The sequence below is a fragment of the Magnolia sinica genome, chromosome 10 (assembly GCF_029962835.1).
Source record: "Magnolia sinica isolate HGM2019 chromosome 10, MsV1, whole genome shotgun sequence".
Classification (NCBI taxonomy): Eukaryota; Viridiplantae; Streptophyta; class Magnoliopsida; order Magnoliales; family Magnoliaceae; genus Magnolia; species Magnolia sinica.
In genome coordinates this window covers 76,673,293-76,745,381 of record NC_080582.1, presented here as the reverse complement: position 1 = coordinate 76,745,381, position 72,089 = coordinate 76,673,293, and the positions used below count along the sequence as shown (strand labels likewise).

The 72,089-nt window shown below is 41.9% G+C and overlaps 2 protein-coding genes across 2 annotated transcripts; one reads left to right on the top strand and one right to left on the bottom strand.

Annotated features, from left to right (window-relative positions):
- Positions 1 to 22,974: 22,974 nt before the first annotated feature.
- On the bottom strand, positions 22,975 to 25,758 carry LOC131217609 (DNA polymerase delta catalytic subunit-like). The gene is made up of 5 exons (XM_058212549.1): positions 25,732 to 25,758; positions 25,464 to 25,550; positions 23,496 to 23,570; positions 23,314 to 23,403; positions 22,975 to 23,232 (listed from the first exon to the last, which is right to left on the bottom strand). Exons 1-5 carry the CDS (start codon positions 25,756 to 25,758, stop codon positions 23,068 to 23,070), a joined length of 444 nt encoding a protein of 147 aa, XP_058068532.1. The 3' UTR covers positions 22,975 to 23,067.
- Positions 25,759 to 45,197: 19,439 nt separating this feature from the next.
- LOC131217608 (putative leucine-rich repeat receptor-like serine/threonine-protein kinase At2g24130) lies at positions 45,198 to 47,135 on the top strand. Its single transcript, XM_058212548.1, has 3 exons — positions 45,198 to 46,915; positions 46,963 to 47,017; positions 47,127 to 47,135. The coding sequence occupies exons 1-3, from the start codon at positions 45,198 to 45,200 to the stop codon at positions 47,133 to 47,135; spliced, it is 1,782 nt and encodes a 593-aa protein (XP_058068531.1).
- Positions 47,136 to 72,089: the final 24,954 nt, after the last annotated feature.

Below are 72,089 nucleotides of genomic sequence, written 5' to 3'. Positions count from 1 at the left end.
CACTTCAGGCATATCATTCTCTGATTCAATATTCATCTCCAAAAGAATTGGACCATCAATGCATTATAACTGTCCCATAATGTTTATCAATTTAATCCACGCAGTATACTGTACTTTCAGATAATCCCATAAATTCTTCAATTGTTTTTGATTGAATTCTTTTCCCGTACACTTCTTTAACTCGATTATTAATTTGTTCTATGCGCAAAATCCGTCTGGTGGCACACAACAATCAATAAATGTTTTCGACAAAAAAAAAAAACATTTATTGATTGTTGTCTTAAAGAAGCACATAAGAGTGGTAGGTTAGGGTCAAGCTTAGTGGAACCCACAGGCTGGTGGCAATCCGTCTGCACCATTGGCTGGTAAAGTGAATGTCCAATCTGCATGGGATGCGAATTTCATGCAAAAGGCTCCGGTAGAAGTTTCTACCTCGTGTTAATGGCTTTATGGGGCTTACAGTGATGTACATGATTTATCCACAGCCTCTATCCACTTTTTCATATCATTTGGGGGCATAAAATAAAAAATGAGGTAGATATAAGGCTCAAGTGGGCCACATTGTAGGAAATAGTGAAAATTGGGTGCCTACCATTGAAAATTTCTTAGGGCCATAGAAGGCCCTGATCATGTTAAAATTTGTATTTTTCCTTTTTCATCAAGGTATGTGTGACCTTATGAAGAGTTGATATGAGAAATAAACATTACATTGGATTATAGAAAAGTTTCAACAATAGTTTTATTCAATTTCTGTTGATTTCTATAGTGTGGTCCACTTGAGTTTCTTGCGTACCTCATTTTTGGGCTCATACTCTAGAATGATCTGACAAGTTGATGGACATTGTGGATAAAACACATAAATCATCTTGAGGCATAAAAAAGTTTCACATGTTAAAAGTTGGTTTTCTATCATGCAAATAATTTAAAGAGAAAAAATTTCCCTAGTAATTTGAAAAGGGGTAATTTTAGAAGCAAACTTTTTTTTTTTTTTTTTTTTTAAATAGAAAAATTTGTGGAGCACATTCCGCATTCAAGTTACTAGGGAATGTGGAAAGAATTCAATGAAAAATCACTTAGCACTTTCACTCCTATCGTGGAAAGAATTCAATGAAAAATCACTTAGCGCTTTTTTATTTCAACATTAACAAACCACTCTTGATACGGAGCATTTTCGTAATTCCGCTTTAAGTATTATTTTTCAGAGTTAACAAACAGGCATAAGATTGGATTCTAAAAATTATTCAGAAACAAAACTCAAGTGGGCTACTCCAGTGAGGAGGCCATGTGAATGGAAACGTTCCCATTGAAACCTTCTTAGAGCTGACCATGATATTTATATGCCATCCTAACCTTTTATAGGGTTAATAGCACTCACATAAACCGTACACAGAAATATCATCCTGACACAAAGCTTATGTGGCCCCCACAAAGTTTCCAATGGTGAGCGTTTAGTCTCCGTAGTTCGAGTGGTATGGCACACATGAATCTTGGAATTGTTGCTGACTTTTAGATTCCTGTGGTACTGTGGTCACGCAAAATTGATGTACAAAGTGGATTTATCACGGGAATCTTTGTGGGCCCCAAGTTTCCAATGTCATGGGCCGGGAATATCTATTCGGGGGCACAGGCACCATCGCGAGGGTACAACTAATATTTCTGTCAGCAAAAGATCGATATCCCCATCCGAAGAGAAGTAACATGAGCAGAAAAGTTTTGTGGGCCCACTATTATGTACGTCTTATATTGACATCGTTCATTCATTATATTGATATTATTTTAAGGTATGAGTTAAAAAATGAGGCATATACACGTCTGCTATTAAAACCTTCTTAAGACTGCCATCATATTTATTTGTCATCAAACTTGTTTATAAGGTTGTATAGAATTAAATAAAGGAAAACATACATACAAGCTTGATTCAAATCCTTAACGTTATGTGTTCAATACTTACTACTTTTTGCGATGTAGTTTACTTGAGATTTGGATTTGATTCATTTTGGGCGCATGCCTTAAATTAATCTCGTTGAATAAATTCTCAGTGTCGATAAAACACATACATTATGGTGGCCCACAAAAATTTGCCACATAAACACACTACCAAGGTCAGTAGTGTGCAGCAAACCACCTAATCCACTTAGTAGGACATCCGAACAATCAATGCCCAAGCTAACTATACCGATATTATGAATAGGGGTGTACACAAATCGAGTTAGCTTGGTTACCGATATTATGAATAGGGGTGTACACGAACCTGTTGAGATGTGGAGCCACATCTGGACGGTCGCTCGATCGGTCGAGTGGCCCACTCGATTGCTCGTAGACTAACTCGACTTAAAGTCCAGTGAGCATTGATTTTTTAGGTTCCGTGGTACTCGACCGATCGAGGCCCATGCTCGACCAGTCGAGGGTCCGCTTGACCGGTCGAGTAGCCTGCTCGATCAGTCGAGGTTACGCAGATTCGTTTCCGAATTTGATGCGGATTACGAATTTTTGAGTCAGTTTTCACGGAAGTGCAAAAGAGAAGTTGCCTAAACTATAAATAGGGGTCCCTAGGGCTTTTCTAGGTATCATAGGAAATAATTCTAAGGTGTGAGCAAAGGATTTTCTCTGTACTTCCAAGGGGGAGGTTAGTATATTGCCTTATAATCTTCATTTTTTCATAGTGGAAGTTTGTATCCGTGGTTTTTTACCCTTATTGGGGTTTTTCCACATATATCTTATCTTGTGGTTTGTTTAGAATACTTTGATTCTTTTTCTAGCTTATATTTCTTCTTGTTTATCGTTTGTGGGTGAGACTGGAGATTGGATCTTGGTTCACTGCGTTGTTGGCGTGCTGTGCAACAACTGGTATCAGAGCTATTAGTTTACTTCTATTGGGAGCAATGACGGAAGAAAGAAATACTAGAATTGAGAAGTTTGATGGTTCAAAGTTTACCTTTTGAAGATGTAAATGGAGGATTATTTGTATCAGAAGGACCTCTATATTCCTCTAGGAGGTAAAGAGAAGAAACCAGAAAAGATGACAGATGATGAATGATTTTTATTGGATTGGAAGGCTTTAGGAATGATCTGACTCTCTTTGTCTACGAGCATCGTCTTCAATATATCTAAGATGAAAATCACAAAAGAATTAATAGAAGTCCTAGCGACCATGTATGAAAAACCCTCAATGTCCAACAAGGTTCATCTTATGAAACAACTATTCAATATGAAGATGTCAGATGATGGGAGCGTGGCTGAACATCTAAATGAGTTCAATACAGTCATGAGCTAGTTGGAATTCGTTGGCATGATTTTTTAAGATGAGGTCAGGGTGTTATTGATCTTGTCCAGTTTGTCAGACAGTTGGGATGGCTTGGTGATTGCTGTGAGCAATTCTTTAGGGTCGACAAAGTTGAAATTTGATGATGTGGCCGGTTTAATTCTCAACGAAGAACCTAGAAGAAAGGCATCAGGAGTTTCAGGGGATTCAGAAGATGCTCTAAACGTTGAAGGAAGAGGAAGATCGCTGAACAAAGGAGGCAATAAACATATACGTTCTAAGTCAAGGAAGAAGTCCAAGGGACCGAAAGACAAAGACGGGTGTTGACATTGTGGGAAGGGGCACATGAAACGTGATTGCAGGGTGCTCAAGAAAAAAGAAGGAAGCTCTCAAGGCAAGAAGGATTCAGTGAATCTATCTAAGGAAAGTGACACAGAGGCATTGATCTTGTCTCTTGATGTGAGGAATGAGTCTTAGGTTATAGACTTAGGTGCTTCGTTTTATGCCACCTCATTTAAGGAAGTTCTGCGGATTACGTGTTAGGTGACTTTGGGAGAGTCTACCTAGGCAATGATAAGCCGTGCAGTATTATTGAAAAGGGAGACGTCCATGTCAATCAGAAAGATGGAACGACTTTAAAATTAAAGGATGTCATACATATACCAAGTTTAAAACGGAACTTAATCTCAGTGGCGCAGTTGGCCGATACCGGTTATGTGACGACATTCACCAGTGATTCTTAGAAGATCACAAAAGGTGCCTTGGTGATATCTCAAGGCAAGAAGGAAGGTACTTTGTACGTGACTTCAGGATCGTATAGTTCACTCGCAGTCGCATCAACTGGAGTGAATGAGCAGTTATGACATCAGAGGTTGGGACATATGAGTGAGAAATGGATGAAAGTGCAATTGTCAAAAGGGAAGCTACCAGGGCTGAAGTCTATTGACTTAGAATTCTGCGTGGACAGTGTGTATGGCAAGCAGAAGAAGATAAGTTTTAAGAAGACAGGACACGCTCCAAAGACCCATCTGTTGGAGCTTGTACACACTGATGTGTGGGGACCGACACATGTATCATCTCTTGGTGGTTCACATTATTTTGTTTCCTTTATTGATGATGCTAGTAGAAAACTGTGAATTTATTTCTTAAAGCACAAATCTGATGTATTTGATGTATTTAAGAAGTGAAAAGTAATGGTAGAAAATGAGATAGGTAAAACAGTCAAATGTCTCAGATCAGATAATGGGGGAGAATACTATGATAAGAAATTTGAGGAGTATTGTGCAGTAAATGGAATTAAACTCCAAAAAATGATTCCAGGGACATCGCAGCAGAACGGTGTGGCTGAGCGCATTAACAGGACCATCCTTGAGCGCGCTAGGAGATAAGGTTGCATGCAGGGTTGCCTAAGACTTTTTAGGTAGATGCTGTGAATACTGCCACATATCTCATCAATAGAAGTCCCTCGGCATCATTGGATGGTGGGCTACCAGAAGAAATGTGGACTGAGAAAGAAGTGAACCTTGTACATCTCAGAGTGTTCGGTTACACTTCATATGTTCACATTGATGCAGAGCACAGAAATAAGCTGGATGCGAAGTCCAGAAGGTGCATGTTTATAGGTTACGAGCAGCATGATTTTAACTATAGGTTTAGGGATACAAAAAATAGGAAAATCATCAGAAGCAAAGATGTAGTCTTCAATAAAAAAGTTATGCATAAGGACAGTGTGCAAGAAAATAAGGCCGATGAGAAAGAATTCGTAGAGTTGGAAGAGTTACCGGATATGGGTGTTACAGCGCCATAGGATGATTATGCACAGGAGCATTATGAGGCAGAGCCACAAACATCAGTTGTGAGGAGGTCTACTCGGGAGAGGAGACCCACGGTCCGATAGTCACCCTCTTTACATTATCTACTGTTGACAGATAATGGTGAACCACAGTGTTTTGAAGAGGCATTACAGTCAGATATACGGGTTAAGTGGGAGCAGGCCATGGATGATGAAACAGATTCTCTTGAGTTTAATCGTACATGGGAGCTAGTCACTTTACCTTAGGGTAAGAAAGCTCTTCATAACAAGTGGGTTTATAGACTTAAGGATGATCACAATAGTTCAAAACGGTACAAGGCCAGATTGGTCGTAAAAGGGTTTCAACAAAAAGCAGGTATCAACTTCACTGAAATATTTTCACTAGTGGTGAAAATGTCTACGATTCGCATAGTCTTGAGTATGGTGGCTACAGAGGACTTACATCTAGAGCAGCTCGATGTTAAGATAACCTTTCTTTATGGGGACCTTGAAAAAGACATATATATGCATCAATTGACAAGATACGTTGCACTAGGAAAGGAGAACAAGGTGTGCAGACTGAAGAAGAGTTTATATGGCTTGAAATAGGCCCCGAGGTAGTGGTACAAGAAGATCGACAGTGTCATGTCAGGAAACGGTTACAGGAGATGTCATGTTGATCATTGTTGTTATTTGAAGAAGTTTGATACGTCGTACATCATCCTTCTTCTGTACGTTGATGATATGCTTGTGGCTATTCAAGCATGAAGGACATCTCAAATCTCAAAAGACAATTATCTAGAAAATTTGCCATGAAGGATTTAGGAGCTGTAAAATAAATCTTAGGCATGAGGATAAAGCGTGATAGAAAAAATAAGAAATTAGTTTTGTCACAGGCAGAGTACATAACCAAGGTACTTGATCGATTCAATATGGGAAGTGCTAAGCCGGTTAACACTCCATTAGCCAACCACTTCAAGCTATCTAAGGAGGAAGGTGCAAAGATGTAGGAGGAACGAGACTACATGGCTAAAGTCCCATACACGTCAGCTATTGGGAGTCTCATGTATGCTATGGTGAGCACGAGGCGAGACATTGCTCAAGCAGTGGGAGCTGTTAGAAGGTTCATGAACAACTCCGAGAAAGAACATTAGGAAGCTGTGAAGTGGTCCTCAGATACCTGGTAGGTACTGTGGATATAGGGCTGTGCTATGGTGGATTGGAAATCAAGTTACAAGGCTACGTAGATTCAGATTTGGCAGGAGATATCGACAATAGAAGATACACTGCAAGTTATGTCTTTACTCTAGGTAGTGTTGCAGTCAGTTAGGTCTCTCAGTTATAGAAGATAGTATCTATCAGTATGATAGAAACAGAATATGTTGCAGCTACAGAAGCATGCAAGGAGATGGTGTGGATGTAAGGTTTCATGGAAGAGTTGGGTAAGAAGCAAACAGATTGCAAGTTGTAAAGTGACAGTTAAAGTACAATACACTTGGCTAAGATTCAGCTTTTCATTCAAGGATCAAGCATATTGCTATCAGATATCACTTCATACATTCGTTACTGGAAGATGGATCGATTGCTCTAGAGAAGATTCATACAAGTGAGAATCCTACAGATATGCTGACCAAGGCGGTCACACGGGAGAAGCTGAAGCTCTGTTCAGCTTTCATTAGTCTTCAGGCTTGAAGGCGGGGAGATGGTGCACTCCGGATGAAGAAGACGAATGTTTATGGCGATGTGTCTCCAAGTGGGAGATTGTTGAGATGTGGAGCCACATCTGGATGGTCGCTCGACCAGTTAAGTGGCCCACTCAACCAGTCGTGGATTGGCTCAACTCAAAGTCCAGCGAGCATTGATTTTTTGGGTTTCGCAGTACTCGACCGGTCGAGGCCCATGCTCGACCAGTCGAGGTTACGCAGATTTGTTTCCGAATTTGATGCGGACTGCGAATTTTTGAGTCGATTTTCATAGAGGTGCGAAAAGGAAGTTGCCTAAACTATAAATAAGAGTCCCTAGGGCTCTTCTAAGTATCATGGGAAATAATTCTACGCTATGGGCAAATGATTTTCTCTATACTTCCAAGGGAGAGGTTAGTATATTGCCTTGTAATCTTCATTTTTCTTCATAGTGGAAGTTTGCATCTGTGATTTTTTACCCTTGTTGGGGTTTTTTCACGTATATCTTATCTTGTGGTTTGTTTGGAATGCTTTGATTATTTTTCTAGCTTATATTTTTTCTTGTTTATCGTTTGTGGGTGTGACCAAAGATTGGATCTCAGTTCACTGCATTGTTGGCGTGTTGCGCAACAGAACCGAGTTAACTCGGTTAGCTCGCTTGACTCGACTCGAAAAAGCTTGATTCGACTCAGTTCTAAGCTGAGTTCGAGCGGAGTCGAGCTAATTTTTTGAGCTCGAAAAATTTTTAAATGGAGTTCGAGCTTGTTCGAGCTCAACTCGACTTGGATCGAACCCTAACTCGAAACGAACTAGTTCGGTGACTCGATTACTTTGATATTGATGTTGCTCACTAAGTGTTTGATGAAATGACTCAATGAAGTGTCGGCTAGTGGCAAGGAAGGTATGTGTACATGAAAAAATTCCATTTTTCCTTGATTTTGATGTTGCTTATAAGGTGTTTGATGAAATACTTGTAAACAATTGCTGATGTTTTACATACAGTGAGAAATTGAAAGTGCACCACATGTGTTTGTGAAAATGTAACATAGGCTTGATTTTGGCTCGAATTTTCCTTGAACTGGCCCGAGTCATTGATCGAACCTAGCCGAGCTAGCCAGTTAGGCTCGAGGACCGAGCCAACTAAGCTAAGTTCGACCTGGGGTCAGCTAGTGGCCAAGCCAAGTTGAGCTGAGGCCAACTCGATTGGTGTACACCCCTAATTATGAAGAGAGGATTAAGTGAGACAAGGACTAATCTAAGACAATGCAGCCCTTACTTTAGGACCCACCTTGATAAATGTATTTTGTATCGATACTGTTCATTTGTTTCATCATATTATTTTAATGCATTATCTTAAAAAAGAATTAGATCCAATTATCAGGTGGATCATGCGATAGGAATTAGATCCTAGACAATGCAGGCCTTTTTCGTTGCTTATATTGTAAGACCCGTATCTTAGTCCATACCATTTCGTAGGCTTCCGTGGTCCTCCTGGTCGAATTCCGACAACCCTTGACCTGTATCCGACGTTTGTGCGTGATCCTAAGCTGAGTCCTGCATACCAACATCGGCTCGATTCAAAGCTTGTACCTTAGCAACTGCGCCATCGCCGCGGTTCTAATGCTGCGACTCTCGCATTGATCCGATACCCTTGCTAGAAGATGTGGGTTTATGTTCATTTCGAAGAAACGTCGCGTGTTGTGAATTTTAGAGGAGAGGCCGGAAGAGGCAGGCCTCCTCTAGTAGCTCCCAGTAGCATCGACGCCCACAGAGGTACAAGAGCTACCCACCTGCTAGAGCACCAGCAGCCTCAGCAGCACCTCCAGCGCCACCTCAGCAGCTGTTTACAGGGACTTATTATGGATGTGATGGGACAGGGCACCGCGTATATCAGTGCCCTCGCCCTCATCTGCAGCAGTCGAGAGGGCCACAACAGCTTCCAGCGCAGTAGCGACCTCAGCAACAACCTCCAGCATAGCAGCGACCCCATCAGCAGCTACCGCAGCCACCTCAGCCGTCGAGGCCCCAGCAGCAGCAGAGACAATAGTACAGGCCGCCGTAGAAGTAGCAGCAGCACTAGGGACCTCAGAGGGGACAGACACCTCCCCAGCCAGCTCAGGATAGGTTTTACGCGGCTCAGCAGGATCCGCAGTCATCTGGAGGAGTCATTAAGGGTATTCTTTCTATCTCCGCATGTATCGCACGTGTACTGTTTGATTCCGGTGTATCGCATTCATTCATGTCCGAGGATTTTTGTCATTTGACTGGATTGTTGACAGAGTCTGATCACGAGGGGTTAACCGTATCGACGCCCTTGGGGAAGGCTACAGTATTGGGCCGTTTCTGTTCATCTTGCCCGATTCTAGTCGGTGATATCTTTTTGCCCGTCGATTTATTTGTGCTGCCGATGTTAGATTTTGACATCATCCTGGGCATGGATTGGCTTGCCGAGTACCACGCAGTGTTGGACTATTCCGAGAGGACCGTCACATTCTTTATACCCGGCTTGCCACAGTTCCAGTTCATTACCGAGCCCAGAGGAGAGTCGTTGTCTTGCCTCATGTCCTGTGCAGTTGAGGAGGCCGTTGCCTTATGTATCGATCAGTTGCCGGTGGTCTATGATTTTTCCAATGTGTTCTAGGAGATTTCGGGATTACCGCCGCGTCGGCATATTGAGTTTTAGATCGATTTTGTGCCCGGTACCATACCTATATCAAAGGCCCCGTACCGTATGGCACCGATGGAGTTGCTAGAGCTACAACGACAGTTGGACGAGTTGCGTGAGTTGTGATTCATTCATCCGAGCAGTTCTCCGTGGGGAGCGCCGGTACTCTTCGTTAGGAAGAAGGATGGCTCATTGAGGCTCTGTGTGGACTACCGCGAGCTCAACTAGGTCATGATCAAGAACAAGTACCCGCTCTCGAGGATAAATGATTTATTTGATCAACTGCAGGGTGCATAGTTCTTTTCGAAGATTGACCTGCGTTCCAATTATCATCAGATTCGAGTTCGAGAGGAGGACATCCCGAAGATGGCTTTCAGGATGCGTTATGGTCATTTTGAGTTTCAGGTTATGTCCTTCGGACTGACCAATGCACCCATGATCTTTATGCAGTTGATGAACAAGGTCTTCTGTCCATATCTCGATCAGTTTGTTGTGGTCTTCATCGACGATATTCTGATATATTCGAGGACCGGTGAGGAGCATATGCAGCATCTGGAGATTGCTTTGCAGACCCTCTGTGCCCACCAGTTGTATGCGAAGCTAGAGAAGTGCGAGTTCTGGTAGGAGGAGGTGAGGTTCCTCGGTCACGTGGTGACGAAGAGTGTGTCGCAGTGAACCCCTCAAAGGTTGAGGTAGTGCGTCAGTGGGGCCAGGCCACGACTGCGTCTAAGATCTGCAGTTTCCTTGGTTTAGCGGGATACTATCGGCGTTTCATTGAGGGCTTCTCCCGTATTGCAGCTCAGTTGACCAGGTTGACTCGGAAGGGCACAAATTTTGTTTAGACTGATGCATGTGAGCAGGCATTTGTGGAGCTAAAGGACCGTCTGATGTCCACTCCTGTTCTCACTCTTCCCTCTGGGAGTGATGGATTTGTTGTATTTACCGATGCCTCACGTATTAGTTTAGGCGCTGTCCTGATGCAGCATGACAGACCTGTAGCCTTCGCGTCTCGTCAGCTCAAGGTTCATGAGCTGAACTACCCCACACATGATTTGGAGCTGGCAGCAGTCGTCTTCGCACTGAAAGTGTGGAGACACTATCTTTATGGGGTTAGGTTCAAGCTCTTCTCTGACCACAAAAGCTTGAAATATCTATTTTCTCAGTCTAAGCTGAACATGAGGCAGAGACGCTAGATAGAGTTTTTGAAGGACTATGATTTTGACCTCCAATACCACCCAGGCAAGGCGAATGTGGTGGCGGATGCCCTCAGTCATCAGCCACCAGGCCTGGTGGCACATGTGATGATTCAGGAGTGGAGGATGCTCGAGGATATAGTAGAGTACGACTTCGAGTTTGGTCTGCAGCCTTCTATCGTCAAGCTATCGAGCCTATTGATTCAACCCTCTCTTATCTTAAGGGTGATCGAGGCTTACTAGACAGATGAGTCGTTACAGGATTACCGAGCAAAGGCAGCATGTCACGCCCCAAACCCGGAGATTGGATTCACAGGAATCCCGATCGCCAAATCTGGTGCCGACAGCCTCCGTAGTACTCCATTCTTGGCTCCTAGTGTCCATATGCCAGATTCTAATCCTGGGATCCTACAAGGAGGATTTTTTTTTGTACATTTAACTCGTAATAAGCATAACTACAAGATTACCAAATTCACAAAGGCAACATCATCATCACATATCCACTAATATAATTATTTGAGTATAATGCTGAAAGGGAAATACATAAATCAAAAATTAATCTCTAAAAGACCGCTGCACGCTCCAAGCTCAACACTGCTGCAATCTAACATCACCTGCACGCATCTATCGTGCATAAGCTTATAGAAAGCTTAGAAGGTGGTGTAAGTGTGTGCACGAGGTAAGTGCCAAGTATTTAATACAATGCCATAGTCATACAATACTGAAAATACTGGTAACCTATAAATCATATAATGTCGGAATAAGTAGAAATACTGACAAGATCATGAATTATCAGAGTAAGTAGAAATACTGACAAGTTCATAAGTCATACAATATTAGAATACGCAATACGAATCAACTATGCAAATGAGGAGTCATAGAGCGCTAAACATCAGATGCAGAGGATGCAATGCAATATACATTCCTGATGAGTAACACAAATAGTGTCAGCCGTACCTAGACCATATAAATGTAAAAACACAATAACCCAGATTGCCATATGCCGCAGATATAATGCAATATGCGGTGCGAACGGAGTGACCATGCTAGAGTGTAAAGTTGAGATGATAGTACGTAGTATCGCAGGTTATGGGACCCATCACAAGGGACTTCTATCCAAACTAGTCCCATACCTAATTTGGATAGTCAGTCTCAATGTGGTAAACTCCTAATCTTAGGTTAGTCGCGCGCCCTAACCGAAATCTTGACCATTGCGAATGTATACGTAACAAATAGTTGCGCACCACCAGCCTGAGTGGATAGTGAATGAATGAGTATGCAACTTCTGCTCAATAAGTCCACGTATCAGTACAGTTCATCTCTGAGATCATCACTGGGGTTTAGTAGACTCCAAATGGCACTGCCGCTCTCCCATCCACACAGTCCAAGTGAGCGTAAGAAACCTCACTATCCGCCTGGCCAATAATCTGCCAATACCTATTCGGCACTTCGATAGTGGACCCATTCATGAGCTGGTCAAACTCAGCCTAGCAATGCCCCTCGCTCTCAGGCGGGTAAGGCCACACCCCCTCCCAACCGACCATGACACAGTGGAAGACGTAGCCTCCTGGTATTCGGCACTCGGGCGCTCATGTATCCACTTGATCTCGACGTTGGGGCGTCCTCTCGTACCAAGAGGGTTTATGAATTTTTACTCATGGTCATCTATGGCAGCCCAATGCTAGAATAAATTTTCGGTATCCTGTCTGGCCATCCACGATATGCCTATGGAGGCTACGGCCTCGATATTGCTAGGGCATACAGTAATCATAATGCAAGATGTATGAGTTATACAATCCAGTCATGCATCAATCCTGCGCATACCATGCGCTCATATGAGATAACCTCCGCCTATCAGGGAGTCTCATAACAACATGTTCAATAACATATGCAATGATCAACCACATCTCATAACAAACATACAGATGATGCGTATGGCTATGTATTATAATGCTATGCTGTCACATACTTATAATCAGTATCAATAACCGGCATTGACAATTGACCTCGACAATCGACCTCGACAATGTGGACATTTAACCAACATTGACCCCCGAGGAATGGCCCTCATATATCCTAACATATAGTGGACCCATGACCTCACACAAGGGCCCAAATATACAACACCATGGGCCTCACTCAAGAGCTTAATACACATCACGATGGACCTTTCACATGGGCCTAACATACATCACAACGGGCTCGATAATTGGGATCGATTAATAATCAGAATCGACAAATCGGTCACGATAATCGGATCAATTAATATCAAAATTGGCCAATCGGTCACGACAATCAGGATCGATCGATAATCAGAGTCGGCAAATCGGTCACATCAATCGAAATCGGCAATCGGCCACGATAATCGGGATCGATCGATAATCAGAATCGGTAAATCGATCACGTCAATCAGAATCAGCAATCGGCCATGACAATCGGGATCGACAATCGAAATCGATCGATAATCAGAATCGGCAAATCGGTCACGACAATCGGATCGATTGATATCGGAATCTACAAATCAGTCATGTCAATCGAAATCGGTAATCGGTCATGATAATCGGAATCGATCGATAATCGGAATCAGAATCGACATATCAGTCACGTCAATCGAAATTGGCAACTGGCCATGACAATCAGAATCGATCGATAATCAGAATCGGCAAATCGGTCATGTCAATCAAAATCAACAATCGGTCATGACAATCGAAATCGATCGATAATCAGAATCGGTAAATCGGTCTTGACAATCGGAATCGACAATTAGTCATGATAATCAAAATCGATCAATAATCAGAATCGGCAAATCAGTCACGTCAATTGAAATCTGTAACTGTTCATGACAATCGGAATCGATCGATAATCAGGATCGACAAATCGGTTATGTCAATCGGAATCGACAATCGGTTACGACAATTGAAATCGATCAATAATCAAAATCGGTAAATCGGTCTTGACAATCGGAATCGGCAATCGGTCATGATAATCGGAATCGTTCAATAATCAGAATCAGTAAATCAGTCACGTCAATCGGAATCAACAACTAGTTATGACAATCAAAATTGATCGATAATCAGAATCGACAAATGGTCATGTCAATCGGAATCAACAATCGGTCACGACAATCAAAATCGATCGATAATCAGAATCGGTAAGAACGAGCTTAACAAGGCCTAAGGAAAGATCACAATGAGGACATCTAACCATCATTGCCCATCAATGTGGACATCTAACCAACATTGCTCCCAATGAGTGGCCCACGTAAGGGATTCATACGCAACGTAATAGCCACACATACATCACATCAGGCCTCACACTTGGGCCTCGAATACATCACAATGGGCCACAACCCATGGGCCTCGAATACACAATAGGTGGGCCCTACACCTGGGTCTCGTATGCATCAAATGGGAAACATATCTGGGTCTTGAATACATCAAATGGGCCACGACATATAGGCCGAAACACATTTTAATGGGCCACGACCCATGGGCCTCAATACATCATAATGGGCCGCAACCTATGTGCCTCAAATATGACAAGTGGGCCGCATCAATGGGCCTATATACACATCAAGTGGGTCGCATTGATGGGCCTGCTACACAACACAATGGGCCTCATACTTGAGCCACAAATACACAACAGGTAGGCCCTACATATGGGCCTAATATACATAACAGGTGGGCCCTGCACCTGGGCCTCAAGTACATAATAGGTGGGCCCTGCACATGGGCCTCATATATATATCAAGTGGATAATGTGGATATAAAACACATACATCAGGTGAGCCACACATCCCACGGATGGTGTGGATAAAGCATACATCGTGTGGAGTCAATGTCCTGTGGACGGCATAGATGGAATACATATAATATGGTGGGCTTTGCAATTACACAACAGGTGGGCCCTGCACGATTAGCAGGCGGGCCTACACCTTTCAAATGGGTCCACTAAATGGACGGCATGGATAAACAACACATATCTCATGGTAGGGCCTAGATCATGGTGGGCTACATCAAATGGATGGACGGAGTAGATACAACACGTACATCACGTGGGGTCCATGTCCCAACCAGGGATGGACGGCCAGGATATATATCACATACATCACAGTATGCACCACCGTCCAGCCATCTGGATGGTGGATACCAAACAGATGGACGACATTGGTAAACACATGCATCATGTGGAGTCCACATGTGCGTGGGTCCCACAGCTGCAATGCAGCATGAATAAAACACATAAATCACAGCTGCTCACCATCCCTGCTTCTGGACGGTGGGATATGACACATACATCACTGTGGAGTCTACATTGATGGACAGTGTGGAGTACAATACATACATCAGTGGGCCCACAAAAGCTTCTGACATCAAAACAACACCATTCTGCTGCATGGGCCCCACCGTCCAGATGGACGGTGCATGTATATAATACATACATCAATGGTGGAATCCTACCGTCCAGTAGATTGGACGGTGGGGGTACATAATACATGCATCTATGTGGGGTCCCTGTAGATAGACAGTGTGGCTGCAAATAACACACATCATGCGTGTGGCCACAAGGATGGATGGACGGCGTTGATACAAAATATATGCATCCAAGGTAGGCCACGTTGGACGGCCTGTATGTAATATACATACCAGGTGGATCCCACACGTGTGGGTGGGTGCATCTAGCACCGTCCTTTGCTGGATGGTGCGGGTGAAACAGATACAACATGGTGGGCCTAAGGATTTGCTGACGTTAATACATCAGCTCTTTGCTGGTGTAGGGTCCACATGTGTGGACGGTGTAGACACAGCACCTCCATCAAGTTGCGTCCCACGTGTGGATGGCACATGCATCACAGTAATCCCCACCATCCTAAGCATCTGGACGGTGGAGGATCTACAATGCATACATCATTGTGGGGGTCACGTCCAACCTGAACGAGCACCACATCAGGGCCCCACCGTCCCTACATGGACGGTGTGGATGGCTTAGATGAAACACATGCGTCAGAGGTGGGTCACACGGCTTAGATGAAACACATGCGTCAGAGGTGGGTCCACACGTGTGACCCACCGCAGCTTTTGGAATAAAGTTGATTTTTTTATATTTTCCTTCATCCATGTCTGTCTAGGTAGACAGGCAGTGGCCTGTCCGCTGGACGTCATCAAGATGGGCCCTATGTGTAGACGGCATGGATATAACATATCCTAGTGGGCCACACACATACACATCATGTGGACCACGCACCTCATTATCTTCATCATCATATACAAGGAAAGGAGAGAGAGAGAGAGAGAGAGAGAGAGAGAGAGAGAGAGAGAGAGAGAGAGAGAGAGAGAGAGAGATCGGTGATGGTGGAGGGGCCCCGCCACTATGGGCCCCTCTTGGATATAAAGCATACATCAAGGTGGGTCCCACCACGTGGGCCCTTAAATCACCACAACAAAAATGAAAAATGTAGATTTAAGATCACCCACCGTTAGATCTCCACTTCCTTCTTCCGCCAATGCAATATAGAGCTCCAGGGGAATAAGATTCAACAGTTGAGATCGATTTTGGAGCGTAGGATTGGGTGGTAGGAAGGTAGGCCACACATGGCTTCCTTCCCATGGACATCCACCCCTCCATGGTCGCTTAGGAGATAGATTTTGAAAATGAGAGAGAGAGGAATGATGGAGAAGAGGGATGGGTGGAATGGTTATTGTAAGGCATGGGAACGGAAAGGCATGGGTTGGGTTGAAAATTATGTAAATGAGGTATGGGTGGGGAGAGGGAGAGTTGACTTGTAGGGGGATGAGGTGGTATGGGGTATGGGTGATGTACTTGAGATATGGTGTATACTTAATTAATTGGTTGATGGGACATATTGTAGAGATTCTCTCGAAATTTGCAACGCACGGCGTTTTCCTCGAACTGAACGTGGGCTCACATCTCCTAGCTGGGGTATCGCTTTGGCACGCAAGAAGCGGTGTAGGAATCATGACGACGGTGCAGTTGCAAGGGTACAAGTCTCAGGTCAAGCCGATTCTGAAATACGGGACACAACTCAGGATTGCACGCAAATGTCGGATAAAGGTCGAAGTTTACCGGAATTTGACCGGGAGAATCACGGAAGCCTATGGAATGGTGTGAGCTAGGATGCGGGTCTCACACAACATCTGAGAGTTAGACAGATTAACAGATTGGTTCTGATGGTGGACTTCGCTTCAGAGGCCAATTATGTGTCCCGGATATTCCTGAGTTGCGCAGAGATCTTATGACTGAGGCACATCAATCGCGGTTTTCTATCCACCTTGGCTCGATGAAGATGTACCGTGATATGAGGAGATAATATTTTTGGGCAGGGATAAAGCAATAGATCGCCAGTTTTGTAGCCGAGTGTGACACATGCCAGCGTGTCAAGGTCGATCATCATAGACCCTCTAGTCCATTGGAGCCGTTGAGCGTCCCGATGTGAAAGTGGGAGCACGTATCTACCGATTTTATCATGGGTTTACCGAAGACTCAGCGTGGTCATAACACCATCTGGGTTGTTGTGGACTGTCTAACGAAGTCGGCACATTTCCTTGTGATTCGTGCGACTTGGCCTTTGGACCGACTTGTGAGGTTATTTATCGAGGAGATTGTGAGACTGTACGGTATTCTAGTCTCAATCATTTCTGACTGAGACTCGAGGTTCACGTCTCAGTTTTGGAAGAGCTTTCAAAGAGCGATGGGCACTGATTTGCAGCTCAGCACCATGTATCACCTGCAGAGCGATGGCCAGACTGAGAGTCAATCAGATCCTTGAGGACATGCTTCGGACCTGCGTGATTGACTTCGAGAGTAGCTGAGATGAGCATCTGCGATTGGCTGAGTTTGCATATAACAACAGCTATCAGGCGACCATTGGCATGGCTCCTTTTGAGGCATTATATGGCAGACTGTGCAGATCTTCAAGTTGTTGGACCGATATCAGAGAGCGGCGTCTCCTAGGTCCCGAGCTTATGCAGGAGACGTCAGAGGTTATCGATATCATCAGGCAAAGATGCGCACATTTCAGAGCTGGCAGAAGAGTTTTGTTGATCGCCGGTGTCGTCCCTTAGAGTTTGATGTAGGGGACCACGTGTATCTCAAGATCTCGCTCATGAATGACATAGTTTGATTTGGAGCGAAGGGTAAGCTTGCCCGAGATTCATAGGACCTTTTAAGATCACTGAGCACATTGGCACTGTAGCTTATCGGCTTACCTTACCATCTTAGTTGTCTGGTGTCCACAATATTTTTTACGTCTCTATGTTGAGGAAGTGTGGGTCAGACGTAGTTCTTGTTATTGATTGGCAGCCATTGGAGGTTCGCGAGGACGCTTCTTACATTGAGCAGCTAGTCCGTATTCTTGATTGGAAGGAGCAGGTTTTTCAGACCAAGGTCATTCCTTTGGTGAAGGTTCAGTGGGGTCATCATTCTGTTGATAAGGTATCTTGGAAGTGCAAGGCTGAGATTCAAGAGCGCTATCCCCATTTCTTTGATGATTGATTATATGTTGTATCTTGTATGTTGTCTTTAATTTTTATACGATGATGCTATGTTTCCTCTCTCCTTATGAGTTATGTTCACTTGCTATGATTGTGTAAATTTCGAGGATGAAATTTTTATTTAGAGGGGAGAGCTGTAAGACCCGTATCCTAGTCCGTACCGTTCCGTAGGCTTCTGCGATCTTTCGGTCGAATTCCAGCAACTCTCGACCCATATCCGACTTTTGCGCACGATCCTAAGCCGAGTCCTGCATACCAACGTCGGCTCAATTCGAAACTTGTACCTTAGCTACCCCGTCATCGCCGCGGTTTCAACACCACGACTCGCGCACCGATCGATACCCGTGCTAGAAGATGTGGGTTCGCGCTCATTCTGAAGAAACGTCGCGCGTTGAGAATTTTAAGAAAATTTCTACAACATGTCCCATCAATCAATCAATCAATCAATGTCAAGTACAAGCCATACCCTAAGTACAACACCCATCCCTCCTTTTTCCATAAGTCAACTCTCTCTCTACTACCCATCCCTCTTTTACAAATTTCAAACCAAACCTTACCTATCCATCCCCTTTCCTTACAATCACCACTCCATCCATCCCTTTAATCCCATCATTTCTCTCTCCCCCTTCTTTCTCAAAACACTCTCCTAAGCAATAAAAAACCTCCATACGTCCAAACCTCCCTAACTCTCCCAAAACAACAAGTGTGACCCACTTTCCCACTCTCTCATCTCCCATCTCAACCATCTAATCATCATCTACCTCCATCAACATTGAAGGCAAGGAGCTAAGGAGGATAATGGATCAAGGAAGAGTGTAATATGTGGGTGATCCACCGTTAATTCTTATTTTAGGACCCACTTGTTGGTGAGACCCATTTTGATGTATGTGATGTAACTATGAGGGGCCCATAGTGGCGGGGTCCATCTATCGCCGTCTTTATCATTTCTCTCTCTCTCTCTCTCTTTCTTTATCCTCCCCCTAGAATGATGTGGGCCTCACCGATTTGTGTTAATCTACTCCATCCATTAGACGGTGTGGCCCACCGCATTTCAGGAGAGATCCACCGTTTATATAGTGTATATAGTATATTATATTTATATTATCATAATATTATATTAATATTATATTAATACATACATACATACATACATATATATATATATGCATGGTGGGCCACGTACATGTGGGACCCACCACGACGCTTGTGTTATATCCATGCCGTCCAGCATCCATGGACACTGGACGTAGGGCGTGGCTACTCGTGACTGCTGGGGCCATGTCGTACAGTTGCAACATATATATATATATATATATATATATATATATATATATATATAGAGAGAGAGAGAGAGAGAGAGAGAGAGAGAGAGAGAGAGTCATGCTCCCCTGCGCACCTACGCACGTGCGCACCTTTGCACACGTGCCATGGGTGTCTAATCTGAACGGTCCATGTGATGCGGAATCCCATGAAATCCCATGTGACAAATTTTCACCCGGATCTAAAATTCTAGTAGGCCATAGCAAAGAGAAATGCAAATCAAGGGAGTAAACTGTTTTAATTTTTCATGGCCCATCAAAGTGTTAGACCAAAGTAAAACTTGGGCCTGGGGGGTTTCACGAGGTGATGCTTCACATGAACGGTTCAGATTTTGGATCCACATCACGGATGATGGGTTCTTAAAAAAGTTCGTACGTAGTACGTATGAACTGGTTCGCAGGTGACCGTTTTCCTATATATATATATATATTATTCATATATTTGGTGTTTGGGGTGGGCTGCTCATGTAGGTCCCACCTTAAAGCATGAATTCAATCCATGCCGTCCATCCAGTTCCCCAGATCATTTTAGGCATTGAGCCGAAAAATGACGCCAATCTGACCTTCTGGCGGGCCATAGCATAGAGAATAATATTGTTACCGTTGAAATACACCCTGATACTTCTGTACACCAAAACCCATCAAATATTGGGCTTGATGGGTTTGTATTGAGCCATAAGGACCAATGGCTGGGTCGGATTTACCTGATGTGGGCCCCACATACGAAAGCTATGGAAAAAACTCTATTTTCAAAAAAAAAAAAATGCAACATCAGATGCTGTTGCTGTCAGCATCTCTAGACTTGCAGTAAGCAGTGTCCGTTGCTTTGCATGGACGATGGGCAGTGGGCCCCACCTCAGGCCCCACCATGATGTGAGTTGAACATCAATACCTTGTATTTGGTGGGCCTCCCTTCTAGCTATGGGCCACCCAAAAATCAGTCGTATACACAGCTCAGGTGGCTCACACGGCAAGGAAAAGTGTGGATTGAACGTCTGCCATTGAAACCCTTTTTAGGTTGCAGAAGTTTTGGATCAAATATGAAATTTGTTTTTACTCTTCACCCAGGTCCGTGTGACCTTATCCACAGGTTGGGTGGAAAATAAACATTACAGTGGGCCCTAGGTCCGTGTGACCTTATCCACAGGTTGGGTGGAAAATGAACATTACGATGGGCCCCAGGTCTATGTGACCTTATCCACAGGTTGGGTGGAAAATAAACATTATGGCGGGCCCCACATGGGACCCATTGATGTATGTATTGTATCCACACCTCTTATCAATGTGGATCTCCACCATGAGGTATGTGATTCATCTATGTCGTCCATCCTTATGGGACCCACCATAATACATGTGTTGCATCCAAACCGTCCAACCATTTTTGAAAGATAATTTTAAGGCTTGAGACAAAAATAAGGTAGATTTATTTATCAAGTGGACCACACTGCACAGTGAGGATTGAACGTCTACCATTGGAATCCCTTGGGAATGTAGAAGTTTTGGATTAGTAGGAAATTTGTTTTTCCTCTTAATTCAGGATTGTGTGACCCTATGATCGGATTGGATGGGAAATAAATGTTATGGCGGGTCTTGGGAATTTTAATGGTGGAAATCATTATCACCACTTATATTTGGGTGTAGCCCATTTGATATACATAGGGCCTATTGGCATAGCCCATTTGATGTACGTATGGCCCATGTGATGTGGCCCACTTGCCATATAAGGGCCCATTTGATGTATTCAAGGCCCATGGGTTATGGCCCATTGTCATGTACATAAGGCCCATTAGTGCGGCCCATTGATGCGGCCCACTTGATGAATATAAGGCCCATGTGATGCGACCCATTTGATGTATTTGGAGCCCTTGAGTCGAGGCCCAACGGGATGTACCTAAGGCCCATTGCAATATGTGATTCCTCCATGGTCTATGTAATGATGTCACTACAAGAAATCCCACTTTTAGCAACGAAAATTTTCGTCGCTAAAAGCCAAAATTTCGTAGCTAATAAGTTTTTGCGACGAAAATTTTCGTCGCTAAATTCGTCGCTAAAACATCGGCGTAAAAGGGTTTTATCAACGGAAAATTTAAATCGCCGCCAAAGGTAATCTTTTTAGCGACGAAACTTTTCGTTGCTAATAAAACTTCACAAGACTTTTAGTAGCGAAAATTTTCGCTGTGAAAAATATACGTTTCACTTTTAGCGACGAAAATTTTCATCGCTAAAAGAACTTCATAAGACTTTTAGCAACGAAAATTTTCGCTGCCAAAAATGTACGTTCCACTTTTAGCGACGAAATTTTTCGTCGCTAAAAAAACTTTATAAGGCTTTTAGCAGCGAAACTTTTCGCGGCCAAAAATTTAAATTCCACTTTTAGCGACGCAAATTTTCGTCGCTAAAAAAACTTTACAAGACTTTTCGCTGCTAAAAATATTCGGTCCTTTTAGCAGCGAAAATTTTCGCTGCTAAAAAATATTCGTTCCATTTTTAGTAATATTTATAAAACTTTTGCCTACGAAAAATTTCGTAGCTAAAAGTCTCTTTTAAAAAATCAATATTCCGGCACAAAATTTCACAAAAAAAATATTTTTCCTGATATACACCTGTTATAATATATTTCATCATATTTTTCCTGATATACACCTGTTATATAGTATAATGCATCATATTCACATTCACATTCATATAAACCCAAACTAGTAAATCCATCCAAACATAAAAGTACATTCATCCAAACACAAACAATCTTATCCACATCACATTCATTCACGCATAAATACATATAAGTTCGTTTATCCATCGGTGGATGTCTATGAAACAAGTGTTCCTCCCGACTCCTATGTCATTTTGGATCAAGCCCTTCATCATGGGAATGTCTATGAAACAAGGAAATTGATCGGCTCCTATGTCAATGAAACTAGAAAATTTTCATAAGACAGCTACTTGACTGGCTATGCTTGGGACGAAAGTATAGAATTAAAAATGAGTTCATTGGAACAGCATAAGAATAATTCCAATAAGAAATTAAATGATCTAGAGCAGGTTGAGGTGATCGGTCATGTGCAACAAAGACTAGAGAGCTCCAGCAAGGAATAATGATAGGAGTTGAAAGGCCTCAAAAAGAATATGACAGGAAGACCTAAAAAGGTCTTGGATCAAGGTGGTGAGGAAGTATATGAAGGCTTGTTCAGTTGCATAGCATAGAGCCTTAGGATTGATTGGTGAAATGAGATTCACAAAGCTGACCCAAATACCTGAGGGAAGGCTATGATGATGACGATGATACACACGAGGTCTCATGTGCAACTAGTTGGACTATTGGTTATTGACCAACCAGCACATAAGATTCAATGTTTCAAGCGTGTCTAACATCCAACCAATCAAAAAGGTTGGCACCTCCATGAAAACACCTGATGCAAATTTCAGGTTGATCAAATAATCAAGTAGGCCAAACCACAAAAAACATGGACAACCGCTCAGCCGATCCAAAGTACATGTGTGGCACATCTGATGAGTGGATATACCCGATTTATGTGCTAGGTGATCTTCATGGCCGGACCAACCTATTGGAGGGGGTGAATGTCATACACACGATACATTGACAATTATGCACTAGGACCATAACTTAGCAAATGTAGGAAACTTACCTGATTAGAGCTTTGCAGCCAATGCAACAAAGTTGTTTCTTAGCAAATTTCATGATACCGCTGTTTGAAGGAATTGAAATGGAAACTGATCTTGTGTGGCTGCCATGGAGAAGTTCCTTTTCCGCATTCTTCAGAATGGGATCAAATATTCTCAAAAGCGGCTGTAACATGGAAAATACTCAATAACCAGGTCAATCAAAGAAAGTAGTGAAGTAAATCTTGAAGGAAATACCAAATAACACCTTGCTAATTTGATTTTCGAGATAGTAATGGGAATCAATTGGAATGTTATTCTCTAGCACGAAGATAGGATCCTCCGACCTTTCATAAGCCTGTTTCATTATGAACCAGTGGATTTGAAAGCGTTACCAACGAACACAGGAAAAAACAACTCACAAAGAACAAGCATCACATAACCAACTACCTTGGCACCTTTTGCAGCTTTAATAATAACATACAGAACACGATCCCCAACATTTGGAGCAGTGGCAGCATCCCGCTTTTCATGACAACCACACAAGCAGAAAATAAGAGCATGCAATAAAAGAAAATAAAAATGCATCTTGCTGTAAGAACAAAGATAGGAATGACATCCAATTTGTTTAAATAAATACTGATTCGAAATCATGAGAACAATTAGCTGTACTTTATCAGAGACCAAATTTCAATATTAAAAAAAGAGCAAGAAGATGAGCATGAAGTACTAAGATGGGAAGCATAGGGTAGAGATCCTCTCATCCATGCATCTCCTAAATTAGAAAGTGGAGTTGGTTTTATGCTTGTTTTGGGGTTAGAGGAATGTGGAAAAAGTTATCATGTTTAAGTTTGGTCAGATACATGTAAGAAGTTACCTGACATGGATTGAGTTCAGGAAATGACTATGCCACACATCTACAGGCATGCTGATCAAGATATGGTGTAATAATTGCCTCAGCTTCCAATTGTCACATGGATCATGTCTTCCACTACAGGTTTATTCCATTTATTCCTATTTTCTCTCACAAGTCATATATCATGAACCATGAACAGATTGGTTTCTTATTTTATGTCGAAGCATCAAACCACTAGCCCTTCAAGATTGTGGATTTTGGTAAATTATAAAGTGAAATATTTTACTAAAACTTATTTATACTCAAATCTTTAGTTTCCAATTTCAAGGATCCAAACTGCTCATAAAGAGGGTTTCTATAAATGGGCCTGCATGTCTAGAATCTAGATATGTTTTATGCAAGAATCGCATGACAATTTTACAAAGTTTTTAGTTGATTGTATTCATATTAAATAAGTTTTGATGGTGTTAGCACCAACTCAAACCCTCAACCTTGGGGCCTATTGAGCCATTACATGGAACAACTAAGCAAAGGTTTGGAGTAAACAAGAAAATATTAGGAAACGCGCCATTCATATTATATAAATAAGAAAAACTTTAGGGGCTGTTTAGTTTCGAGTGAATGCTATGGTATGCCATGGTACTTCTTTTTCTTGAGTACTAAGTCACAAGTATGAAAAGAAATCAAGTATTAAATACAAAATATAATTATCATTAATAAATACAAAAAAACCTAGTGTACACTATGACGCTACATAGGCTGCGACCCCTATAGCATACGCCACAAGGGATTTACGCTATTTGCTAACTTTAGCATCGTAGCTACGCTACGCTACGACACTATTCAAAACAGTGGTGTGGACACAACTGATAGATTTGCAGGTTATCTTACCAAACAGATTGATTAGCAAATCACCCAAAGAACCTGCAAAAAAATCACTTCATGTGGCCTATAGAATCACTCTCAAACAAAGTCAAGAAAAGGACGAGTTCATGAAAAACTAAGCAAAGTTTTGTTAAATGAATGATACATATCCCATGATCAACTTCCTCCTCTTTTAACTCTCTAGTTCCGAATCAGTGTCTAATATTTGCTCTCGGTTATGTAGTAAAGGCCTATTAACAAAATAATTCCTAGTCAAAACTCATAATACTACTCATTACACATAATCCGGATACAACTCACAGTAAATAAGTTAAACGCATTTAGGTGGTATGATTGCTTTGCCCATCATACATGTTAGGTCAAGGATCTGTTACAAGACATCAGCAACAGTTCCAAAGCATTTCAGCAGCATGATTGCTTCAGTCATCATACATGTTAGGTCAAGGATCAGTTACAAGAAGTCAGCAAAAGTTTCAAAGCATTTCAGCTCATCACTTTTTAAAAACCAATCTGCACAGAACCATTGCTTCCTGAATTCCCATGAGCAACACACCAAAAACTGATCTAGTTTCTTCCTCTCTTTTTATAAAAAAAAAAAAAAAAATCGTTGAGACAATCTGAAAATTCTTGCCAAGTTTTAAGTTATATATATTGCAAAGTTCAAAAGGAGAACTTACCATAGGATCCATTTCATATTCAAGTGGCTCTAAAATGAAATCTTCATCTTGGATTACTCCATTCACCATCAATTTTCCATCACGAACCTATCAAAAGGCAAAACACATGCATGTCCGATGCTTAGCATTAGAAAATGAAGTATGGAATCAAATGCATATTGAATCATTCTTGATCAATGAAAGTGATTTTAAAAAAATTAGCTGGAGGGGAAACTCACATCGACAAAGTCCCCTACCTTGGCGACAACTCTTTTGATAAAGATATCACCTGAGCTGAAACCCTTTTCCTGCACATAGTGGTATCATGATCATAATTATAGGGTCCTAGTCATGCATATCATTCCATTGGCAACAACTGCTACTTAAGATGTATTGCAGTATGAGATTAAAAAAAAACATATCTGCAGGGCAGGAGGAACCTTGAAAATCACTCTGTGACATCTGGATTGTTAAAATAATAAGATACCTGTAAAGTTTGCAAGGCAACACAAAAGATCAGCTCCAAGATATTTAAAGGGGAAAAAATATCATCCAGATGAGCAAGATCTACATGATTCTGGACGATAAAAGCATCAAGTCAAGGCCATTCTCAATGCAAGAGAAGATGTTCTGATAGATATCATTAGTTTAAAGAAAGCATGATTTTAATCATTTCATCATCCACCACTGGTTTCCTTGACAATAAATAAAGCTTAGTGATGTAGCTAGTGAAAGAAGACTTGCCTGCATATGGTCAAACCATAAAGTAAGGCCAACAAGAGCTGCACTAGCAGACAGCTTCCTAAAATCAGCTCCCCAGTCCTTGTCTGCCACCCTGCATCACGGCAAAGATCACAAGGTGTCCAAAAGACAAGCCAATGTGCACAAAACAATAATGATCGGATCATGATACAATGGAAATGAGAAATTACTAAGGATGGCTTTCCAATTTGTCATGGTTATGAGTATTCTAATCGGGACTCAGAAGGGAAAGAAGTTGGGCTTGACAATCATCTGATGAGGCAGATGTTGATGGGAGATGCCATAGAACATCTCATTCACTTCTCAAGGCTTCCTTGGGGAAATGTTCAGGGGTGGGAAATGCAGGTTGGAAAAATTACTTGCAGAAAAATCATTATAATTTTTTCCAACAGCCTTCCAGAAGAATATTATATGATGGCGAATGTTTTTTCTGTACCAAACTCTCCTCGCAACATACTTGGTAGCCCCAACCATTCACACAGGATCAAAATTTTACCTAACCATTTACAAGAGAAGGCCCTATAAAGCAAGTTTACTTCTCTAATGTCCAATGTCTGGTTTTTTCACTTTCATATACCCTACACTGGATGAAGTGGAGCCCCTCTCTGTTTTTATCTCATATGCAGAGGAATCTTTTTTTAACAGTTACATGCAAAGGAATCTTTTCAGAGTTTTTTCTCCGAATTTCAGGCTGCATACTAGACATTGACTACAAATCTACCATGAAGCAACAGCCAACAGTAATGACAAAACAACAAATAAAAAGATAAATATGTGGAATTGTGCCACAAAACTCTTAAGGCATTGCACCAAAGAGGCTCTAAAGCCATCACGCCAATAGAAAATCAAATCTATGAAAGGAAACAAGAAAACTGACTCAATTCAGTCAAAATATCATCATAGTCTACTCCAGAAGTCCATACATACAGCTCAACAAAGCCTATTGGAAAACAAAAAGTGATCTTCCCTGAACCATCTCTAAAGAACCTGGTTGAGCATTTTCCTCAAAATATGCAACTACGGAATACCACCTGACTGATATTTATGGTCATTTAATACTACCAAAGGCTTTGATTTCCACCATGTTTCTTGAATAACAGATGCATGGGTCTTTATATATTAAGCCTATTGACAGGATCTGCTATGGTTGAAATACAACCTCTAAAAGAGGACTCAGTTGATATCAATTATTTAGAGACAATTTGCTGAAGTACCATCTACTTATAACTGTATGGTGCCGTAGATCCGTACAGCTGTGAAAACATCGAAAAGAAAAACTATGGTTATATATTTCCATTCTAACATATCCAATTGAACTTGGGGGGTGTGAGGTCCACCCTTGAACCTCCATAGTACAGATATCCACAAGGACAGCCTGTTTGGCAAGCAATGTATCAATGGAATTCTTTCGTTGATGAACCTGTATCTCTGGACATAAAAAATCAAACAGAAAAATGGAACAGAGTAAAAAAGAAGTCTGACATGATGTTTGTAAAAAAAAAAAAAGAATTTAATAATGATTATGATTTTGGTGTAGTGCACTCTTCGACTTCAAACTGCTTGCACCCAATTCAACACTTGGGTTCTTGATTCCAGTAGACAGAAGGAAGAGCACAAGCACTTCCTGAGCTCTTACATTTTCAGGATGTGGAACTTTAACAAGCTTCCAAAGCAAGCTCACTTGAACAATGAAATGGACAACTTAGCAAATACACAAAAACAAAAATCATAATGAACATCCTCACAAGGTTAATAATGCTGAGATTGACTTCTCAGTCTTAATGGGATACGACATAGCATGTAAATGAGAATGACAGTTATCAAACAAGAAGTATCACCTTTCTTCTGTCTGTTTCAGGCAAACGATTCTGGCCAACTACTTTCCAAAGTTCTGACTCAAAACTAGCCATTGGCAAGTTTTTAAGGCTTTCGAGATCATCTATAGACAACACATCTTCTAACTCCTTCCTGCATGTGTGCGGGCACACAAACAAATGGAGCTAGATCATCTTTTACCTGAAGATATGTAAAGAAAAGGAGGAAAGCCAAACATCAATTTCAGACAAGTAAGCTTCCCCTTCCTCATGTTGAGATTTCAGAACATCAGACAGCATACCTATATACCTGAAATATGAATAAAGGCTGGACATATGTGATTCTTGCTCAAAATTATTTGTGCCAAATAGCCACAGTTTCAAGGAAAATATATTCTTAAAGACCTAAAGAACCAATGTCATTATACAACAGATTGATTTGAACCTGTAAATGGGGGGAAAGGCTAACAAACAAAAAAACAATTTTGAAAGCATGCTAGCATTGAATAAAACCACCTTGGTAAAAATTGCTTGCTAAGGTACACCACTCATTATGACGCAACACAGATCAACAGATATTATTAAAGAATCAAATTAAAGTACATTGCGTCCACTTCAGATATGAATCCCAAATAAATCTGTTAATTAGGGATTTTCAGATATGAATCCCCAAAAAATCAAAAAATCAGGGATTTTCGATTCTGAATCCTCAAATCCGAATCCCATACAGGCAAATTAGGGATTTCGAATCCCAAATCCAGAAATTAGGGATTTCGAATCCCAAAATCGAGAAATTGGGGATTTTCGTCAACGGTGAGAACGGTCAGAGAGAGAGAGAGAGAGAGAGAGAGAGAGAGAGAGAGAGAGAGAGAGAGAGAGAGAGAGAGAGAGAGAGATACCCGGTCACGGTCCACCGATCCACCGAGAGAGACAGAGAGAGAGAGGATGCGCGAGAGAGAGAGCACCGAGAGAGACAGAGAGAGCGACAGAGAGACAGAGAGAGAGAGGGCGCGGTTGAGAGGGACGGAGAGAGAGAGAGAGAGAGAGAGAGAGAGAGAGAGAGAGAGAGAGGGTGCGCGAGGGAGAGGAGACAGAGAGTGAGAGACCGAGAGAGAGAGAGAGGGTGCGCGAGGGAGAGGAGACAGAGAGTGAGAGACAGAGGAGAGTATATCTCCTTCTCTCTACTCGCGCTGACACCAACGCCCGTGGCTGGTTGTCGGTGTTGTGTGGGCGCCACGATGTTGTATGTGTTTCATCCCTGCCGTCCATCTATTTTTCCATATCATTTTATGGTATGAGACAAAAAATGAGGTATATCCCAATCTCAACTGGACCACATTATAGGAAACAGTGTTGAATGAGCGTCGACCATTAAGTTACTTTTGGGGGCCATATACATTTTTGGATCAATCTGATATTTCTTTTTCTCATCATCCGGGCATGTATGACCTAATCAATAGATTTGATGTCAAATAAAAAGTACAATGGACCTTAGGAGGGTTTTAATGGTGGATATCCAATCACTATTGTTATCATGTGGTGTGGTCCACCTGAGATTTATATACCTCTCATTTTTGGTATCAAGCCCTAATTTTTAAAAAAAAAAATTTTATGTGAGAGAACACCAACACATCTCCCATAAATATTGTTGCTCCACAAGGACTCTTTTATTTATTTATTTAGAAATGCTCCGGTGCCTACGAACACAATTAGTTATAGTGTACCCATTTTTATTCAGAACATAGACAGTCCAAACCATTGATCAATACGGTTCATCAGGTATAATCCATATTTCAAGAACTACCATGAAAATATCACACTGATTTAGTAAATTTGACCATTCGATAAATGGAATTAAAAATGGACGGTCAAGATCATTTACACAAAAATAGGTCCAATCAACATTTCGATTCATCCATTTGTTAGGATTATCATGGTTTGCTTATAATTGTAAAGAATCACATTGTGCAAGTGACAATTAAAAACCCATGTAATTCCATTTTTTTATCATCAATTAAGCTATTTTTGAATTTACTAGAATTTATTTCTATTTTTTCTTGTGGATTCGAGGAATCTTTATGAAAAATATAGAAAAACTTCATGGAATTGGAATAATTATCCACTTTGAGGAAGACAGTGATCGACCTCATCACGTCCATACCTGCGCCAGTTGCTATAAGGGTTTGATAGAGAATGGTGCCCACCATACCATAGCCATCGAGGATGGGTTTAGAACTCGAAATACATCTTAGATGATGAAATAAATTGTTCATATTCTAGTGTATAATAAGAAGCATTCGCTGAACTAATGATTGTCTAGGACAGAAAATTTAGAACATTGAGAACTAAAGATCAAATGGCTCATATTCGAATCCAAGCATGATAGGTTAGGATCAACAATGAAGCATTGCTACCATAGCATCTATGGCATGATTATAACAAAAACAGGGGAGATCATAGTTTAGGAAGCAAAACATATTGAAAACCCACCCCAGCAATGTATGCTGATAAGGGGCACCGTGAGTTGTCAAAATCCTCACTGCAAAATGCATGCCAAGAGATGGATGACGAAATGCATCATGGGAAGTTCTTGTGACCAGAAGCTATGTGGGCCCACAGAAATGCAGTAACAAAACCACTTTGTTCATGATTTTCTCAAGCTCGTAATGGGATAGGGTCTAAAAATCGGGCAGGTTCAAAACTAAGTTAGGCCACTCCGAGTGAAATACTGAGAATGGAAACGTCCACCATTGAGACTTCCTAGAACCCATTATGATATTTATACACCATCTCAACCGTTAATAAGGTTATCACCACACAAATAAAACCATGGGCACAAATATCATCCCGATGTCCTGCCAAGTTTCCAATGGTGGATGTTCCATCCTGCCCGTTTTGTCTGACGTGTGGCCCACTTGAATTTTAGATTTGCCTGATTTTTGAACTCTTCTATTGGCCCATATAGCTTATTACCATTGAAGCGGATTGCGTAGTGAGTAACTCACTATGAGTAAACTCCGTGAGGTCCACCATAATTTATGTATTTTATCCTCTCCATCCGTTAATTTTAACAGATAAATTTTCGGATTGAGACTAAAAATGAGGCATATCCAATGTTCATAAGGACCACACAACAGGATACAATTGAATTGAACATCTACAGTTGAAAAATTCTTGGGAGCCCTGGAAGTTTTGGATCAAGCTTATATTTGTGTTTTAACTTCATCTATGTCTGTATGATCTTATGAACAGGTTGGATGACAAATAAAATCACTGTGGGGCCTAGAAAGGTTTTTACGGTGGAAATTATTATCTCCATTGTTTCCAGTGATATGATCCACTTGATCTTTTGGGCTCAACTCCTTAAATTAGACTGAAAAATGGATGGATGGATAGACCAAATACATTCAGGGCTTGTTTGGCCAAGCAGATTAAGAGGGATTAGGAGGGATGGGATGGTAAAATCCCATGATATGCCAAACGAGCCAAACAAACTCGATGAATTTATCCCGGGATATGGCAAACCCATGGATCACCATGATGTTTTATTATAATATATTTCAAAAAATAAAAATAAAAATACAAATTCTGAATTTTTATTTTCAAAATCTTAAAAAATTTCTTATATTTTAATTTTTTTCCTCAAAAATTTCAAAATGTTGATTTTTTTTTTCCAAAAGCATCATTTTGTTTTCAAAGTTTTCTCAAACATTGTCAAAGTTTTTCTCATTGTCATATTTTTGCATTGTGCTCCATTTTTTTGTTCAAATCGGACCAACTTAGTGCCAAGAGGTGAGAAATGCTTGATTCTTCATTTTTTTTCTACCAAATTCAAGGATTTGAACGTTAGATTTCAAATTTTGAGGGCAGGTGATCCAATTTGGGAGAAATTGGTGAATTTGATTTAAACATCTCAAGTTATTTACTGTTCAATCTGAACTAATTAAATTGTCCAAAAAGAGTTGATTATAGCTTCAATTAGTGGATCTCCCTAATAATTTAGTAATTTTATTTTTCACAGATAAATTTCAATTTACATTTAAAAATAACATTTTTTCCAAAATGTATATTTTTTTACTCTTTTAATAAAATATCATTTTTATTATAAAATATTTCAAAAAAATTAAAATACAAATTTAGAATTTTTATTTTCAAAATCTCAAAAAACTTCTCATATTATAAATTTTTTCTCAAAAATTTCAAATTTCCTATATTATCTTCAAAAGCAACATTACTTTTAGCGACAAATATTTTCGTCGCTAAAAGTATTATTAGCGACGGTTTTGGTTTGTCGCTAAAAGTCACTAAAAGTCAGGGCCAAAAATGGAAATACAAAACACTTTTAGCGCCGAAAAGTTTCGTCGGTAAAAGTAAATTTCTATTTTTTAGCAACGAAAATATTCGTTGCTAAAACTCTTAGAGGGAAAATTTTTAAAAAAGCGGGAAATTACTTTTAGCGACGCAATTTTTCGTCGCTATTAGTCAGGGCTAAGATTTTCACAACTCTTTTAGCGACGAAAATATTCGTTGCTAAAACTCTTAGCGGGAAAATTTTTAAAAAAGCGGGAAATTACTTTTAGCGACGCAATTTTTCGTCGCTATTAGTCAGGGCTAAGATTTTCACAACTCTTTTAGCGACGAAAATATTCGTTGCTTAAACTCTTAGCGGGAAAATTTTTAAAAGAGAGGGAAAATTATTAGCGACGGTCTTGGTTCGTCATTAAAAGGCAGGGCCAAAATTTTTGTTTTTTAGCGATGAAAATATTCGTCGCTAAAACTCTTCTAGAAATTCCTTCCACTCGTGAAACTTTTCGTCACTCAAAATATTATTAGCGACGGTCTTGGTTCGTCGCTAAAAGTCCGGGCCAAAATTTTCAAACTCAGATAGATGTTTTAGCGACGAAAATATTCGTCGCTAAAACTCTTCTTGAAATTACTTTCAGTAACGAAAATGTTCATTGCTAAAAAAAATTATTAGCGACGTTTTTGGTTCGTCGCTAAAAGTTAGGGCCACCTTTTTCAGACGAAATTACTTTTAGCGACGAACTGTTTCGTCGCTAAAAGTCCCATACACGTTTTTTAGCTACGAAAAGTTTTGTAGCTAAAAGTAATCGTCAAAAAATGTTTGGAGCCTTTAGCGACGAAAATTTTCGTCGCTAAAAGGCTCATCCACGATTTTTAGCTACGAAAATTTTCGTCGCTAAAAGTTTCATTGCTAAAGATACTCTTTTAGCGACGAAAATTTATTTCGTCGCTGAAAGTCACTTTTAGCGACGGAAAAAAATTTCGTCGCTAAAAACCCTCTTTCTTGTAGTGACGTTTCTGGTCTATGTAATGATGTTCATGGCAGGCCGTGCCTTAGGAACAACGATGGTTTGATGTCCACATTGTAAGGATGATGTTGGTTAAATGTCTGCATTGTCACTCTCCCTAGGGCCCATTGTTAGGCCCATACTTGTAGTGTGTAGGCCATATAGGCCCATCTTTGTTATGAACAGATCCCATCACCACATAACATGTTTAGTATAGATCCATGATTCATGATCATACGCATCATATGTATGCCTGTTATGAGGAGTGACTAATCATAGCATATGCCTTCGGGCATATTGTTTATGGGCTCCCTGATAGGCGGAGTTACCCTTCATAAGGGTGCGGTACGCGCAAGATTATTGTATGACTGGTAGTGTGATTCATGCACTTCGCATTGTATGACATGATCTCTATATGCCCTAGCGACATTAGGGCTTGACCTCCACAGGCACATCGTGGATGACAGGATCGGACACTGAAAATATTTTTACTGAGCATCGGGGCGTTATAGATGTCCATGGGTGAAAATTTCTAAACCCGATGGTCCCAGAGGATGACTCCAACGTCGAGACCGAGTGTATATATGAGCGCACGAGTGCCGAATACCAAGAGGCCGCATCTCCCACTATGTCGTGATCGGTTAGAAAGGGGTGTGGCCTTACTCGCCCGAGGGTAGAGGGCATTACTAGGCTGAGTTTGATCAGCTCATGAATGAGTCCGCTATCGACGTGCCAAATAGGTATTGACAGACTATTGGCCAGGCGGATAATGAGGTTTCTTACACTTACTTGGACTGTGCGGTTGGAGAGCGACAGTGCCATTTGGAGTGTACTAAACCCTGGTGATTATCCAGAATGAGAACTGTACTGATATATGATGAGGATTGACATGCTTGAGTTGCATCTCGCATCGCATGGCCGTGTTATGGTTGATAGCATTCATATCCTGCACCGCATAGCCTTGGTACGGCTGATTGCATTCATGTACTCACCAGCATAATTCCGCATTACGCTGACCGCATAGCCTAGCCGGCATTGGAGCATGCAGTCGAGCTTCTGAAGTTTTTGTTACTTTCATTACCTTGTATTTTTCTTTTTTTACACACTGTGCTCAAAGTTTTTTATCATAGTGGATTTTGTGACGGTGTTCTTGTGATTATTGTTCGTGGGTTATGCTTATGGTTATGCTTATATTGAATCAAAATCATGTTTGAAATCATCCTTGTAGGATCCCAGGATCGGAACCTGGTGTATAGATGCCGGGAGCTGAGAATGGGGTACTATGGAGGTTGTCGGCGCCAGATTCAGCGATCGAGAATTTTATGAACCCGATTTTCAAGTTTGGGGCGTGACATATATACAGGCTTATGTGACCTTATCAACAGATTGGATGACAAATAAACAATACAGGAACACAACGTGCGCTTTAAGAAGTTTTTAATGGTAGGGCATTCTATTGGGATTTTAGCCTGCGGAATCACATAGATCTACATCTAGGATAACAATCAAATGACACCAAGCACACAAGAGAACACACAGATTTAACGTGGAAAAATCCTTGCGGAAAAAAATCACGGCATACAGCGACAGATCTTCATTATGAAAATAGAAATTACAAAGTGAGAAGACTTACCCGATTCGAACAACCTCGAATCTCACCAAATCTGCGTAACCTTGACTAGTCGAGTTGAGGCCTTGACCAATCGAGTGCCCTAAACACCCAAATAAGTAGCACGCTGGACTTTGAGTCGAGTGGTGCTCGATCGGTCGAGTGGACCCTCGACTAGTCGAGCCAGCCTCTTGACCGGTCGAGCAGCCCAAACATTGAAGATTTTTAAAAGTCTGATAACAATCTCCACCAAGTCTTCAATCTTCAATTGTGTATCTTGTTGCCCTCTTCTCTTATCTCTGCATCATAGCTTCTTGTGCACCCTCCGTCCTTCTTTTATGCCATCGCCAAGGCTAGAGAAGTTACACAGAACTTGAACTTCTCTGCAGGAATGATCTAGGTGAGCATGTTAATTTGCCAGATCAAAATCCACGTGTACAACCACCTTTGCTCCTGTCTTCTCAAAATGAAATATGTAGTGTTCTTACCATCTCACCGCTACCCAATATTGCTTGCCGAGGTACTTTCTCACAACACTGATAGCCTATGAAATAACTGTCTAATCCAGACTATGACATACACTGCCAACCGCATTCGAATAAGGCTCATGAGATATCCTTCTTTTCCTCATCTGTTTTGGGACACGTCCTGAGGAAAACTTCAGGAGAGACGCGTAGGGAACACTCTCCGGCTTTACATGGTTCGTCACCTCCTTGATCAATACCTACCCAAGGTATTCTGCTTAAGATAACTAAAGCCCACTCCTCTTCCAGTCTCAATGCTGGGAACCATCTTTGCAGCCCCCCGATCCTTCATCCTGAATGTTCCACTTAACTAAGTTTTCAGTACATTGATTTCAGACATGTCATAATTGGCGATCTACATGTCATCAATTCCTGAAGGAATCAAACCACTGCATAGGCAACAGGTCATACCACGACCTCCTGCAAAGTCTTTTCTCAGCCCCTTTAACTTTGAACCGCTCTGATTGCTTCAAGTAGATCTACTCTTCCAATTTTTCGTACAGAAGTGTAGACTCTACATCCATCCTTCTAGCTCAAGATCAAATTGTAATACCCAATCCATTCCGTACCAGTTTCTATGCATATATGCATGATGATTGACACCCTTAGCTAGACCTAGATTAGCCGTTCATAGTACACACCCAACTGACCAGGACCTCAAGACCTTGAAACCTATCTCATATCGACCTCCCCATCGCCGCGATCGTGGAGGTACCACCCGTTCGTCGGTATGATAATCTGTTAGTGAGATACACCGTGAAGAATAATAAGTGTCTCATGTGCACATGACACCATGTATTTCATTCCACACATGTGCACAACACATGTCATACACACATGCACATGCCACACATGGGTGAGAGAATCTCTACCCATGTATGTGATGTCACATACCCATACCTCTTCTCTCTCATGTGCATGAAAAGTCAACCTTTCTCCATGCCATATACTATGCATGACATCACCACACCATGCCATCCCACGCTCCTTTAATCCACCATTAATTACAAAGCATGAATTAAGTACCATAATCCTAGCCTAAGATAATATTAATCACATCAGCTTAACTTAACCAAAAATTTATCCATTTCTTTATAAATGCCCCTCCATTCCTTAGCATTTCACCATTTTTTTCCATAAGAAAGAGAGAGAGAGAGAGAGAGAGAGAGAGAGAGGAGTGATCTTGGTGGGCCATCAACTCCATCAATCCCATACCTTCCATCCATCTCAACCATCAATTCCATCCCTTCCATCCATCTCAACCATCCATCTAATTCATCAAGGTGAGTACACCCACACTATTCATTCTTATTTTGTTTTTGTTGTGTTTTTGTATGGTGGAGATGATGTTGATCATAATGATGTGATAATGATGTGTTTAATGGTGTGGATTCATGGGAGAATATAAAATAATAATAATAATAATAATAATAATAATAATAATAATAATAATAATAATAATAACAATGTTTTTATAGACTTTATGTGGGACCCATTGATTGTGGGCCCCACTGTAATTTTGTAGGCCATCCAAACCATCCCAAAGTGAGGCCATTGTGCTGGCCAAACACACATGTGCACACACGTGCGTACACTAAAGAAATAAATAAATAAATAAAATAAAATAAAAAAGAGAGAGGAAGGCTGGACGCTGCAGCAAGTAGCGTCCAGACGCCCCTGCCGCTTGAAAGAAAAACAAGGAAAGAAATTTGGGTCCCCAACGGGCCCCACCCATGATGTATGTATTCAATCCATGCCGTCCATCCAATTTCCCAGCTCATTTTAGGCGTTGAGCCGAAAAATGAAACTAATCCAGTTCTCTGGTGGGCTACACCATTAAAAATCATGTGAAGACATGTTAAAGCATATAAAAGTACTTGCTGGGGCCCAATTGAAATTTTTATGCATTTGAAACTTGGATTGAACGCTCCACCACGTGGGACACACACAACAGATGGACTGGATCGTCTTGTTGTGGGCCCCATCTATGAGAAACAAAAAAAAACAAAAAAAACAGCAATCTGACGCTGCATGCTGCAGCGTCCCTGTTGACGTTGGAAAGAGGTGGGCCCCACCACTGGCCCTACCTTGATGTATGTCAAACATCAACACCGTGCATTTGATGGGTCCCCTCTTAAAAATGGGTCACGCCAAAAAGCAACCGTACAAAGAACTTAAGTGGCCCACACCATCTAAAATAATGTGCAGTCATGGCTAAAACATATAAAAGCACTTGCTGGGCCTCACCTGAAATTTGGATGCATCTGAAACTTGGACTAACCCATCAACCACGAGGGACACACACAACAGTCGGACTGGATCGTCCTGTTGTGGGCCACATATTTGAAAACAAAAAATAAATAAATAATATATATATATATATATATATATATATATATATATATATATATGCTGCCGCCGTCAGCGTCTGCTGCTGACGCTGGAGGAAAGTGGGCCCCATCACAGGCCCCACGTTGATGCATGTCGAACATCAGTACCATGCATTTGATGGGTCCCGTTTAAAAATGGGCCACCCTCAAATTTCAGCCATACATGGAACTCAGGTGGCCCACACCATCAAAACAAAAAAAAAATAAAAAATAAAAAAAAATTATGAAGCTGAATAAACCAGCAATTTTATGGGTATGATCATGTGGTATATGTTATATCTAAACCATCCACCCATTTGGTGAGCTTGACCTAAGGCGTGAAAGAAAAATAAGATAGATCTAACTATCAAGTCGGCCACACGACAAAAGGAGAAAGGATTGAACATCTACCATTGGAACTTTTTTTTGGGTCAGAAGTTTTGAACCAATATAAAATTTGTCTTTCCCCTTAATTCAGGTCTTTATGAACTTATGAACAGATTGGGTGGAAAATAAATGTTATGGTGGGCCCGATGAATGGTTTAACGGTGAAATCATTATCCAAATTGCTAATTGAGGAGAGGTCTAGATAATCTTTGGTTATGATTCATTTTTGGATAATTTTCTAAAATGATCTCTAAAAATAGATGAACGGTGTAGATATAATAAATACATCACTTTAGCACCCATGTAACTTTGATCTCCTTGAACCATTCGTACAACTCAAAGCTCAAGCATGTAAAATCATGTGTTAGGTCCACCTGAAATTTGGATGTATCTGAAACTTGGTCTGACCCCTCAACCAAGTGGGACACACATAATGGATGGGCTGGATTTATGAACCACACCTCTACGGGCCCAACAAAATAATTATGAATATTTAAGGGAGGGTAACCCTCTCAACTTGTGTGTGGTATGGCCCACTTTGATATAGGTGTTATGCCACTTAATCCACCATGGTTATGACATGATTTATATTCAAGATCCTCATCGTTTAGTTATTTTATCAGCCCCTTTGACAGTATGTTACCAAGACTCGGGCCCATCCAATGATTAGATAGCCGTTCATTATGAAATAATGTAAATTGAACTCTCATCACTAAAAATTTATTATGGGTCATCCTGATGATGTATTAGATATTCAACCCATCTAGCCCATGTACCGGGTCCCCTCTAGGGCATTGTCCCAAAGATCAGTCAATTCAACCTGAATTGGACTACACAATACAAGGCTGTGAGAATAAGGACTTAACTATTGAATCCAACCTAAGGCCACCATAGTGTATTTATTTAATCCATGCGGATCATCCACTTCCTCATATCATTTTAGGATTTGTACTAAAATCAAAGTAGACCTAAGTCTTAAGTGAGTCACATACGACTTAACCTCATGGGAAAGCCCCATGAGCTCCACCATATAGAACTCATTGTAAATTCCATTTATTTGTGGGTCCAAGAATGTTAAGGCCCATTTTAAGTGAATGTCATGTGGGCCCATCAGTGGTATCCTTGGGCCAACCATTAGGTCTCTTCAACAAGAGTTTGTAATCTCCATGTGTTAAACATATGACAAACTGGTATTGTAATTTTTAAAGTAATGATGGTTAATCCCTTAAATGGGTTGATCATGGACAGCCCTTGATCACTTGGCACTTTGGTTAAAGTATGGCCCTAAGTAATAGGATCATGTGACTTGTGTCTAAACCCTTAAACATGTTTAATTATAATAAATATGTAGACTCTAGTGGTGTGAGGGTGTGATATACCTATTTGGTCCATTAATCATGTAGGTATTTGATGTATATATAGCCGCCTAATCATAGGCAATGGTGGAGTATACGTAGTCATCTAATTGTATGAATGTGAAATACGTACAAGGCCACCTAACCGTATGAAATCAAGTGGCATTGATGGCCATTCAATAATGTAGGTTTGTGCTTATCGATATAGATACCGCCACTTGAATCACATATAACTAAGTTGTACACTAACTGAATGTGATGTAGAGTTATATTACCTAAGCTAATGCTATTAAGGTCCTGGATTCTATACGTTGTGATCGCTAAACCGTAAATGGTACGATGAAACGTGGCTCTTGGCCCTTAACTATGCAGCACCAAATATGAGCCATTAACTATGTGACATGTGAAGTGGTTGTAGTATAAGACTTATCATAATTGGTGTAGCCATCTATTCATGGCCTATGAGCAAAGCCCATTGAGATATATTTCTGGCCCATATGATGAGGCTCATTGTGATGTATTTGAGGCCCATGTGTAGGGCCCACCTATTGTGTATTTAAAGCCCATGGGTTGTGAAGCCTGATGTGGTGTATTCTTGGCCCATGTGTCGAGACCCATAGCGATGTGTAAGGCCCATATGATATGGCCCAATGTGATGTATATGCGGCCCACGAGTGAGGCCCAATGCGATGAATGTGTGGCCCTTGTGAGAGACTCAAAGCGATGAATATGAGGACCAATGTGATGTGTGATTTCGCCATGATGTATGTATTGATGTTTATGTGGGTCACTCCTTGGGAGTAATGTTGGTTAAATGCCCACATTAACGGGTAATGATGGTTGAATGTCCACATTGTGACCTTCCTTTAGGCCTTGTTAGGCCCATTCTCACCGATTCCAATTGACAATGCCGATTACGAGTACATGATAGCATAACATCATGATACATGCCTATACGCATCATCTGTATGTTCGTTATGAGATGTGGTTGATTATTGCATATGTCATTGAGTATGTTACTATGAGACTCCCTGATAGGCGGAGGTTATCTCACATGAGTGCACGGTATGCGCAGGATTGATGCATGACTGGATTGTATGACTCACGCATCTTGCATTGTGTGCCCTAGCGACATTAGGGCCGTAGCCTCCACAGGCATATCGTGGATGGCTAGATGGGATACCGAAAATATTTGGTTCTAGCATACGGGCGCCATAGATGTCCCTCGGTGAAAATTTCTAAACCTCCGAGGCCAGGAGATGCCCCAACATCGAGACCGAGTGGATATATGAGCGCCCGAGTGCTGAATACCAGGAGGTCGCGTCTCCCACTGTGTCGTGGTCGGTTGGAAGGGGGTGTGGCCTTACCCGCCCGAGGGTAGGGGGCATTACTAGGCTGAGTTTGACCAGCTCATGAATGGGTCCGCTATCGACGTGCCGGGTAGGTATTGGCAGACTATTGGCCAGGCGGATAGTGAGGTTTCTTACGCTCACTTGGACTGTGCTGCTGGGAGAGAGACAGTGCTATTTGGAGTGTACTAAACCCCGGTGATGATCCCAGAGATGAACTGTACTGATATGTGGACTTATTGAGCAGGATTGCATACTCATTCATTCATTCATTCACTATCCACTCGGGCTGGTGGTGCGCAACTATTTGTTACGTGTACCTTCGCAATGGCCAGGATTTCGGTTGGGGTGCGACTAACATGAGATCAGGAGTTTACCACATTGAGTCTGACTATCCAAATTAGGTATGTGACTAGTTTGGATAGAAGTCCTTTGTGATAGACCCTATAGTCTGCGATACTACGTACTACCATCCCGACTTCACTCCAGCATAGTCATTTCATTCGCACCATATATTGCATTGCATCCTCGACATCTGATATTTGGCTCTTTATAACTCCTCATTTACATGCCGATTTATATTGCGTACTCTAATATTATATGACTCATAGACTTGTCAGTATTTCCGATATTGTATAATTATGGCATGACAATATGATGATGATGATGTGATTAAGGATGCATGTAATATGGTTATGGCTGTGGTATGATTTCCTTGTAGCATATTTATCTTGCCTGCATATAGAACACACTGCACACACGTGTGTACTCACTAGGCTTTTTGCCTAAGCCTCTTATTTTCCATTTTTTTCAGGGTTGGAGTAGCTTGGAAGACTTAGCTTTCTCGATGCATTGCATCTATTCTTCGATTTAGCAATGTTGACGTTACGTATCTTTTGTAAAGCATTATACTTATAACCATCGGGACTCATGATGGAGAGTGTTGCTTGGTAGTTTGATCATGGATCTTCATGCTCAGGTATTACTATGTATATAAATAAAAAAAATCAGTCAAAAATCTTCCTTGTGGTGCGCCGAACTCGGGACTTGGTGTATGAAAGTTGAGTGCTGAATTCGGAGCATCACGGAAGCTGTCCGTCCCCGGGTTTGGGGCGTGACACAAATTGGCGAACCAACGCCAATCATGGATCTAATAGACACCTGCTATACCGTCAGCGTGAATATCTCTGAGAAGTCGATCCCTTCTCTCTGAGCATAACCCTTCGCTACTAACCTCGCCCTGTATCTATGCTGTATCCTCCTGAAGATCCACCTGCATCCAACTGCTTTATAGCCCACTAGAAGCTCCACCAGCCCCCATATGTCGGTCTGGTATAACGAATCTATCACATCGCCTATAGTCACCTTTCACTTCTCAGCACCAGGCTCACCTAGAGCCATTTGAATAGAAGATAAATCCCCTGTGATATTAGAGTCGTCCATGTACCTCACCGGTACTCGACGATTATGCCGTGTGATTCTTCACATAGGTGGCTGCTCCACCTGCTCTGTATCCTTGTTCGTGCGTCTCAGCCTTCCTGCCCTACCCGCTTATGTGGCTATGCCCTACATGCCACACAATTGCAAAGGTGGAATCCGCTACATCCGCTACAGCTCTACCTTTTAAAATGCTCTCGATCAACCTGTACATGTTACCGAGTCGTTGTGCTTTCATGATTACCCGTGCCCCCTTAAATACTTTAAGAACACTATCAATACCTGTGTAATTGCATCCTTTTACCTCAAGTACACTAAGAGAAATCATATTCTACTTTGAATTAGAAACGTGTCTCACATCAGTCAGGGTACGCTCCACCCCATCAAACATCTTAATACGCACCATACCAATAGCTACAACATTACAAGTAATATCATTGCCTATAAATACCTGTCCACCATTGCACTCCCTGTAACTAGTGAACCAACTCCGATGAGGAGTCATGTGAAAAGATGCCCCTGTATTTAGCATCCACTCATCCTTACGATCATCGTATGACCGTCTGAGTGAAGACACAGACAAAACATCACTATCATATCTACTTGATCCATCTGATGTGGCAACATTGGCCTCCCTGTACGAAGCCTTAGAATCTTCTCTCTTCGATTTAAGATTTTCACAATCCTTCTTCACATGTCCTTCTTTCCCATAGTTCCAACACTTTACCTTTCCCTTTCCCTTGCCCTTGCCCTTAGATTTGGATCTAGAACCTGAAGAACCTGTACTTTGTTTAGAATTCCTACCCTTTGTAACTAGTGCATCAGAAGATATCTCCATGTCGACGTTAGGCTATCTCATAGCCTTCCCTTGAAGGGCTGAGATAACGGTGTCGACACTCAGGGTTTTATTCGTGAAGCACATTGTGTCCTTGAATGACTCATAAGACGCCGGAAGAGAATTCAACAATACATATGCTTGTTCTTCATCTTTCATCACTTCCTCCATATCCAGTAATTTGCAAACCAATTTATTAAAGTTACTGATGTGAGCCTCAGATCTCCACCTTTTGCCATCTTAAAGTTATACCACTGCCGCTTCAAGTGCAGACGATTTTCAGAAGATTTTTTCGTATAGACATCCTCTAACTTCGCTCATAACTTAGCTACAATTTTCTCCCTCATGACGTTGTAGAGAACCTCATCCGTGAGACATAAACGGATCGATGATAAAACCTTCTTATCAAGAATATTCCATTCATCATCAGTCATAGTAGACTTTTGTTCCTCAAGAGCACCGTCTTCGCCTTGCTTGATTAAGGAACTCATCATCTTGGTCTTCCATAATTCAAAATTATTTTTCCCTGAGTACTTCTTAATTTCATACCTAGTGCTGGCCATTATTACTAACCCCTCAGATTCAAGTCTGTGCCCTAACGATTGCTCTGATACCACTTGTTGGGATTTTGGTCTGCAGAATCACACAGATCTAGATCTAGGATAGCAATCTAATAGCACCAAGCACACAAGAGAACATGCAGATTTAAAGTGAAAAAACCCTTGCGGGAAAAAACTACGGCACAAAGCGACAGATCTTCACTATGAAAATAGAAATTACAAAGTGAGAAGACTTACCCGATTCGAACAACCTTGAATCTCACCTTTGCTACACCCTTTGATAACCCTAAAACCCTTTAGAATACCTTTAGGAAGCCTTGGAATTTTTTAGAAAAGCCCTAGGGACCCCTATTTAGAGTTTAGACAACTTTCCTTTCGTACCCTTACAAAACCACTCTAAATTTATGCAGTCCGCACCAAATCTACGCAAGAATCTGCGTAACCTCGACCGGTTAAGTCATCCCCTTGACTAGTCAAGTGCCCTGGACACTCAAATAAGTAGCACGCTGGACTTTGAGTCGAGTGGACCCTCGACTAGTCGAGCCAACCTCTCGACCGGTCGAGCAACTCCAAACATTGAAGACTTTTAAAAGTCTGAGAACACATTCCATCACCATTATTTCCTATGGCATGGTCCACCTATCTGCTTCATTTTTCAGATAAGGCGTTAAAATCATATGAAAAAACGAACAGACGCGTGGACATAGAATACATTAATCAAGGTTGGCCCGACAGCTAGGGTCGCACCGATCTCTGGTGAGTCCGGTGCCTCACCTAATCCGCTCCCTCCTCTGAAACACGAGTAGCAATATCTAAGTATAGATGATTGCTTGACTGATTCTAAGAAGTAGGTCCGCCAGCATAATAGACTTTTGAACAGGTAGTGCAATCACCTGTGGCTCACTTCCTATCGCCCTCTGACTAATGATCAGACAGCAATACGGTTCATCAAAATCCAGCCTTCATCTAGACAACTGATCCTTTCCATCAATCCAAATCTAACGGTGTCGAATGCTCCAAAATGGTAAAAGGATTAATCACCCACTTCATAAAAAAGCCGCACTAGCTCGTGGAAAGGAATAAGCACCCACTTTATAAAAATGCCGCGCTCGTGCAAAGCAAAAATCGAAGTCCCACAACAAATCATAGCCTGAGTAGAAAACTCCATTGAAATCTCTCTCTCTCTCTCTCCCCTCAACCCAGTGCAACTCACACTGAATTTCCATGTATGTGATTATTAAAAATCGTCAGATTGTGAACATGCGGTCATCCTGAGTTGGGACCACCTCTCAAAATTGATAGTATTTAATGCACACTAACCATATAAATAAGTGGTCTTCGACGCAACGAAGATCAGACAACTTACACTGATCGCTTACACTGGAAACTCGGTGCAACAGCCATGGAAGCGATAAATAGCCACTGATGCTTTCTCCATACAAATGATCGCCACCATCGACATGGAGATCCAACCCATGAAGAAGACATTCTGTCTACTACTCTTTTTACCTATAATCTACACGACAGCCCACCCATTGATCTATCACCATCACCATCCTACAATTCTCACTGACAAAGCAGCTCTCCTAGCCTTCAAGGACACCATGACCCAAGACTCTCAATCCATTCTTGCAGACTGGCAAAATTCATCCAATGTCTGCAACTTCACAGGTGTGGTGTGCAACCATCAGCACCAACGTGTGGTGCAACTCCTACTCAACCGTAGCGGCATTCACGGCCCGCTTTCTCCATTCCTCGCCAATCTCACTGGGCTCCTCTTACTAGACCTATCTGAAAACAACCTCGTGGGGCCCATACCTCCAGAACTGGGCTCCCTATGGCGCCTCAACGAACTCAACCTCTTCGGGAACCTCCTCCACGGTCTGATCCCTGATTCACTCTCCCTCCTTTCTGAACTCTTTTATCTAGACCTCAACGTAAACCGTCTGACAGGTACCATCCCCTCATCGATCTTGTACAATTGCACATCATTAGTTTACATAGATTTCTCTGAGAACGCCCTCCACGGAGAAATCCCACCAGAGATGGGAAACCATCTCTCCGACCTAATGTTCCTCCAGCTATATTCAAATAATTTGAGTGGGAAACTCCCTCCATCGCTCTCAAATTGCACCATTTTGAAATGCTTGGATGTGGAGAACAACAGACTTTCCGGTGAACTGCCCTCCGAAACCGTCAGCAGATTGCAACTCCTCGAACTCCTCCTCCTGTCAAATAACCTTTTCACGAGCCATGATCACAACACCAATCTTGCCCCGTTCTTCAAAGCCCTTTCCAACTGCACTCACCTACAGGCCATAGAATTGGCGGGAATGGGCCTTGGAGGCCAATTGCCGACCACCATCGATCAGCTCGGGATCTACTTATCAAGCATACATCTCCAACACAACCGGATATTCGGGTCGATCCCGCCCACCATAGTCAACCACTCCAATCTCACGGTGCTCAACTTATCATGTAACCTCCTCAATGGGAAGATCCCAGATGAGATAGGCCGATTGCAGAACCTGCAATGGCTAATCTTATCCAACAATTTGCTGATCGGCCCAATTCCGCCATCAATCGGACAGATTAATCTGTTGAATCAGCTTGATTTATCAAAAAATAGATTATCGGGCGAAGTCCCGGGTAGTCTGGGAAACCTTATCTTCCTCAGTGATCTTTTTCTTCAAGAAAACGAGCTTTCTGGAATCTCATCTTCTATAGGAAGGTGCGAGTCCTTAAACAGGTTGGATGTATCTTTCAATAGATTAACAGCAATTCCTAAAGAAATATTTGGACTAACCCATATGGGAATTTTCTTGAATCTTTCACACAATCTTATAAATGGGCCACTGCCATTAGAGCTTAGCAAGATGGAAGCAGTCCAGGAGATTGATCTATCGTCAAACTATTTCCATGGCATCATATTCCCTCAGCTAGAGGGCTGCATCTCCGCTTGCATGATCAATTTCTCTCATAATTTGCTCGAAGGGAAGCTTCCCGGCACGTTAGGATTGCTTCGGAACCTCAAATCACTCGACGTCTCCTACAATTCATTATCTGGAGAGATTCCGGTTGGGCTTGGGGGTTCTGTTAGTTTTGATAGGCTGAATCTCTCATATAATGATTTCAATGGACCGATACCCACGAGCGGAAGGTTCGCAAACTTCACCTATCTCTCGTTCCTCGGAAATCCACATATAGGTGGGTCGATATCGCGTGTGCCAGTTTGCATGAAGAGGAAAAGATGGTTGATGTGGTTTGTTTGTATGTTTTTCTCCCCCACAGTATTACTATATATTTTGAATTGAAAATGAATAACTTTAGTTTCCTTGTTACTTATCTGAAGTTATTGTTCTACATTACAGGTATCTTGAATATGTTGGCCTATTTTTATATCCCAATTGATAATTAGTTTAGCTTAAGAGTCAGCTTAATTATTTATCTAGATGAGTTTGACAAAATGTCATACTTTGTGCGAATTTTTCTTATGTGTCAATTTAATTTTGGAATAATTTCCTACTCTAAGCTTTGACTGATGTGAATATGTAGTTTCTTATTTGTAACTAACATGTAGGTCATTCAAATACAAAAACAAACTTATCTATAAATAACTTATATAGCTTACATCCAAACATAATTATCTTGGCGTTATTTTCACCAGTAAGTAAATTAACAGTGACTTATAAATTAAAGAAATTATTGGCATTCAAATGCATTGCTTATTTATTTTTTTGCCAAATTTAAAACTTCTCCTATATATAAATATTAAAACTTGATACCAGTAACCATGCTAGGAGAACACTTTTCTTGGATGAACCCTACATTACATTGTCATACATTTCCTATAACTTTTTAACCTCTTATTCAATTGAGAAAATATTGGTACACTTGCTTATTCATTATTTAAGGAACCTAACCACCAGTTTACTTTTTTCGGTGTCAAAGTCTAAATAAATATTTTTTTTTTCATGAATTAGGGGCCACGATTGCATAGGTCCACTTACCCGAATCCTTAACTATCAGATTATGACATAACTTTTATAACACTTGAGATTCTTATCAGGTTAGATTTCATTAGCCGTGATCATACATATTGCATGACCAACTTAAAAGATAGTAATTATGATTTAACGGGTATATGTTAAAAATTGCATATATCTTTTAAACCTTTTGCTTGATCGTAAAACCATCCGTACATTTACCTTAAGATCACTGGATATATATTACATTCCACCTGTAGGATTTTTGGACATCTCCGTCATACCAAACCAAATGTTGTATGATTCGATCTACCTATTTTTGGGACTCGAACCAATAGTTCGACATGACTATTATGATTCTTATATTTTTCTATAAAAATCATGTTAGTGAATTAAGATTCACTACAAGAAAAATATGCTTTACTGGCAGCCAAAACTGCCCCTAAAACTCCCATAAACCATCGGTATAAGAATTACCGGCGGTTGGCCACGTGCCACTAAACAGGGGGGGGGGGCGGGGGTGGAGTCACTATATCTTTTATTAACGGTCACACTTTTCTATCGGTGTTTTTGATGGCCGCTGCTAAAATAAGGACTTTTACTGGCACTTATTATCCATTACCGGCGCTTTTGGTGACTGCCGGTATATAAAAGTGCCGATAACAATTGTATGAAGCGCCGGTAAAAACTATAAAAACACCAGTAAAATCTATGAGAAACGCCAGTTAAAAGCTATGAGTAATGCCGCTAAAAACTATAAAAATGCCGGTAAAAGCTATGAGAAACGCATGTGAAGTTTGTAACAAATGTCGGTAAAAGTAGCAACAAACATCGGTAAAAGTTGCAACAAGTGCCGACTAGAGATTAAAAAGCGCCGGTAAAAGCTATAAAAAGCGTTGATAAAAAATGGAAAAAGTGCCGGTAAAGGATGGAAAAAGTGTTGCAGAAAGTTACCACGACACCGGAAAAAGATATGCAGAAATATCGGTAAATGCCTGACAAAAAGTCGTTTAGACATATCAAAGCACCGGTAAAAGTATTTTTGACCACCGCAATAAGGTTGCTAAAACACTGAGAAAGATATGCAAAAATGCCAAAAAAGGCATGCCGAAGCAATTTCATGCCAAAATTTGTATGTATAATTCTACAAGCAAAAAAAAAAAAAAAAAAAAAACACAACATGGTATTAACAACTAACACTAAGGTAGTAGACCGCTTCCAAAAGTTTTACCATGAATATATTTATGTCTTCTACTAGCACTAAGATAGTGACATGCTACACCCGTTACCAACTAAAATACAAAAATAGAACTAAGAGGGTGAAACTCTAGAAAAGAAAAACGAGGAACAAAAAAAGAAAAAGAAAAAAGAATGCACTTGCAAATGTGTTTAACTGTTTTTGACGGATAGCAAGGTGGGGAAAAAGAAGCATGATAAATTCAAAAGTATCCAATTTGTGGCTGATCAGAAACTATCCTTAAGAGAAAAAGCAAACTGCTTAAAGTAAAAGGAAAGCATTGCTGGAAGCCTAGAACTAACGATTTTTCCAAAACTGATTAAACATTCACAATCAATTTTGATTATGTTAAATGTCATTTGGAATGACTTGGCCAAAAAATCCCATGCAAATGAAATTTTAAAACACTTACAGGCATGCCAATGTAAACTATTTGTCCATCTAAAAGTAGAGATGGCAAATTCGGGGGAGGTTTTCTCGGCCTATGCTCATTGTAAGTAACAGTGCGTTCCACCTGATATAGGCAATGAAAAGAATAATAAAACACACAACAAGAAGAGAAAAAAAAATATATGATAAAGAAATGAAAGTAAGCAAGACCTTTCATTTTCTGTGTATCATACTTGAATTTATGTAATCAAGACCTCCGTCAAAGAAACAAAAGCTATAAATTGAAAATTAAAATTTTGCAGAAAACCTTATAAAATTGAAAATTAAAATTCTGAACAAGGTATGTAATCAAGACCTCTATGAATATCGGTCAATGCCTAACAATGTAAAAGAAAAGAAAAGAAACAATTAAAAATTCTGCTAGGCTAAATCTTCTAGTCAGAAGACCTTTACGGGCTTAAATTAGCATTCAAACACAACCTCTAAATCATTTACAACCAGTCCCATTTACAGGTATCTTGAGAATGAAAGGTTACATAATGGACAAAAAATTTACAGATTGAGACACAAGGAAAAGCAGGAGGAAAAAAAAAGCAACGGCTTTCAGCGACGCCCGAGGTGAGACTTCTTAAATGCACCCTAAGAACCAGAACCCATGCCATATAAAGGACCTTTGTCACCACCCTGCCGTGCGTAGAGGTCAGCTAATAAAACAGTATGTATACTCATAAGTTACACTATCTAAAATTAAATTTCCAATCATAAATATTTCTTGCAAAAACAGCCATACCGAATGAAATCCATATCCATCCCCATATGAAGCAGCAAAACCCCCCTCTGGTTACCATGTTTCACTACAAATGCACCACCTTCAGTCACCAATGCAGAGACAAAAGTTTACAAAACAAAATAAAATAACCAAAACAAATTTGAAATAAAATAAAAGGAACCAATAAATATCTGTAACTAGCAGATGGGGGAGAATAGCTATGGAATTTTTATTTTTATTTTATATAAATATGTGGATAGATTTTTCTTCCCTTTTTCTATAAAAGAAGCCTTCTTCCAATTTTGTCTATTAAGATTGCACCCATTGTCTATTAAAAAAATCCTGAATCTTTCAAGAAAATAACAGTATCAAACAACAAACCTATCATGCATCTTAATGTCTTGCTTAGAAAAAAAATCCATAGATGTATTACTCCATTCGGAGTCAACAAATAGAACTATAAATGTTGAGAATGGTTATTACGAATATGCATATTTGAAGAACTCAACTCAGATATATGCATATATCATAGGAATAGTAGAGTAACTGAAGTCTCCATATATGAATTCTAAAGCCATCATTGAAATAGAAGTAACAATCAACAAATTGTTTTTCAGATCCATCAGGTGAAATTCATCATTCCATTGCACTTGCATCACAAGAGATTGAACAACAAAGCTTCATTTATTAAAGGCAAAAAGGTAGTAGCATGATGAGACTACTACTACTACTGCAAAAAAGCTAAAGTTTCACCATCTATAGCATTTAAAGAAAAAATTTCGTTCCATAGAAGCATGATTTATAGAAAGAAATGAGGATGCACTCCAAAGTCCAAATCTAGAGAAATGAACAGGCTTGTGAAGTATTCCACAGAAAATCGAATTAAAATAAGGAAAGGATTGAACCAGTGGACCAACACCAATCCATAATTTCATTTTTACTATAAAGACCAATAAAATGAAGATGTATGGATACTCGCATCTAGTCAAGTAGTTGGGAACTGATACAAGTGAATGGTGTAAGTAAGATCTAGAAGCCCAAATAAGGAGCCAAAACCAACCATAAATCAATATTTAGTTACATACTTCTGGTTGAGGTTCAGCTGCAGAAAAAGCAGACGAGGAAAAAAAAAAGAAGGTAATTCCCAAACAAGAAATAAAAACTAGATTTTGGAGTGCAGCTAGCTCAGGTATCAAAGTTGTTGTTTCTGGTTCAATATGAAATGGTCACCTTGAAGTAGACGCTCAATTTGAAATAGGGAATCATAAAATGCACGTTAAGATTGGAAAGCATTACTTAGGTCATAGTCAATGAAATAATATGAAACTAAATTGTATATCAGTACAAATATCATTAATAAATGAATGGAGGCCAATATACAAGGATACCAAACATATGAATATCATCCCATCAGTTGCAGAGGCTGCTAAGATCCAAATTACAATATCTGAATAGTACAAGTTAGTAGGGGGCCACATACACCATAGCCTTCCATGTCTGCATATTCCAAACAGGCAACGAAGCAAATCCCATTTTGTCAACATTACTTGAACCATGCCTACAATATGATACAATTACATGATTTGAATATAGGCAGGAAAACTAGAAAATTTATAGATATATATTTTGCATATGAGTTGCATCTAGCTCGTGTTTTGGCTATCCCTAGAGCATTAGTAGGAGCTATCTCTAGATTCTAGAGTCGAATAACTGAAGGACTGTGGAAATCTACTTCTAGATGCTGTCATTTGGTTTATATCTCAATGAGTAGAGCATCTTGGAGGGAATATCCTTCGTAGCCAAATCATATGCTACATATATAAATTGGTATGTAAACAAAAAAGTTATCTTTCTATTTTTTTGCATCAATAAAGTTCTTAGTTGCATATTTTTCAAAAGCGATAGAGGTCTTTGTCATTGATCAATCAATTAATATAAATTAGAGATCCCATTAATAAGTTTGTGCAAAAGTAACATTTGTTTGTGCTTATGAAGAAGAATGACTCTCTCATCATGCAAAGAAGTGAATAGCAAGTTGGGAAAGAATTTTTTTATAATCATTTTAATTAGTCCGTGCACAGCGAACCAACTTCTATGCACAAGGGAACATGCAAATAGCATTGTTATCAAAAAGATTTTTTTTTTTTAAAATAAAATTAAAAATACCTTGTAGATGCAGCTGCAGGGACAAAAATCAAATCCATAGGACTGCACTTCAAATCCAAGACACTGCAGTCACATTGGAGCATGTGAAGGACAAGTTCAGGGGAAGAAACCAACAGATCGAAGAGATAGCAACTGAATGGAAGATTTATTATTATTTTTTTTTCCATGAGGACCTCAGAAATTTTGCAATTGTGCTGAGATCACAAACAACTCTCTTTGCATCAACATTACCATCATCAACTATGCCTATGAGTAGCTATTGTTAAGAAAATTGAGAAGTTGGAAGGTATGAACCTAACAATAAAATTCCAAATATCAGGATCACAACAAATGTCAATATTACTTAAAAGACAATCCACCAATGATCTATTAAACACACTAAGTACTGGTCAGATTTGCATTCCCAATCAAGAGAGATGATCTTAGCCCAACGATATATAGTCTCATTTCTGGATGCTGGGGTTGACGAGTCATATGTCCAAATCCTTCAAAAACATATGAGTGGTTAGGTCAAAAAACAGGAAATTCGCTAAGCAGTTGAGTTACCTTTGACACATCACGAGCTATACAAACAGATTGGTATAGATCCTCCTCGGGGTGTCCTGCTTTATGGCCCACCTGGTACAGGTAAAACCATGCTCGCCAAGCCTGTGGCTAATCACACAATTGCAACTTTTATACGAGTGGTTGGGTCAGAATTTGTTCAGAAGTATTTGGGTGAGGTGTGTTGGAGGATTTCTCTTTTGTTTATCCTCTGTTTCTAGTGTTTTTTTCCCCATACTCTTTCTCCATCACATTTTTCATGTGTGACATGATGAACTTCTTTAACAGTTTAGGATGTATTGTTGTCTTCTATTCTACTTGAAAATCTCCATTTTCTCGTGGAAAATTGTTAATGCAGCAGTCCCGGTGGACATTGGCATCAAGAGCAATACAAATGTTTGATAAGAATTCTAACCTCGGAATATCATAGTTCACAACAAGATCAACTGTTGGAATATCTAAACCATGGCTGGCAACATCTATTGTAAGCAAGATACGAACTTGACCAGATTTGAATTGATTTAGTGCAGCAAGCTGTGCCTAATTCCCACAAATCAAAGAGAAGAAAAAGTTAATGGGAGAGGACAGATAATTGGCCTGACCTCTAAAATATCATGTCATATGAAAGTACATAGATCAACTTCACTTACAACTAAATAGAGGATGGGCCATGCCGACTATGTCAAGTGACCTGAAAATTAGTCAAGTAACTTGAAAATTAGTCAAGTGACCTAAAGATTAACGTTGTATGTAAAATAAAATGGAAGAAAATGACACAACTCACCTTGACACCCTTTTCCCTCCTCCTTTACCCGAGCTTGGGACTAGCAATGCAAGAAGTTGCATTGGTGGAGTTAAAAAAGGGCTTAAGCTCCATTTAGTTTGAGAAAAAATTATATTCATAAAGATTGATGTGATGACCAAATAGAGCCTAAGATTTATATGCAAATTTACTAAAAGGTATGATAGGAATTCTTACACTACAAATATGATGACCAAGTGACCACATGAAAAAAGAAAAGAAACAGAATGATTTTACAAAGTGTGTTGGTGCCAAAAGGATGGAGAACATATATACATTCTCACCAATCAACACAGGTTGGGATCATCGAGCTAATGCTTTATCCTTTTAAAAATGCATTATGTGTTCATGAATAGAACCTAAAGGTTCCTGGTATGTGCCGCCCTGCAATTGGATGAGCTCTAGTGTATTGTGCAAATTTCAAAACAGAGTAATGGGTGTCTATAACTGTGGACCCACCTCTCATAGTTGTGAACTTTAATGTGGGTAAACATTGGTTGGATGGTCAAAACTAGCTGATCGATGATGATATCTAGACTACAGTAAATAGAACTACCATAAATAAAAATAGAAGAGATTAAATTAAAGACATCCAAATGCAGAATTCAAATCACAAATCATAATCTTATAAAACTAAGATTAAATTAAAGAGATTAGGTGTGTTGGAGAATTCAAATCACAAATCATAATCTTATAAAACTAAGATTAAATTAAAGAGATTAGGTGTGTTGGAGAATTCAAATCACAAATCATAATCTATAGCTAAATGAAATCTTTGGCAATGGTTTTTAGGGCCATTGATGAAGCACTCAGTGACTGATTGCTTGTGTTCTTTTTATCCACAACGTAGTTCTATTCAAAACCAAAGCGAATAGATAAAACAAAAATCCATCAAGACATTTTTTTCCTTACATTCTTTTTTGTTGGACTATGTATCAATTGGACAATCATCATTAGGATTTGGCACCTGGCTGTTTGCTGAAGCATTTAGTAGTAACTTCTATATGTAGAAGGTGCACATTCCATTAAAAAATTTCCTATGGGCAACAAGTGCAAAATCTATTATACGTATAATGTGCACATTCCATTGTTGTTTTAATTTTGAGAAACATTTGAGGGATTGAGAAATGCAAAATATTAATTATGTAAACATTAAAAGGCATTATTAGATTTAGAATGTAATATGGCCAAGATAACTGGATTACAAAAGTACCCAATTGATGATATATTTTCAAAACTAAAACAAAACATATCAATATGAGTGTTCATTGATATCACTTGATGCATGAACAGAGAACTATTTATAACATTTTAAAGGAAGCTCATGATTTTGATGAAGGATGGTGAAAACAAAGCATGAAGCTCATGCTAGGAAGGGACATGAGTTGCGTGAACTCACTTAGTGGGTAGTCATTGCCTGGGAATTTGCAATCGGGACAACAACCATCAAAGGCCATCCTACAAGCTTTGCCAAACCAAAGTCAGGTATCTTAGGATTGAGATCCTTATCCAATAGTACATTCGTAGCTTTGATGTCTATGTGAACAATTTTCAATCTTGATTGGTCATGGAGATATGCCAAACCTCTAGCTATCCCGACACATATATATCTTGTGCCTCATAGACCAACCCAATTTCAACTAACATTCTTCTGGGCCTATAGATATTCAAAAACAAAAATCAGACACACATGCATTTTATTCACACATCATACACATCACGACACCAATTATAAATGCTAGTGAAGCAAATCATACCAAACAGCGCAAAAGGAAGTTATTTCATACTCCAGTAGCACATGATGACTAATCTGCCTAATCTACTTCACACAAATTCACTTAAGGCAGAGAGAACTAATAGCCAATCTATTGTTAGCATAGTGGTTAAGAGTAATTGATTTTCAAGAAAGTTGTGGTTTTAAGCTTTGACAGATGTAGTTACTTATATTTATTTATTTAAAACATTATCAAATAGAATACATGGTTTTAAGGTGACCCAGACCATTTTAGTTTTAGGTTTTTGTCCAAATGGTCTAACGGACTCTGACAATAGTCCAATCTGGGTTTTAAAACATCTACAATATTAAATTTTACCAAGTCTTCATATTGGGGGAGAAAAATAAATGTAGCCCATCTACGGGTCAATTCACGTGCCAACAATGTATTGATGGTGGTAAGTATGCAAACCTGCTGAAATGTAGCTGATCATATGTATTTTTCAGTTTCCTCTCAAACCTGTAAAATATTCAAGCACAAGATAACTTGAAGTAAATTGCATTATAATACTAACTTAACACATTGATTATTAGAGAAATTAGGAAGAAAAAGAAAGCAGCTGTTGTTGAGTTTCAATCAATTAAGCCATCATAAGATGATTGAATATCGATGGGAAGTAAAACGTGGAGATGATGAATGTACAATAAGAAGTGAAAACATCGAGATAAACATGAAAGAATCTGTAGCTAACCATATGTTAAAACTATCCGCGACCCGCTCTACATCAGAAGAATCCAAAACCATATAACAATTACATAGGCAACTCCTTCGATTAGACTCCTGATATTGAGTCCAAAATGCTTCACAATTCCATCATATTTCAGCTCTTTTTAAAAAAAAAAAAAAAATAAATTTGTGAATTTGGGTCTTCAGCACTTAATGATTGGGTATGATTGACGATTGGCATGCATAGCCTCTTAAGAGGGTTACCATCTAAGAAGGCCAGCATGCATAGCCTCGCAAGAGGGCTGACAAAGTCCTTCAAAGTTCTATGTCTTGCTTCAATATGTTAAAACTTCGAGGGACTACTCCCAACAGAAGCTAATGTTGAAGCCGCTGCAACTTCATCCACTAGCAGGAGCTATATCAAATAGCTTGGCCTCTAAAGAGCACCCTTCAAATAATCCACCAGCCAAGCACTAACTAAACAATTACTAACACAGCCACCAGCCAAGCTCCAATCACGCCTTCAACCATATGATAACTACTAACATAAAAAGATTATACCAAAATAAGAATTTCAACCACTCTTATCAGTCTTATTCTTGAATAAGAATCCAAAAAAATTATACCTTGGAATATGTAAGAGGTGAGTTGTGGCACACTTACACAAGATCCGTGCCAGGCATTAAGCGGATCCTAAATTCTCCACAAAATCACATCTCTTTGGCATTTTAACAAACAACTCCCTTGCATTGTTTTTTCTAATACTAAGGAAGAGTTAAGACAGAGAAGAAGAAGGAGAAAAAGAAACATTAAGACATGATAAAGAGGGAGATTAAGGCATCATGTGCATCGAATTGGTTCCACCTGTGAGCCCAAAAAACAAGTTGATCTGAAACTCAAATGAGCCACACAAAAAGGGAACATAGTAAAATTCATGCCCAAAACCTCTAAAATCACATAGCAGGGGGGAATCTGATGAATGGCTTGTATGGCACATGCACAACAAGGTGGGCTCCATAAATAGTTTGGAAGGTTTTATTGGTTGAGAGTCCCCTCTGAATTGTTCCCTATGGTGTGGCCCACCTGAGTCTCCGATCGGGTGATTTTTGAACCGATGGCCTAACTTCAAAGGGCACATCTGGTGGACGGGTTGGATCTCATGCACACATCATGATGGGCCCTACAGAGGTCAAAAAATCAATCTTTGACAAGAAATTTTGTATAATTGCTGTAAAAAAAAAAACAAGTGTGGATACAACATAGAGTCAGTCCGTGATGTCCTTGAAGAAAAGTTATGCACCTGTGCACGTTAGAGAAACGGAGAGAAGAATGCGAGTGCAGCTATTGCTTTGCTTTTGAGTTCTCCGGCACAAGACTTGAGGGAGATCAACCTTAATTTGGGATTTTATATTCAGAGGATCCACAACTCGGGAGATTAGAGTGAGGGAGTGAGAGAGATAGAGAGACGTTGCCGTTCCCAAACGAGGTTTTTGGTGTAGTGAGCGTCTTCAACTAGCAATGAAAATGGAAGCCAGATCAAGAGAGGCCAAAGTGGAAAATGGAGATCGAGAGACGTTGGAGAGAGAGAGAGAGAGAGAGAGAGAGAGAGAGAGGTTCGGTCGGTTATTGAAGGGAGGAGAGAAGAGGGGAGAAGGGTTTGGGGAGAGAAGGGGCGCGCGGGAGAGAAAAAGCACAATCGATTTGGGGAGGGCGCGCGATTTGGGGGTAAAAACGAGTTTAGGTTTTTTCCCATTTAAAACCAACTGCGATGACTTCATTGTACACTGGCGGCCACATAAAAATGCCGCTGATTTTCATCTACAGTGGCGGTTTGTTGTGGCCGCCTGTGATAAAAACGCCCCTAATACAGGTATTTTTTGTAGTGATTCTAACAACTACTACCCAATCAATTTGGGCGCCAACTAATCTTACTAAAAATTTCCACATGCACAAACCTTTCTAAAAAAATACTTTCTACAGGCCCTATCGAAAAACCGTCTGGACATTTTCAAAATGGCTATATGAGAATCCTAATAATCTTTTTTCCCAAAAAGGTTCATCCAGTGGGTCCTGATCGTAATCTGACAGTAGATATCACTCATGATCGGTGACCCAATTGTAAAACCGAGTTCATCACTATGTAGCGCTTAAAAATCCTTGATTGGGTACTTGCTCATTTGAGTTAAGTAGAACCCCATTTTTGGATCCCGGCACCCATTCACCAGGTTCCGATCCTGGGATACTACAAGGAGGATTTCAAATCATCAGTCTGATTCATAATGAGCATAACACAAGCATAACCCACAACTAATAACCACAAGAACACCACCACAAAATCCACTATGATCAAAAACTTTTTAGTACAATGCGACAAAAGGGAAAAATACAATGTAACAAAAGAAGCAAACTCCAGAGCTCAGCTGCACGCTCCAACTACAGCGAGACTATGGCTGCGACTGCGTCCTGGCGTCACCTGCACGCATCAATCGTGCATAAGCTTATGGAAAGCTTAGAGGGTGGTGTAAGTGTGTGCGCAATATAAACGTGCTCAAAATGCAAGGTCAGAGTGATGCGGAATCATGGTGATGAGCACATGAATGCAATCAGCCGTACAAGGCTATGCGGTGCAAGATATGAATGCTATCGGCCATAACACGGCCATGCGATGCAAGATGCAACTCAAGCATGCCAATCCTCAACATGTATCAGTACAGTTCTCATTCTGGATAATCACCGGGGTTCAATACACTCCAAATGGCACTGTCGCTCTCCTAGTCGCACAGTCCAAATGAGCGTAAGAAACCTCACTATCCGCCTGACCAATAGTCTGCCAATACCTATCCGGCACGTCGATAGCGGACCCATTCACGAGCTGGTCAAACTCAGCCTAGTATTGCCCCCTACCCTCGGGCGAGTAAGGCCACACTCCTTTCCAACCGACCACGACACAGTGGGAGACGCGGCCTCCTGGTATTCGGCCCTCATGCGTTCGTATATCCACTCGGTCTCGACGTTGGAGTCATCCTCTGGTACCATCGGGTTTAGGGATTTTCACCCAGGGACATCTATGGTGCCCGTATGCTAGAATCAAATATTTCCGGTCTCCAATCCTGCCATCCACGATGTATCTGTGGAGGCTATGGCCCTGATGTCGCTAGGGCACATAGTAACTATAATCACACAAATGCAAGTGCATGAGTCACATTATCAGTCATGCAACAGTCTGTATGTACCATGCACTTATATGGGGCAACTCCGCCTATCAGGGAGCCCATAAACAGTCTGCCCAAAGGCATATGCTATGATCGGTCACTCCTCATGTCAGGCATACATATGATGCGAATGATCATGAACCATGGATCTATACTAAACATGCATATAGGGATGGGCTCTGCGTATCACAGAAATGGGCCTAGACGGCCTGCAGAGTATAAATATGAACCTATCAGTGGCCTTAAGGAGTATGACAATGCGGACATTTAACCAACATTGTCCTTACAATGTGGACGTCAAACCAACATTGTTCCCAAGGCTTAGCCCGCCATAAAGCACCATTACACAAACCATAGGAAATCACACATTGCAATGGACTAATATACATCTCATTGGGCCTCGACCCATAGTTCTCAGATACATTAAATGGGCCATCTCCTATGGGCCTTATATAAATCAAGTGGGCCGCATTAGTGGGCCTTATGTACATTGCAATGGGTCATACTCCATGAGCCTTTGAAAACATCACAATGGGTCTCGTAACATGGCCCTTATATATATCAGAGTGGGCCTCATCATCGGGCCACCAATACGTCGAATGGGCCTAACCTCATGGGCCTTATATATATATCAAGGTGGGCCTCAATAATGGCCACAAATACACATCCAGGTGGGCCTCAACAACGGCCATATGGTTGAACAACTTGGATGTAACACTTGCATCATGGTGGGGCCCATATAGGCCCACCATCAAATATATATATATATATATATATATATATATATATATATATTATATATAATATTATTATATGTAGACATATACAATATTATATATAATAATAATATAATACAATATTATATATATATACACATATATATGTATATACATATATAGATATGTATGCCCACACACACACACTCACACACGTGCACACACACCCACATGCATACACACGTGCGAACGAACACGTGGACCCAGAAGTTCTTGATGGTAGAGTTCAATTCACACTGCTTTCTTGTGATGTGGGCCGCCTGAGTTGTATACTGATTTTTGAAGGGGGTCCATGTCAAATAGTGGCCCACCAAATGGACGGTGTGGATACGAAATATACATCATGGTGGGGCCCACGGATGGAGCCGTGGGTCCCTGCCTCTTGGCCGCCCGTCACGGCAGCAGCAGCAGCGCTGCTGCTGCTGTTTTAATTAATTTTTATTAATTTTTTTTTTTTTGTTTTGGGGCCCACCGAGATGTGATTCACAATCCAGCCCGTTCATTAGGTGTGTCCCATAATTTTAAGGGTCCAAATCAAGTTTCACTTGCATCCAAAACTCAGGTAGGCCCCACCAAGTGCTTTTATATGTTTAGACATGTCTTCATATGATTTCAGATGGTGTGGCCCACCTAAGTTCCATTTACTGCTAATTTTCGGGGTGGACGTGTAGACTGAGGGGACCCGTCAAATGCACGGTGTTGATGTCCGAAACGCATCACGTGGGGCCCATAGCTGGGGCCGTGAGCCCCAGCCCGGTCGCCCGTCCGTCACCCGCCGTACGGCGTGGCAGCAGCAGCGTCAGCGCTGCTGCCTCCCTCTTTGTTGTTTTTTTTTTTTTGAAAATTTTATTTTTTTTTACGGATTTTCATAGACGGGGCCCACATCCGCAAAATCCACTCCAGCCATGGGTCCCTATGGCTTGATACAAGCCCATAGAGTCCAATATCGGGCTATTTTTGATATGCAGGAGCCTTAGGGAGTAAACCGAAGGTAGGAACACTGTTTCCTATGGTACGGCCCGCCAGAAAATGGGATCAACTTCATTTTTCGGCTCAACGCCTAAAATGAGTTGAGGAACAATATGGACGGTTTGGATCTTACATATACATCAAAGTGGGGCCTGCATGAGTGGCCCACCACTCCCTTTCCTTTTTTTTTTTTTTTTTTTTTTTTTTAAAAGGTCCGTTGTTGCAGCGTCCAGCGTCGGTCTGTATATATTCATAAAAATGTGGTGGGTCCCACGTGAATGTGGCCCACCAATATATATATATATACAGATATATTTAATATTTATCTAATATTGTATATATATATAAGTACTTATTATATTATATATCATATACATAAGTATATAAAATATAACATACATATATATATATACCTATAAAAGATGCATCGGGCCCATCCCAACAATAGAGGGTGCGGATCATCACCTATAATAGAGTGGGCCACACCGTTTGATGTAGATGGACGGAGGAGATGTGACCTATTGGTGGGATCCACACCATTACAAAGAAAGAATGAGAGAGATAAAGAGAGATACACGGTGAGATAGAGGAACCCCGCCACTATGGGCCCTCTAGATTAAATCACATACATCCAAATGGGTCCCACCAACAAGTGGGCCCTAAAATTTAAATTAATGGAAAAACACCCACCTTATCTTCCTTCTCCTAGCTCCCTTGGACACCTTAGCTCCTTACCTTCACTTTTAATGGAGATTGATGAAGGATGAATGGTTGAGATTGGAGATGAGAGGGTGGGCCACACTTGAAGTTGAGAGGGAGTGTTGGATGAGTGAAATTTCTCATGGGATTAGGAAAATTTGCTAGAGAATGAGAGGGAGAGATAGAAATAATGGATGGAGGGATGGGTGGAGTGGTGGTTGTAAGAAAGGAGTGATGAGAGGTATGGTTTAGTTTGAAATTGGTGGAGAAGAGGGATGGTTGAGGTTGAAAATGAGAAAAGAGGAATGGTGAGGTGGAAAGATGGTGGACTTTTGGAAAAAGAGGGAATGGGTGAGGTACTTTGAGGTATGGTTGCATTTATGTTTAATTAGTGGGACTAATTGTGTAGAGATTCCCTCGAAATCCGCAACGCGCGGTGTTTCTTCGGAATAAACGCTGATCGGCATCTTCTTACCTGGGTATCGGTTCGGTGCGCAAGTCACGGCGTTGGAACCGCGGCGACGACGCGATCACCAAGACATAAGTTTCGGATCGAGCCGACGTCGGTGTGCGGGACCTGGCTTAAGATCGTGCGCAAACACCAAATACGGTGCGAAGGTTGCCGGAATTTGACCGGAGGACCGCGGAAGCTAACAGAATGGTACGGATTAGGACATGGGTCTTACAGCTCTCCCCACCAAATAAAAATTTTATCCTCGAAATTTAAACAATCATCACAAGAAAACATAAATCATAATAGAAGAGGAAGCAAGGCATCGCCATATAAATATCAGAGACAGCATACAACATACAACATACAATCAATCATCAAAGAGATGAGGATAGCGCTCTCGAATCTCAGCCTCGCGCTCCCAAGATGCCTCATCCACAGAATGGTGACCCCACTGAACCTTCACCAAGGGGATGACCTTGGTTCGGAGGACCTGCTCCTTCCGATCAAGGATACGAACTGGCTGCTCGATGTAAGAAGCGTCCTCACGAACCTCCAACGGCTGCCAATCGATAACAGGAACTATGTCTGACCCACACTTCCTCAACATAGAGACGTGAAAAACGTTGTGGACGCCAGACAACTGAGATGGTAAGGCAAGCCGATAGGCCACAGCGCCAATGCGCTCAGTGATCTCGAAAGGTCCTATGAATCTCGGGGCAAGCTTACCCTTCGCTCCAAATCTAACTACGCCCTTCATAGGCGAGACCTTGAGATACACATGGTCCCCTACATCAAACTCTAAGGGACGACGCCGGCGATCAGCAACACTCTTCTGCCGGCTCTGAGCTGTGCGCATCCTCTGCCTAATGATATCAATAACCTCCGATGTCTCCTGCACAAGCTCGGGACCTAGGAGACGCCGCTCTCCAACCTCGGTCCAACAACTCGGAGATCTGCACGGTCTGCCGTATAATGCCTCAAAAGGAGCCATACCAATGGTCGCCTGATAGCTATTGTTGTATGCGAACTCAGCCAATCGCAGATGCTCATCCCAGCTACCACCGAAGTCAATCACGCAGGCCCGAAGCATATCCTCAAGGATCTGGTTGACCCTTTCGGTCTGGCCATCGGTCTGCGGATGATACGCGGTACTGAGCTGCAAATCAGTGCCCATAGCTCTCTGAAAACTCCTCCAAAACTGAGACGTAAACCTCGGGTCTCGGTCAGATACGATCGAGACTGGTACGCCGTGCAGTCTCACAATCTCCTCAATGAATAACCTCGCAAGCCGGTCTAAGGGCCAAGTCGCACGAATCGCAAGAAAATGTGCCGACTTCGTCAGACGGTCCACGACAACCCAGATAGCGTCATGACCGCGCTGAGTCCTCGGCAAACCCATAATGAAATCTGTAGATACGTGCTCCCACTTCCACGTCGGAATGCTCAACGGCTGCAATAGACCAGGGGGTCTCTGATGATCGGCCTTGACACGCTGGCATGTGTCACACTCGGCCACAAAACTGGCAATCTGGCGCTTCATCCCTGCCCAATAATACTGCCTCCTCATATCACGGTACATCTTCGTCGAGCCAGGATGGATGGAAAACCGCGATCGATGTGCCTCGGTCATAAGATCTCTGCGCAACTCAGGAATATCCGGGACACACAATCGGCCTCTAAAGCGAAGTCCACCATCAGCACCCATCTGCCAATCTGTCTGACTCTCAGATGCCGCATCTGCTCGGTAACCCTGTAACGACTCATCTGTCTGCTGAGCCTCGATCACCCTTGCGACAAGAGAGGGTTGAATCGACAGGCTCGATAACTGAACGATAGAAGACTGCAGACCAAAATCAAAGTCGTATTCTGCTATATCCTCGAGCATCTTCCACTCCTGAATCATCATATGTGCCACCAGGCCTCGTGGCTGACGGCTAAGGGCATCCGCCACCACATTCGCCTTGCCTGGGTGGTACTGGAGGTCAAAATCATAATCCTTCAAAAGCTCCATCCAGCGTCTCTGTCTCATGTTCAGCTCAGACTGAGAAAATAGATACTTCAAGCTCTTGTGGTCAGAGAAGAGCTCGAACCTAACCCCATAAAGATAGTGTCTCCACACCTTCAGTGCGAAGACGACTGCTGCCAGCTCCAAATCGTGCGTGGGGTAGTTCAGCTCATGAACCTTAAGCTGGCGAGACGCAAATGCTACAGGTCTACCGTGCTGCATCAGGACAGCACCCAATCCAATACGCGAAGCATCGGTAAATACCACGAATCCATCACTCCCAGAGGGAAGAGTGAGGACAGGAGCGGACGTCAGACGGTCCTTCAGCTCCATAAATGCTCGCTCACAGGCGTCACTCCAAATAAACTCTGCGCCCTTCCGAGTCATCCGGGTCAAGAGTCGCAATACGGGAGAAGCCCTCAATGAAACGCCGATAATATCCCGCTAAACCAAGGAAATTTGCGGATCTCGGACGCGATCGTGGGCTGACCCCACCGACGCACCGCCTCAACCTTCGAGGGGTCCATCTGCGACACCCTCCCTCGTCACCACGTGGCCGAGGAATCTCACCTCCTCCTGCCCGAACTCACACTTCTCCAGCCTTCGCATATAGTTGGTGGGCACGGAGGGTCGCAATGCGATCTCCAGATGCCGCATATGGTCCTCACGGGTCCTCGAATATATCGAGAATGTCATCAATGAAGACCACAACAAACTGATCGAGATATGGGACGAAAGACCTCGTTCATCAATCGCATGAAGACCGCGGGTGCATTGGTCACCTGAAACATGACCCGAAACTCAAAATGACCATAACGCGTCCTGAAAGTGTCTTCGGGATGTCCTCCTCTCGGACACGAATCGATGATAACCAACGCAGTCAATCTTCGAAAAGAACTGTGCACCCTGCAGCTGATCAAATAAATTGTCTATCCTTGGGAGCGGGTACTTGTTCTTAATCGTGACCCGGTTGAGCTCGCGGTAATCTACGCAGAGCCTCAACGAGCCATCCTTCTTCCTAACGAAGAGTACCGGCGCTCCCTAAGGCGAGCTGCTCGGACGAATAAATCCCAACTCACGCAACTCGTCACGCTGCAGCTCACGCAACTCCATCGGTGCCATACGGTACGGGGCCTTCGAGATAGGCGCGGTACCAGGCACAAGGTCGATCTGGAACTCGATATGACGGCGAGGAGGCAATCCGGGAATCTCCTGGAATACGTCGGGGAAGTCGCAAACAACCGGCAACCGATCAATACAAATGGCCATAGGCTCCTCGACTGCACAGGACATCAAGCAAGACATCGGCTCTCCTCTAGGCTCGGCGATGAACTGGAACTGCGGCAAGCCTGGTATGCAGAATGTGACTGTCCTCGCAGAACAGTCCAAGATAGCGTGGTACTCGGCAAGCCAATCCATGCCCAAGATAACGTCGAAATCTGTCATCGGCAGCACAAACAAGTCAGCAGGCAAAAAGATATCACCGACAAGAACCGGGCAAGATGGACAGAAACGGCCCAATACTGCGGTCCTCCCCAAGGGCGTCGATACGGTCAATCCCTCACTAGTAGACTCTGTCTGCCATCCAGTCGATCGGCAGAAACCCTCGGACATGAATGAGTGAGAAGCGCCAGAATCAAATAATACTCGAGCGATGCATGAAGAGACGGGAAGTATACCCTCGACAACTCCTCCGGATGACTGCGGGTCCTGCTGAGCCGCGTAGAACCTAGCCTGAGCTGGCTGGGGAGGTGCCTGTCCTCTCTGAGGTCCCTGGTGCTGCTGCTGCCTCTGCGGCGGCCTATACTGCTGCCTCTGCTGCTGCTGGGGTCTCGGCGGCTGAGGTGGCTGTGGTCGCTGCTGGTGAGGTCGCTGCTGTGCTGGAGGCTGCTGCTGAGGTCGCTGCTGTGCTGGTGGCTGCTGTGGTGCTCTCGACGGATGTAGGTGAGGCTGCTGTGATCCTCTCGACTGCTGCAGATGAGGGCGAGGGCACTCAGACAAGCGATGCCCTGTCCCACCACATCCAAAACAAGTCCCTGCAAACGGCTGCTGGGGTGGCGCTGGACGTGCTGCTGGGGCTGCTGGTGCTCTAGCAGGTGGGTGGCTCCTGTACCTCTGTGGTCGTCGCTGCTGCTGGGAGCTACTGGAGGGGGTCTGCCTCTTCTGACCCCTCCTCTGATCTCTATCGGCCTGCGCACCGGCCCACTCCGTCTCGTAGATCTGAGCCCTCCGCACTACAGCCTGAAAGGTCGGAAGCTCGTGCCCAATCACACGGCCTCGAAGACCGTAACGTAGGCCGCTCTCGAAACGGCGGGCCTTCCGCCCCTCATCATCAATCATATATGGCGCAAACCTCGACAGCGCCACGAAACGAGCCGCGTACTGTGCCACGGTCATGTCTCCCTGCACCAAAGTCTCGAACTCTAGTGCTCTCTGACGTCGAATATGGTCAGGGAAGTACTGCTCCTCGAATCGGTCTACAAAATCATCCCATGTCCAGACGTAGTCGGGTCCTGCGACGCGGGTAATCGAGGTCCACCAGTGCTCGGCCTCGCCCTGAAAAAGAAACACCGCCAACCGAACTCACGCTCGGTCGTACATGACATGGTATCAAAATCTTCTCCACATCGGAGCGCCACCTCTCAGTTGCGGATCTGGCTCGCCATGGAATCGTGGAGGATCAAACCGTCGAAACTCACGAAGTAAGGCACTCGCGCGCTCGCTCTGGCTGGGCCGGTGAAACAACCGAGTGCTGCTCGCGCCTGGAGTGCGGCGTCACGACTGCGGCATCTGCTGCATCGAGAAGCACTCACGGATACGGTCGGATCCGCACTTGTCTCTGGTGGAGGTGCAGCATCCTCGGGATGGGCGGTATGAATCTGGTAGAGGAGCGACATCCTCAGGCTGAGCGGTAGGAATCTCTGGTGGTGGAGCAGGGGTCGTAGGTGGTAGTGCGGGAGTCGCAGGTGGTGGAGCTGAAGTATCCGATGATGGTGCGGGAGTCGATCGGGTCACTCTCCTGCGCGCCATGTCCTACAGGAAAGAGCGAAGGTGCCTATCAACTTAAAGGCTCGCGAAGGCACGCACGTTAAGGGTCTGTAATAAAAGATCGTTAGGCTATCCGAACTTAGGACTTAAATCATTCATAACAGACATGTAATGTTGTTCTTGGTTATTCCCGAGTTATGCTCTGATACCAACTTCTGTCACGCCCCAAACTCGAAAATCGGGCTCACAAAATTCCCGATCGCCGAATCCGGCGCCGACAGCCTCCGTAGAACCCCAATCTCGGCTCCCGGCACCCATTCACCAGGTTCCGATCCTGGGATACTACAAGGAGGATTTCAAATCATCAGTCTGATTCATAATGAGCATAACACAAGCATAACCCACAACTAATAACCACAAGAACACCACCACAAAATCCACTATGATCAAAAACTTTTTAGTACAATGCGACAAAAGGGAAAAATACAATGTAACAAAAGAAGCAAACTCCAGAAGCTCAGCTGCACGCTCCAACTACAGCGAGACTATGGCTGCGACTGCGTCCTGGCGCCATCTGCACGCATCAATCGTGCATAAGCTTATGGAAAGCTTAGAGGGTGGTGTAAGTGTGTGCGCAATATAAACGTGCTCAAAATGCAAGGTCAGAGTGATGCGGAATCATGGTGATGAGCACATGAATGCAATCAGCCGTACAAGGCTATGCGGTGCAAGATATGAATGCTATCGGCCATAACACAGCCATGCGATGCGAGATGCAACTCAAGCATGTCAATCCTCATCATGTATCAGTACAGTTCTCATTCTGGATAATCACCGGGGTTCAATACACTCCAAATAGCACTGTCGCTCTCCTAGCCGAACAGTCCAAGTGAGCGTAAGAAACCTCACTATCCGCCTGACCAATAGTCTGCCAATACCTATCCGGCACGTCGATAGCGGACCCATTCACGAGCTGGTCAAACTCAGCCTAGTATTGCCCCCTACCCTCGGGCGAGTAAGGCCACACTCCTTTCCAACCGACCACGACACAGTGGGAGACGCGGCCTCCTGGTATTCGGCCCTCATGCGTTCGTATATCCACTCGGTCTCGACGTTGGAGTCATCCTCTGGTACCATCGGGTTTAGGGATTTTCACCCAGGGACATCTATGGTGCCCGTATGCTAGAATCAAATATTTCCGGTCTCCAATCCTGCCATCCACGATGTATCTGTGGAGGCTATGGCCCTGATGTCGCTAGGGCACATAGTAACTATAATCACACAAATGCAAGTGCATGAGTCACATTATCAGTCATGCAACAGTCTGTATGTACCATGCACTTATATGGGGCAACTCCGCCTATCAGGGAGCCCATAAACAGTCTGCCCAAAGGCATATGCTATGATCGGTCACTCCTCATGTCAGGCATACATATGATGCGAATGATCATGAACCATGGATCTATACTAAACATGCATATAGGGATGGGCTCTGCGTATCACAGAAATGGGCCTAGACGGCCTGCAGAGTATAAATATGAACCTATCAGTGGCCTTAAGGAGTATGACAATGCGGACATTTAACCAACATTGTCCTTACAATGTGGACGTCAAACCAACATTGTTCCCAAGGCTTAGCCCGCCATAAAGCACCATTACACAAACCATAGGAAATCACACATTGCAATGGACTAATATACATCTCATTGGGCCTCGACCCATAGTTCTCAGATACATTAAATGGGCCATCTCCTATGGGCCTTATATAAATCAAGTGGGCCGCATTAGTGGGCCTTATGTACATTGCAATGGGTCATACTCCATGAGCCTTTGAAAACATCACAATGGGTCTCGTAACATGGCCCTTATATATATCAGAGTGGGCCTCATCATCGGGCCACCAATACGTCGAATGGGCCTAACCTCATGGGCCTTATATATATATCAAGGTGGGCCTCAATAATGGCCACAAATACACATCCAGGTGGGCCTCAACAACGGCCATATGGTTTAACAACTTGGATGTAACACTTGCATCATGGTGGGGCCCATATAGGCCCACCATCAAATATATATATATATATATATATATATATATATATATATATTATATATAATATTATTATATGTAGACATATACAATATTATATATAATAATAATATAATACAATATTATATATATATACACATATATATGTATATACATATATAGATATGTATGCCCACACACACACACTCACACACGTGCACACACACCCACATGCATACACACGTGCGAACGAACACGTGGACCCAGAAAGGGTTTCAATGGTAGAGTTCAATTCACACTGTTTCTTGTGATGTGGGCCGCCCGAGCGCTGGATTAACCTGATTTTCGAGGGGGGTCCATGTCAAATAGTGGCCCACCAAATGGACGGTGTGGATACGAAATATACATCATGGTGGGGCCCACGGATGGAGCCGTGGGTCCCTGCCTCTTGGCCGTCGCCCGTCACTGCTGCTGTTTTTTTTTTTTTTAAATTTTTATATATATATATTTTTTTGTTTTGGGGCCCACCGAGATGTGATTCACAATCCAGCCCGTTCATTAGGTGTGTCCCATAATTTTAAGGGTCCAAATCAAGTTTCACTTGCATCCAAAACTCGGTAGGCCCCACCAAGTGCTTTTATATGTTTAGACATGTCTTCATATGATTTCGGATGGTGTGGCCCACCTAAGTTCCATTTATGCTAATTTTCGGGGTGGACGTGTAGATTGAGGGGACCCATCAATACATGGTTTGATGTCCCAAACGCATCACGTGGGGCCCATAGAGCTCTGAGCCCCCGCCCGGTCGCCCGTCCGTCACCCGCCGTACGGCGTGGCAGCAGCAGCGCTGCTGCCTCCCTCTTTGTTGTTTTTTTTTTTGAAAATTTTATTTTTTTACGGATTTTCATAGAGGCCCACATCCGCAAAATCCACTCCCGCCATGGGTCCCTATGGCTTGATACAAGCCCATAGAGTCCAATATCGGGCTATTTTTGATATGCAGGAGCCTTAGGGAGTAAACCGAAGGTAGGAACACTGTTTCCTATGGTACGGCCCGCCAGAAAATGGGATCAACTTCATTTTTCGGCTCAACGCCTAAAATGAGTTGAGGAACAATATGGACGGTTTGGATCTTACATATACATCAAAGTGAGGCCTGCATGAGTGGCCCACCACTCCCTTTCCTTTTTTTTTTTTTTTTTTAAAAGGTCCGTTGTTGCAGCGTCCAGCGTCGGTCTGTATATATTCATAAAAATGTGGTGGGTCCCACGTGAATGTGGCCCACCAATATATATATATATACAGATATATTTAATATTTATCTAATATTGTATATATATATAAGTACTTATTATATTATATATCATATACATAAGTATATAAAATATAACATACATATATATATATACCTATAAAAGATGCATCGGACCCATCCCAACAATAGAGGGTGCGGATCATCACCTATAATAGAGTGGGCCACACCGTTTGATGTAGATGGACGGGGGAGATGTGACCTATTGGTGGGATCCACACCATTACAAAGAAAGAATGAGAGAGATAAAGAGAGATACACGATGAGATAGAGGAACCCCGCCACTATGGGCCCTCTGTGATTAAATCACATACATCCAAATGGGTCCCACCAACAAGTGGGCCCTAAAATTTAAATTAATGGAAAAACACCCACCTTATCTTCCTTCTCCTAGCTCCCTTGGACACCTTAGCTCCTTACCTTCACTTTTAATGGAGATTGATGAAGGATGAATGGTTGAGATTGGAGATGAGAGGGTGGGCCACACTTGAAGTTGAGAGGGAGTGTTGGATGAGTGAAATTTCTCATGGGATTAGGAAAATTTGCTAGAGAATGAGAGGGAGAGATAGAAATAATGGATGGAGGGATGGGTGGAGTGGTGGTTGTAAGAAAGGAGTGATGAGAGGTATGGTTTAGTTTGAAATTGGTGGAGAAGAGGGATGGTTGAGGTTGAAAATGAGAAAAGAGGAATGGTGAGGTGGAAAGATGGTGGACTTTTGGAAAAAGAGGGAATGGGTGAGGTACTTTGAGGTATGGTTGCATTTATGGTTAATTAGTGGGACTAATTGTGTAGAGATTCCCTCGAAATCCACAACGCGCGGTGTTTCTTCGGAATAAACGCTGATCGGCATCTTCTTACCTGGGTATCGGTTCGGTGCGCAAGTCACGGCGTTGGAACCGCGGCGACGACGCGATCACCAAGACATAAGTTTCGGATCGAGCCGACGTCGGTGTGCGGGACCTGGCTTAAGATCGTGCGCAAACACCAAATACGGTGCGAAGGTTGCCGGAATTTGACCGGAAGGACCGCGGAAGCTAACCACTCATGATCGGTGACCCAATTGTAAAACCGAGTTCATCACTATGTAGCGCTTAAAAATCCTTGATTGGGTACTTGCTCATTTGAGTTAATTCCTTAAAATGTGAGGTCCATCATCGATCCAAAACATCTAAGGGTGTGGATGCCCATGCACATAGACCATTCTTAAAACCTAGTTTGCACATGCCCATTTGTATCCGAACTTATACCAAGACCTATTCACCTAAATTAATCCGAAATCTTTCAATTTCCATTCTTAAATCCATTATCTCACCATCCATCACAAATATGGATCATAACTCTCAAGTGATCTATCTAAAAATAAAGTAAAATTAATGGTTCATCATGAAGATCTTGTTATGCCTAACACTCTTACTGATCGGTTATGAGAAAAGATCTCTTACGAGACAGAGGTGTAATCAGCAATCCTCATTTTCCATCTGCTTCAAGCGCTAAAGTACGTCTCTTACCATTTTTTTAATGGACTCAATCTTACGTACATACATCAAGTGGACCC

Coding starts and splice junctions, on each gene's coding strand:
- LOC131217609 (XM_058212549.1), bottom strand. CDS start 25,758: ATGTGCAGGAAAAGGGTTTCAGCTCAG. Junction 25,551..25,731: donor GGAAAAGGGTTTCAGCTCAG/GTGATATCTTTA, acceptor GCCTTTTGATAG/GTTCGTGATGGAAAATTGAT. Junction 23,404..23,495: donor AAGCTGCAAAAGGTGCCAAG/GTAGTTGGTTAT, acceptor ATAATGAAACAG/GCTTATGAAAGGTCGGAGGA.
- LOC131217608 (XM_058212548.1), top strand. CDS start 45,198: ATGATCGCCACCATCGACATGGAGATCCAACCCATGAAGAAGACATTC. Junction 46,916..46,962: donor CCGATACCCACGAGCGGAAG/GTTCGCAAACTT, acceptor ATCCACATATAG/GTGGGTCGATATCGCGTGTG.